This window comes from Oncorhynchus masou, chromosome 6 (genome assembly GCF_036934945.1).
Source record: "Oncorhynchus masou masou isolate Uvic2021 chromosome 6, UVic_Omas_1.1, whole genome shotgun sequence".
In the NCBI taxonomy this organism is placed as follows: Eukaryota; Metazoa; Chordata; class Actinopteri; order Salmoniformes; family Salmonidae; genus Oncorhynchus; species Oncorhynchus masou.
In genome coordinates this window covers 26059529-26131617 of record NC_088217.1, presented here as the reverse complement: position 1 = coordinate 26131617, position 72089 = coordinate 26059529, and positions in this window count along the sequence as shown.

Below are 72089 nucleotides of genomic sequence, written 5' to 3'. Positions count from 1 at the left end.
TAGGTAAAGCCCCACCTTATCTCAGCTCACTGGTCTCCATAGCAACACCCACCTGTAGCATGCGCTCCAGCAGGTATATTTTACTGGTCATCCCCAAAGCCAACACATACTTTGGCTGCCTTCCTTCCTTCCTTCCAGTTCTATGCTGCAAATGACTGGAACGAACTGCAAAAATCACTGAAGCTGGAGACATATCTCCCTCACTAACTTTAAGCATCAGCTGTCACAGCAGCTTACCGATCACTGTACCGGTACACAGCCCACCTGTAAATAGCCCACCCACCCAACTATCTCATCCCCATATTGTTATTTTTGTTGTTGTTGCTCTTGTGCAAGTAGAGATATTGGGTTGCAAATCATCATCTGCACATCCATCACTCGTGTTAATGCTACATTTTAATTATTTCGACACTACAGCTTATTTATTTCCTTACCTCCCTAACCTTTCTACATTTGCACGCACTTTACATAGATTTTTCTATTGTGTTATTGACGGTACATTTGTTTATCCCATGTGTAACTCTATGTTGTTGTGTTTGCCCCCGCACTTTGGCTCTGTACCAGTACCCCCTGTATATAGCCTTTAATAGTTATTTTACTGCTGCTGTTTAATTATTTGTTTCTCTTATTTATTTATTTATTTATTTTTACTGATCTATTTTTTACTTAACACGTTTTTCTTCTTAACTTCTTGAAGCATTGTTGGTTAAGGGCTTGTAAGTAAGCATTACACTGTAAGGTCTACTCTTGTTGTATTTTGTGCATGTGACAAATACAATTTGATTTGATGTGATTTGAGAAACTATAAGAGATTATAGTTTTACGTAACTTTGTACAAGTTTTCGCCCCAGAGTGAGGTTAGAGAGCCTTTCAGCCTGACGTAACCACCCATCTCTAACAAACTGTATTAAATGATGGGTTAAGAATTAAAACATCAGACTAGAGAGATGTAGCACTGCAGCTCATGACTAAAGTGGTTAAACCTCTGAATCTCAACATGAGGTAGAGACGATAAACTCACCTTCCGACTAATCCCTGGTACGGCTGATTAGCTGTTCTAAGTAAAATATCTAGAAAAGCTCATTTAAGTGGAACCATTTTGAACAATCAGAGCCTTACAACCCCCGGTTCTGAGAGAGACACGGCAAACCGAGGAATTTCACTGAGGAATTTCAGGTAAATACATTAATGATTTCTTACTCCAAGCGGGCGGCAGTTCGTGGGAAAAGTATAGGAGTACTATCAGTGAGAGTAGTGTTTAAATGTACCAATGGTAAGTCTTTCTGTCCCTCTCTCTCTCTCTTGCCCTCTCCTTGTCTTTTGTAACAAGCAGCCATATTGTTGTCAGTCTGCTAGGGACCTGTTTTGAATGTATTAAGTGTCCATGTTTATCCTGTGTTACCATTTAGTTAGCTAGTAAATAAATAATTAAACCAATTTGTGCAGTACTGAATCATAAGTAAGGCTCTGGTTTTTGCAGATGCAAGGAGGTTACGACTGTTCAGAATGATGATATGATACGAGGTTCTGATTAATAAGTTCCCTGTTTATAGATGTGATTGGTAAAAAAAAACTTGGAGTTTAATTCGGGAGATGGTAACTCTTTAAAGAACCACTGTGGTGTCCCAGATCATAATGAGTTAATTGTTACATTATTAATTTAATTGGGTAACAATTAAACATATTTAGATAATTAGATAAATAACAGTCTTCAGATTGATGTTAAAGTCAAGTCACGACAACTGTCAACTGTGGGACCTTATATAGACATGTGTGTGCCTTTCCAAATCATGTCAAAAAATTCAATCAATTGAATTTACCACAGGTGGACTCCAATCAATTTGTAGAAACAACTCAAGGATGATCAATGGAAGCAGGATACACCTCAGCTCAATTTCGAGTCTCAAAGCAAAGGGTCTGAATACTTATTTAAATAAGGTATTTCTGTTTATTTTTTATTGGGTATTTTGTGTAGATTGATGAGAATTGAGCTAATAAGGCTGTAACGTAACAAAATGTGGAAAAAGTCCAGTGGTCTGAATACTTTCCGAATGCACTGTATACAGCTTGCAATGAGGTTTGGAGAATTTGGGATTTTAAAGCAAATTTCCTGCTATTCCACACATTTTGCCTTGATGCTGCGAGAAAAATGTGTAGTTCATTTGAGGTTTCAAAAGTTTTCTGAAGTTTGTAATTTACTGAAGTTTGACATTTCAGATTTGATTTCCCTTCATGAAAATGTATCAAACCCTACAAAAATGTGAATTAATTATAATCCATATAATTCACATTTCCTGTTGCTGCAAGATTATTTTCATGCTGTATCAAACTGTCTCAGATTAAGATCCTACATCCGTAGGCAGTTCATTGAAGGTGTTTTTGCTCAGTCTAACAAATCAAGTTATGTGCAGCAGTGAGAGACTCCTAAACCTCTGATACAAATCTGTGTGTGGCCCACAATGAAGAAGAAGTAAAGAAAAACTTTGAACCTGTTCTTCTCTCCTTAATCAATATTACTTTCCTTCCGGCCGAGCTTAAGAAAAAGGTTCATGAAAGTCTTACAAATTCAATTTTAAATTGAATTGTTGTTCTCCAGGTGCTTTTTGTCATATGTTAACATTTTATCACTGATGCCATCTTGACAGTTTCCTTTGGCATTTCTCCGATTGCGGTTATTAACACCCACAAGGAAGAAAATCCATATTCCACGACTTGTTGTTTGTCAGTTGTCAGCATTAATAACATCGTCAGCCTGCAGGATACGTGGCAATTACTCCCAGACTCTCAATTAATGAGCTTTCTGAAAATGGTATTATTACTGTTACAGAGCTTTAGCAAACATTGCCAGACTTCACCTCTCTTTCTGCTTTTCAAACAGACACCAGTAGACTAGTTCGGGCCAAGGATGCAATAGCTATAGCTTTGAAAGCAAAAGAAAATTATTTAAGCATTAAAATGGTCTTCTTTGAGTTGGAAACCAATTTGTAACGTATTAATTACAATCATCCTACCAAAGCGGTGTCAAGGAAACAGAATGCCTTCTAAGGACAATATGCTGAAGAGATGAAAATGTGGTTGAAAAGAGCACATTGTGAGGAATAAGGTAGGGTCCTTATAAATGTGTGGTTGTGGTAGGCCACAATTGCTATCCGACGAGTCCCGTGACACTTATGGGAGTCGTAGTGACACTCCCAACCCCCAGACCAAACCCCAGATGGAAATGGTCTAAGAGTGTAAAAGAATCATGTTGACAGAATACAGGACACGGTTAAAAGGTCTAATTTGTCAAGAGGATTTCTCGCCTCAGGCTCTCTCTCTCTTCTGCCTCCCTCCCTCCCTCACTTGCTCTCTCTGTCTCTCTCTTGCTCATTTATTTATCAATTCATTACGATTCCCCTTCCCTCCCATCTCAACTTCTCTGAGGGTCCCCCCCACCTCAATCCCATTTTTGGAGTGTGCAAATGTCTTCTCAGTCAAGTATAATGAAAACAGGTTTGATGATATTTTGAATGTAATATTAAGAAAGAAGACAAATGGATACAGCATATTCATGGTCCTGGCACAATGGCCACTCCATGGTAAGAGACGTCATGGTTTCGGGAGCAAAAACCCTATGCTACCCCTGGGCTCAAGTACAGGATAGTACTAGGCTTCTCCCAATAGTTATATGTCAGCACACAAAGTTTGATGTTGTTGTAGTCCATGTAGGATTTAATTACATTAGGAACGGTAGCTCGGAACGGCTGAAACAGGATTTTGAGGAATTGATTGGGTCTCTGCTGGACACCAAAAACCGTCCTATCATTTCTGGCCCTGTGCCCTCGCTTGGTTGAGGTAGTGAACGTTTTAGCAGGCTACTAGCACTTCACAACCGGCTACGTGACTATTGCATCTCCTTGGGTGTAACTTTTGAAGACAACTTTGACACCTTTGGGAGCAGAGGATTTGAGACCACCCAAATTATTTCAGTGCCTGGATCCTGTCCTAACACTACAAGGTAGCGCTGAGGCATTGACTGATCAAATCAAGCTCCTCAAAGGTATTTGCTCCCATTAAATCTCAGCAATATTATTCCGCCACAGCTTCCCATGTTGATTTGGGTATTGTAAATAGTAATTCCGTACCTGATACTGCTGCTTTCAAATCTCGCAGAGGGCTTTGACTGTTACATATACATGTTTGAAGCTTGATGTCTAAACATTTTCTGGATGTCTAGGTGCATGACTCTAGAGACCTGACTGAATAATTTGATTATGGATAAGGAAGTTGCCTTTGCGTACTACAACAATTTCAGATGTGATAGACAAACAATGGGGGAGGGCTGGCTATTTATGTAAGATCTTCTCTTATGGCATCATGCTCTCTTAGCATCTCTGTCCCCAAAATGTGCGAGTTGTTGGTTAAAAAAGTACAGTCCTAGGTGTTCATTTTTTCTACTAGCTGCATACCAGACCAAGTTTTGGCACTTTCATTTTTCTCTTCCATTTTACCTCTCTGGTTGATAAACACGCCCCTTTCAAGAGTCAAAAACTGAACTAACCCATGTTACTCTCTGGTACTCTCAGACCTCCTCTTGATAAGAAATCAAGCCTGGGCTCAAGGGCTCATTAGCTGATTGGCAGCTATTTCGGCAATTTAGAAATAGATGCAGTGCCTCGGTTAAACAGCCAAAATCAAACTACTTCCTTAGCGCTATGGCAGATTCTGTTAGTGATCCCTCTATTCTGGTGGAAAAATAATATTCACCGAAGCTGGCTAATTCCTCTACTTCCCTGCCTTATTAAGTCAGACTCCTGCATCATTACTGAAAAGAGATTTGTGATGCTTTTAATCAGCCTTTTACCTCAGCTGGTTTCCTATTTGAAAAAAATGTGGTCATACTGGTCTTAGCCAGTCAGTTGACTGTTCTTCCCAGATACAGCCTCCAGTTGCCTCAATGGATGATCAGTCAGGGATGATCAGTCAGACATTTGTCTTGGGTAGTCATGGTAGTCAGTTTTTTTTCTTTTTGTCAACTCACATAAACAGACAGACATTCTTGCTGCCTTATTAGCTATTGACACCAAGAAGTCATTTGAGGCTGACAATTTGGACCTGTCTTTGCTTAAGTATTATTAAGTATGCAGTGCCCCTCATTGTGCTACCACTCCATAGGGGCAGAGATGATGATCTCGACAATTATCGACTCATTTCCAGGATCCCTTGTCTTGCGAAAATACTGGAAACATTGGTAAACAAACAGCTATGTTATTTTTCTATCGTAAATGCTATTCTTAATGTTAATCAATACAGATTCAGACCTAAACATAGCACCACTACGGCTGCTATGCTTGTTGTATGATATTGCAAATGCCTTAGATGATAGAAAGGATTGTGCTGCCATGTTTGTAGACTTTTCAAAGGATTTTGATACTATAGACCATGTTATTCTGTTGAATAAGTTGTCCTCTATAGTGTTGGAAACTGATGCTTGTCGATGGTTTTATAATTATCTCAGTGACTGAACTCAGGCAATCAATCAGATCAATCAAATCTGAGTTCCTTGAGTTACATAAAGGGGTGACCCAAGGTTCAATACTCAAACCACCACTGTTTACAATCTATATAAATAACATTGATCATGCTTTAAAAATAATAATAATTATTTGTATGCAGATGCTCCATTGGTTGGCCAAGCCTTTTCACATGTGAAGTCTAATTTTTAAGCATTTCCTATAAATATCTTGGCATCATTTGAAAAACATGTCACTGAGCTGGTGAAGAAGTTGAAGTTCAAGCTTGGTTTCTTTTACAAAAACAAAGCATGTCTGACTTTTGTGTACAGGAAGGAAATTGTCCAAGACCACTTTTAGGTCTCTTTTAGAGGATGAGGATATTATCTATATGCATGCAGCAGCATCAACACTTAAACCACTTGATGTTGTTTTCCATTTTGTCTTTAAGTTTATTGCTGGTGATGTTAATAGAACTCATCATTGTGTTTTGTACAAAAAAAGTGGATTGGGCCTCTTTGTGTGTAAGGAGAAAGCATTTTTGTTGTGTTCATCTACAAAGCACTCATACAGAAACGTCCTATGTATCTATCATCATTAATTAAATTTAGACTTACAAATGACCAAACCTGGTCTCAGGTTTGGATAACACTGGAGGCCACTTCCGTCACTACAGAGTTAGGCAAAGCTACTTTTTTTTGTGCACATGTGTGGAACAATTTAGAGAGCTCTCTGAAATGAGATGTTCTGCTCCCCCTTAGTTAGTTCAGAGTAATGATCAGAGACTACTATGTTGATAAATGTGACTGTTTTTCTTAATATGTTTTGTAATTTTGTATATGTTTGATGTATTTATGCAGGGCATATCTGTAAAATAGACCCTAGTCTCAATATGACTTCCCTGTCAAAACAAAGGTTCAATAAAAAATAAAATAATTTGAATAAAATATTGATGTCACGTTCATAACTGCCTGTGCAAAATCATATAATTTTTCTATAGTGATTAATATGCAGGATTACTTTACACCAATGCTACAGTTTGTCCAAGCCAATTTGGCACATTTTCCTGCAGTAGCCCTACACACCACTGACAAAATCCTAGAACAGTTAAATGGGCCAGTGTCCTTAGGGTTTTCAACAATCAAATGAAGTGAATGAGACACTGAAAGTACAAATAAATGTTGAAAAAACTATTTTTACCTAAATTAGCAGGATTTTGTTGCCCAACGATGCACACCTAATTGCAACTAAATTTAATGGAACTTAATTTGTTCTGGTAGAAAATGTAATTTAATGTATTCCAGATAATATCCCTGTAAGCCTTCGAATTGAAGCTCAATTAACTTAACTGATTGATGCACCGGTTGCTTTCAGCTGAATTGATAACGAGAGGAACGTGATAGTGTGAAATAAACTGAAATTACATGTGAAAACATGTCAGTTCGGACCATTTGGAAAGCAATGTTGATTTGTGAAGGGATGACCAGAAACGTTCTTGGTTGAAAGCAGATTCACCCTGTGTCAATGGTTTCCAACAGGTCAATTGCAAGCTCCCAGTAACTCACAGCCCACCTATGAGTCAAACAATTCTGAAAGTACATGCAAGTGTTCCATCGTAAAATGTCATAAAAAAAATATTTGTTTACCTTTATTTTACTAGGCAAGTCAGTTAAGAACAAATTCTTATTTTCAATGATGGCCTAGGAACAGTGGGTTAACTGCCTGTTCAGGGGCAGAATGACAGATTTTGTACCTTGTCAGCTCGGGGACTTGAACTTGCAACCTTTCGGTTACTAGTCCAATGCTCTAACGACTAGGCTACATATCACAAGTATCAGACACCACAAGCTCCGATCTACTATCGAATCAATGCAACATTGACATTTTACCTCCCCTGATTAGCCACTATTGGTACTAGAGTTGATGTCCGCAGCCCTAAGGGAATCTAATTAGCATAATACAACAATTCCATCAAATCTGTCAGTTTAAGAAAGAGATATTAGTTTTTTTCCATGGGCTGTGTCTCAATCCACTGCATCCGCCAATGTTGCCCTTTCATATCTGCAGTGAAAGGTAGCAGAGCTAGAGCAGTGTTTGTCAGACCATGAGACATCCCGAAAATCAGTCTTCTCACAAAAACGTCTGTAGCATCCGAATGGTTTGGCCTTCAAACTTTTACGACTCTCATGAACATGGTGTTCTCCGTTTTGCAAGCATCACGAGACTCATCTGAAGTTAGCACACCCGATCGGCCAACTTCTGTTTGTAGCTTCTGAACAGTTTTGGGCTACATACCTCTACGGAAAGGTGAGTCTCTCACGAACATGTACAGGTTGGCTATTTTGCACAAGCCTCACAAGACTAGTCTGAATGTAGCCAGGTACCAGTTAAAATGTTTTATGTAAGTATATATGGAGATCGTTCCTAAAATAAGGGGTTAAATACATCAACAGATTAATAGTTTCCTGAACAATGCGTTGCTATGGGCTAATAACAGTAAGGTCAAGTTCAACGATTCATCGCCCCAAAAATGTTATACCTTAAGGGGTCCTAAAACTCAACATCAATTAGCTAAATGATCCGTGGTATGACCATCATAAAACAATTCCATATGTAAACTTACTAGAACCCTCCCCCCGGCTTAGATTCTAGAGGGTTGGCTTAAAAAGCCAGACCAAACACAATATCTGCCAATTAATTTCCAGCAATATTGCCCCTGTGTAATGGTTTTCTTCCGTTGAAGGACAGGAGGACCAAAATGCAGCATGGTTAGTGTTCAACATCTTTCATAATGATGATAAATGAGAACACTACAAAATACAAAACAATAAATGTGAAAACCAAAACTGTCCTATCACAGACAATGACAGAAGACAACCACCCACAAAGTACCCACAGAATATGGCTGCCTAAATATGGTTCCCAATCAGAGACAACGATAGACGGCTGCGTCTAATTGAGAACCAATTTAGGCAACCATAGACCTACAAACTACCTAGAAAGGAAACAGAGATGTCACACCCTGACCTAAACAAAATAATAAAGAAAACAAAGCAACCAGGGCGTGACACCCTGTCTGTCTGTGTGGTTTGCACATTTGTCTACAAACAGTTGATGTGATAACCTGTTAGAAAGAAACAGCCCCATAAACAGTTAACTGCAAAGTAACATAAAACACATGTACAATAGGCCAATATCTAAAGATACATACAGCCAAATGACATATATATATATATATACGCACACACACACACACACACACACACACACACACACACACACACACACACACACACACACACACACACACACACACATATATAATAGTTATGACAAGTCAAATGTTTGGACGCACCTACTCATTCAAGGTTTTTTTTTTATCGTGTATCAATGCAGAATGCTGTGGTAGCCATGCTGGTTACGTGTGTCTTGATTTATAAATAAATCACTGTCAGTGTCACCAGCAAAGCACCCCCACATCATCACAGCTCCTCCTCCATTCTTCACGGTGGGAACCACACATGCAGAGGTGGGAGCCACACATCCACACATACAAAGACACGGCGGTTGGAACCAAAAAATCTCAAATTTGGACACATCAGACCAAAGGACAGATTTCCACGTGTCTAATGTCCATTGCTCGCGTTTCTTGGCCCAAGCAAGTCTCTTCTTATTATTGGTGTCCTTTAGTAGTGGATTCTTTGCAGAAATTCGACCATGAAGGCAGAATTCACACAGTGTCCTCTGAACAGTTGATGTTGAGATGTGTCTGTTATTGGAACTTTGTGAAGCATTTATTTGGGCAGCAATTTCTGAGGCCGGTAACTCTAATGAACTTATCCTCTGCAGCAGAGGTATACCTGGGTCTTCCTTTCCTCTGGCGGTACTCATGAGAGCCAGTTTCATCATAGCGCTACATGGTTTTTGCGACTGCATAAAGTTCTTGAAATGTCACGGATTGACTGGCCTTCATGTTTTAAAGTAATGATGGACTGTCATTTCTATTTGATTATTTGAACTGTTCTTGCCATAATACGGACTTGGTATTTTAACAAATAGGGCAATTGTCTGTATAGCACCCCTACCTTGTCACAACACAACTTATTGGCTCAAACGCGATAAGAAAGCAAGAAATTCCATAAGTAAACTTTTATCAAGGTACACTGGTTAATTGAAATGAATTCCAGGTGACTACCTCCTTTTGAAACTTAATTTCACATTTATTTAACCAGGTAGGCCAGATGAGAACAAATTCTCATTTACAACTGCGCCCTGACCAAGATAAGTATATATATATATATATATATATATTTTGTCTACTGTGTTATTGACTTGTTAATTGTTTACTCCATGTGTAACTCTGTGTTGTCTGTTCACACTGCTATGCTTTATCTTGGCCAGGTCGCAGTTGTAAATGAGAACTTGTTCTCAACTAGCCTACCTGGTTAAATAAAGGTGAAATAAAAAAATAAAAATAAAGCAAAGCGGTGCGACCAAAACAATAACACAGATTTACACATGGGATAAACAAACGTACAGTCAATAACACAACAGAAAAAATCTATATAGAGTGTGTGCAAATGTAGTAAGATTAGGTTAGGTAAGGCAAGAAATAGGCCACAGTGGCAAAATAATTACAATTTAGCATTAACCAGGAGAAATAGATGTGCAGATGATGATGTGCAAGTAGAGATACTGGGGTGCAAAAGAGCAAAAAAAGTATGGGATGGCCGCGGCAGCATTCCAAACATTAGGGATCTCAGACGATACGAAAGAGAAGTTGAAAAGGCTAGGTATAGGGGTTGCAACAATTGCGGCAGATCATTTTAGAATCAGAGGGTTCAGATTGTCAATCCAAGCTGATTCGTAGGGGTCCATATTTTGAAGCTCTTTCAGAACGTCAGTTCTACATTTTTTGAATGGGGCATGCTTATTTAAGATGGTGAGGAAAGCACTTTTAAAGAACAAACAGGCATCCTCTACTGACGGGATTAGGTCAAAATCCTTCCAGGATATCCTGGCCATGTCAATTACAAAGTCTTGCTCGCTGAAGTGTTTTAGGGAGAGTTCGCCAGTGATGAGGGGTGGTTGTTTGACCGTGAACCCATTACAGATGCAGGCAATGAGGCAGTGATCGCTGAAATCCTGGTTGAAGACAGCAGAAGTGTATTTGGAGGGCAAGTTGATCAGGATTATATCTATGAGGGTGCCCATGTTTACAGATTTGGGGTTGTACCTGGTAGGTTCCTTGATCATTTGTGTGAGATTGAAGGCATCTAGCTTACATTGTAGGACGGCCGGGGTGTTGAGCATATCACAGTTGAGGTCACCTAACAGTACGAACTCTGAAGATAAATAGGGGGCAATCAATTCCCATATGGTGTCCAGGGCAAAGCTGGGGGCTGAGGGGGGTCTATAACAAGTGTCAACAGTGAGAGACTTATTTCTGGAAAGGTGGGTTTTTAAAAGCAAAAACTCACTGTTTGGGTACAGACCTGGATAGTAAGACCAAACTCTGCAGGCTATCTATGCAGTAGATTGCAACTCCGCCCCTTTGGTAGTTCTATCTTAACGGAAAATGTAGTAGTTGGGGATGGAAATTTCCGGGTTCTTGGTGGCCTTCCCCTAAGCCAGAATTCAGACACGGCTAGGTCATCAGGGTTGGCAGAGTGTGCAAAGCAGTGAACAAAACAATCTTATGGAGACTTCGGATGTAAACTTGCATGAAACCAAGGCTTTTATGGTTACCGAAGACATCAAATGAGAGCGCCTGGGGAATAGGTGTAGTACTGGGGGTTACAGGGCCTGGGTTAACCTCTACATCATCAGAGGAACAGAGGAGGAGTATGATAAGGGTACGGCTAAAGGCTATAAAAACTGGTCATCTAGTACTTTGGGAACAGAGAATAAAAGGAGCAGATTTCTGGGAGCGGACGAATAGATTCAAGGCTGTAATGTACAGACAAGGGCATGGTAGGATGTGAGTACAGTGGAGGTAAACCTAGTTATTGAGAGATGATGAGAGAGGTTTCATCTCTGGAGGCACCAGTTAAGTCAGGTGAGGTCTCCGCATGCGTGGGCGGTGGGACAAAAGAGCTATCTAAGGCATGTTGAGTTGGACTGCGGGCTATACAGTGAAAAAAAAACAATAAGAACTAACCGAAACAGCAGTAGACATGGCATATTGACATTAGAGAGAGGCATAAAGCAATCACCGGTGTTGGTCAGGAGAGCTAAGACTACAATGGGTAAATGCCAATGAATGGGCAGAGAGGGTCAGTTAGGTACATATTGGACCTGAGTTTGAGGCTGGGACCAACAGATAAGCAAAATGAGGTACAGTATTATTAATGAACACTCCAAAAGGCATCAGCTGTGTAGCCAAATTATTATAGGGACCAATGAGCAGCAATAGGTGAGTTACGGAGACGTTCGGTAGTCGCTACTACGCTAGGCGAGCGAGAGACACAGCGTTCAGAAAGCTAGTGAGCTGGGGCTAGCATATCGGTCTTCGAGCGACATCACAATGGAAAATCCTGTTATGTAAATCCTGTCGTGTCTTTATTGTCAGTAAACTGAAGACTTTGTTTATATTAACGATTCTCTGTAATTAGTTACTCGATTAAACTGAATAATCATGTAGCTGTAATTAACTAGGAAGTTGGGGCACCAAGGAAAGTATTCAGATTACAAAGTTATAATTACCCAATATAACCTTTCAGATATTTTCATATCTGGTCAATAGTCTTCTGATTAATGATTTATTTATTTTACCTCACGTTAGTCTCATTTCAAACGTCGTAAATTGTTGGTTATCTGCACGAATCCAGTCTTCACTATGAGTCATCCATACATCAATTGTCTTAAATCATTTAGTTATTACTAACTAAGTAATTCACAGAAATGCATAAACAAACAGTAAATATGGTTACATGAAATGATAGAATGTGCCCTAGTGGGCTGAACCGGCATGGCAGCTTGTTAGACAAAGGGGCAATGGGGGGTCGACAAAGAAGTCCCTACAGAGTTAATTATAAAAATTAAAATGCTAATCCCTTACACATGAACGCTCACTCATTCTGGAACAATTGCAATCAATATATATATTTACGCTCAGTTTGTCATCTTGATCGCTGGTGAAAAGTCTTTCTTTTGTAGAATTGTCCGTCTCTCCCTCTCTCTCTGTCTTGGTTAGAGGGGATAGTTCAAAGTTATAGAATGGATGTTTCGGCGGTTGTCGTTCTTTGCGTTCAATGATGCCGAATTCCTAGCTGCAGACTAGTAATTAGTATCAAAGACTTGTTCTCATTCTGTCAGAATCGATAGTCTAAGAGTTTAATTAGCACGTGGTATGGTTAAAAAGATTCAGCAATAGTCTACACCTTTAGCTCTCTCATAATTGAGTTAAGCTTGGTCTAGTGATAATTTCTCAAAGTTGGGTTTTATTCAGAATGGCAGAAGAGGGCTGTCCCAGGATGTCTGGCCCTAACTGGGCTCAGGGGCGGTCCTCTGATTTAGTTCAAATCAAAAGGGAATTGTATTTTTCTTCATTAAACAGTCCACAATCATATTACACCATTATACAAACGGTATCATCCTCACTCATTCATCTTATACAACAATTAGATGTAAACCTCATATCTGAGGCTATTATACAAACAGCGTTATGGTAATGTGGTCACACCATCTCTCTTGAGCTTCCCAAGTTGTGACAAACGCACCAGTTCGTAGCTGGATTCTTCACCGATCTTTTACACTTTCTCTGGAACATGGAATTTGTTCGTACCTCAAGTTCTGTGAGGTGGAAGGATGGCTACTTTGAAGAATCTCAAATATGAAAAATATTTCGAATTTAAAAAAAATTGGTTACTACTATGTGTTATTTCATAGTTTTGATGTCTTCATTATTATTCTACAATGTAGAATTAGAAGCTGTGCCCAAACTTTTGACTGGTACTATATACATCATTTTATTAGCAGGATAAAGTTGATTATCCCTCCGAAGAGTATGATTTAGGCTGTTTGAGAAGATTTGAATCCTAATCAACCTGCCTACACATAATTTGATGTACTATACCAACATTGCTGTCGTGCTGTATGTCAAACCTTGGTGGAGCATGGGTAGTATAGGCGTTGCGGTGCTCATGTTATTTGCCTTTTCTCTTAATGTAATAATGTAGATGCTAGTATTTATTTACAGGGGAGAGGAGGGGGGGATTAATGAGACAATTGGAAGCGACTTCAGATTTTTTGGGAAAGCACTGAAAAGTAACTTGACACTGTGTTTTTAATTTATTCGACAAACATGTTTGAAACAACTATGCTGTCAGTCGAGCCTTGTAAATTGTCTGATGCATGCATGCATTTGCACACTTGCGGTGCACAACTGAACTGAGGCTCTGTTTACATGCGCATTTGGGGTTTAATCGTTCACTATATGCAATTAATAACTAGCTTATTGTTTCTTAACAAAATTATTTATTTTCTCAGCTATGGTTTGTGTTATGGTCTTGGTTGTTTTTAGTCTAGGAAATGAAGCATAGCTAACTGCACTGTTTTTTATGTCTGAAATCTGGCTACCTTGTCTTACCTAGCTAGTTTTGCAATGCCCATTGCATTCATTGTAAGGTAGTTAGCTAGCAATGTGACAGTAGCCCAAAGTGTGGTGTTGGCTTTGATCCTGTTTTGAACCTATTTTGCTAGCTAGCTATATTTTGTGGAAGAATGCAGCTATGAGATATTATGAACATTGAGTTGTCGTACAGTCTTGTTGGTGTATCATTTACTACCTAACTAGCTAGGTCGGTAGTAAATGTGAGCAACGCATCTCATTGAGTATAGCTAGCAATGTAGATTAACTTGAGCAGCATAACAGTTTCCCAAAGTTTGGAGGTTTTAAACTTAGCTTAATGTTAGCTAGCTAGCTAGCTACCTAATGATAGCTAGCTATGCTTTGTATGATATAAGTATGAGTATGATATATTGTTGTGAAATAACTGGTCATACGCTTTAGCTAACGTTACAGTCTTACATTGGTAATGTTTCCTAGCTCAATCAATCAAATGTATTAATTCATCCCTTTTTACATCAACCGATGTCACAAAGTGCTATACAGACAGCCTAAAACCCAAAACAGCAACATTAACAGGCTATCATAGTAGCCAGGCATGTCCTCTATCTTATTGTGCTCTGATTACACGCAAGTGTTTAGGTCAGCAGTTGACACATGATGAATTCAGGCTTATAATAAAAACATTATTTGGCTAAATATAGCTAGCTTTCCTCGCTTGTTGGTTAACTACCTAGCCAACTTTAGCTCTCATCTGACGTTACGACTTGCTAGCTACCTAGCTAATCAAAACAAAATCACAGTAATTGGCTAGCTACCTTTTTTTGCATGTTTATCAGCTAGATAGATTTCATCGGACTGGTGTTAGCTAGCTACAGAGGCTAGCTGCTGGACTTGAACATCCCAGCTAGCAATGAGGAATCGGCCCAGAAGCGGGTGTTGGACCCGGAATCAAAATGAATGACTGCCCAGACTCCGCCCAAGTACATCGGGCTGTTTCCGTCTACCGGAATTCAGTCGACTTTGCCTGCTTCTTACCAGAATCCCCCCAAAGCGGCCCAATGCAAATTTAAATAAATGTATACAAAATTACCCGATATAGTAATTTTAAATGTTACTATTTCATACATACAAATTACACCCATCCACAACAACAAAAAACATTTTGTGTTGGAGGAAGCACCGTACACCTAGTGACCATGTCAGCATGCATGTATCTGGCCCGCCACAGGAGTTGCTACAGGGTGATGGAACAACAACAACATTTTTTGATCACAGAAACAATGAAAAAATATGGAAAAATAAATAATGAACTGTTAATTATATAAAGCAGCCCGTGTAATCATTTGCCAGAGAGTAGCCCCAATCGGCCCGTGCCCCAAGTAAAACATTTTGGCCAGATAACTCACACAGGAATTGGCCCGAGCTCAATCCCCGCATCCTAGCCATAAGTAATACTGCCGACGGCGGCCCAGACTCGGGCCACATGACGTCAGCAAGTATGACTCTCAGGCGGAATCGGCCCAGATCCACTGTGCTAGCTGGGAAGCAACATAAATTTAGCTAGCTACCTAGCTAATCAAAGTATCATATAGCTAGCTATACACAGTAGCCTATGTTTGTTCCTATGACAGGCAGCTTGGTGCAAGCAGCTGTGTTGTTGCTGAGCAACTAACCCGGTGTTAGAACTCTGAGCTTCAGATAAAAATATTGTTCGCATTGTCAGATATGCTACAAAAAGGTAGCACATCGTTGGTTCTTAATGGATAGAAGTGAGAATGTGAGAGCGATAAATTATATATTTAATCAAAACTGTTGCCTCTACAAACGTTTTCAGTCTGAAAGGTGACAAGTCCAATTGTCACTTTATGGACGCTGTAATCTCTTTTTATCCGACGCCTAGATAATGAGCTAGTTCTTGGGCCAAAAGATTCTGACGACTAATGCTAACGACCTTATTATACATTTGCTTTGTGGTTCTTGATAACGGATAGAGGGCTCATGACGAGAGGCAGAGAGTGTGTTGTGCACCTTCAATTAAGATGATTTGCAAATTTTCATCAAGAATGGTGTCATATTAGCTTAGCTATGATGGTAAGGAGATTTGAATTTAACATTGAGCCTATACATACATAAAACATTCTTTGAAACAATCACTGTATTTTTTATTTATAGCAGAGAAAGAACATCACTTTATCTTGTTCTAAAATAATTATCAGAATTTGTTTTTTGATAGAATAGGTCTCCAGGACACTGTCAAATAACATTATTGAAATAAACCACATAAATTATTAACATACGGATGATTCACAAATCGTATTTAATAAAGGAGCAGTGCAGTTCAAACTTGATTTTACTTTTTTATCGTTTTTCCACACTATGCAGTCAAATTAACAATGAAATTGTGAAAATGGTGATGCCCTTTTTGTGTAAGAGCTGTTTGAAATAAATGTCTGGAATTTCAGCCGTGCTTCTACACCTGCATTGCTTGCTGTTTGTGGTTTTAGGCTGGGTTTCTGTACAGCACTTTGAGATATCAGCTGATGTACAAAGGGCTATATAAATAAATTTGATTTGATTTGTTCAGGAGGAATGGAACTTTTGGCCCACATCATGATGTCACAATGTGATCGGATTATGATAAACCAATGACTGTTCATCCTGGTAAGGGGGTGGGCTCAATAACATCCTATTAGCCAATCAGGGCTATGTATGTACAGTGCCTTGCGAAAGTACTCGGCCCCCTTGAACTTTGCGACCTTTTGCCACATTTCAGGCTTCAAACATAAAGATATAAAACTGTATTTTTTTGTGAAGAATCAACAACAAGTGGGACACAATCATGAAGTGGAATGGTATTTATTGGATATTTCAAACTTTTTTAACAAATCAAAAACTGAAAAATTGGGCGTGCAAAATTATTCAGCCCCCTTAAGTTAATACTTTGTAGCGCCACCTTTTGCTGCGATTACAGCTGTAAGTCGCTTGGGGTATGTCTCTATCAGTTTTGCACATCGAGAGACTGAAATTTTTTCCCATTCCTCCTTGCAAAACAGCTCGAGCTCAGTGAGGTTGGATGGAGAGCATTTGTGAACAGCAGTTTTCAGTTCTTTCCACAGATTCTCGATTGGATTCAGGTCTGGACTTTGACTTGGCCATTCTAACACCTGGATATGTTTATTTTTGAACCATTCCATTGTAGATTTTGCTTTATGTTTAGTATCATTGTCTTGTTGGAAGAAAAATCTCCGTCCCAGTCTCAGGTCTTTTGCAGACTCTATCAGGTTTTCTTCCAGAATGGTCCTGTATTTGGCTCCATCCATCTTCCCATCAATTTTAACCATCTTCCCTGTCCCTGCTGAAGAAAAGCAGGCCCAAACCATGATGCTGCCACCACCATGTTTGACAGTGGGGATGGTGTGGTCAGGGTGATGAGCTGTGTTGCTTTTACGTCAAACAACGTTTTGCATTGTTGCCAAAAAGTTAAATTTTGGTTTCATCTGACCAGAGCACCTTCTTCCACATGTTTGGTGTGTCTCCCAGGTGGCTTGTGGCAAACTTTAAACAACACTTTTTATGGATATCTTTAAGAAATGGCTTTCTTCTTGCCACTCTTCCATAAAGGCCAGATTTGTGCAATATACAACGGATTGTTGTCCTATGGACAGAGTCTCCCACCTCAGCTGTAGATCTCTGCAGTTCATCCAGAGTGATCATGGGCCTCTTGGCTGCATCTCTGATCCGTCTTCTCCTTGTATGAGCTGAACGTTTAGAGGGACGGCCAGGTCTTGGTAGATTTGCAGTGGTCTGATACTCCTTCCATTTCAATATTATCGCTTGCACAGTGCTCCTCTGAGACTATCACAATGCAGGTGCATTTATACGGAGACTTGATTACACACAGGTGGATTGTATTTATCATCATTAGTCATTTAGGTCAACATTGGATCATTCAGAGATCCTCACTGAACTTCTGGAGAGAGTTTGCTGCACTAAAAGTAAAGGGGCTGAATAATTTTGCACGCCCAATTTTTCAGTTTTTGATTTGTTAAAAAAGTTTGAAATATCCAATAAATGTCGTTCCACTTCATGATTGTGTCCCACTTGTTGTTGATTGTTCACAAAAAATATAGTTTTATATCTTTATGTTTGAAGCCTGAAATGTGGCAAAAGGTCGCAAAGTTCAAGAGGGCCGAATACTTTCGCAAGGCACTGTAAATATCATCACATTTGTTTCCTAACGCCCAAACAATGAGACTGAGCATATCAAGGGCCATAGGAGGCTCAGGGAAAGAATGATAAAAACTATATTTTTTCATTATTTTAATTAAATAGACACTGATTTATTACACATACAGTGATGAGTGGAAAATGCAATGTTATAGCAGAGTTAACATGCAGCTAGATCATCTAGGGCCCTGACCCTATACACTTCCCAACCTCAAGGTCTCGACTGCACTCAACCACCAGACTTTGTAACCTCACTATCATATAATGGAGCAACCACATTATACTATCTGTTATTTCCTGCAACCACATTACACTATCTGTTATTTCCTGGGTGTTGACAAGCGTTTTCATCTCTGTGGCCTCTTATTGATGAGTTAATGTGTTCTTTTAGCTTTTCATCTGAGCTCATTCACTGGCAAGGTGAACCTCCCCCGGGCCATAATTGGCGTACAGAGCCCGACGGTGTAGGAGGGAGAGTGTAAATCCTCCTCCTCCTGCTAGATAAATCAGAGGAGAGGTGAAGGGAGAGGTGAAGTAGGTAGCTGGGCTATGCAGAGGAGAGGAGGTGACTGAGTAGCGGTTGGAATAGAGAGTGTTTAGGAGGTTTAGGAGTCTTTGGTTTCTCTATTTGCTCTTCTGTCAATGAATTTCCTGGAAAATTCAAAAATTCAAAAGTTCATAAGCAATACAAACATATTTATGAATTCTGATGGTAGCCATTTAATGATGATACAGAGTTAAATTTTTCTTCACTTGGCACTTATTTTTTAAAGCCACTGTGCTTATTATGGTGTTGTTATGGCCTTATAAAAGTACAGTGTTAGGTTCATCTCTGGATGGACCTAATATTTATTTAACATACCAGAAATCAACTTGACTCTCTATTTCAACATGCGAGATTGTTATCAGACTCAGAGAAGAGGACAGACAGCGGTACAATGAGTGAGCGGAGAGCAGAAACGTGAACTGAGAGCTATTTTATCAGGTTGACAAATAGGCCTTGACATCCTCATTTCCCTCTCCAATGACATCAAAGACCCCATCATATCTTTGACAAAATAATTAATCTACCTTCTCCAAACTGTCAGTCAACAATGAGATCTAAACAATGCCGCGTTTTAGAAAGTGTCATTTTCAGCGGATTAATTTGACTGACGTATAAATTAAATAAGAACATCTAGATAGACGATAGATGATTCCTTCCATTTAATTGTGTTTTTAATGTGTCTACAATCATCTTTTTATGTATTTGAACAGGCGGCACATTGATGCACTGAAATTTCACTTTTGCTAATAGAAAATCCTCCAGTCCAACTAAATGGTGATATAACTTAAGAAAATAACTCGCACATCTTTTGCTTGTTGCAGATGACTTACAGAATTGTGATGATATGTTAGAGGAAAATAAAAACCTGCACACTGTTCTTGCCAGTATCACTTTAGTTTATTAAGCTTACATACAGTATCAGAACATGTGACATAACCGACTGTAAATTAACAAAAGCTGTGCTTTATTAAGGGTGAAATACAGTAACTGTATCTGATGTCATTAGATTTCAATCTATTGCAATGTGTTTTGTTCCAGACAATATTACTGTAGGTGTAACGATTCTCGTCTGGTGAAGGAGAGTCGGACCAAAATGCAGCGTGGTATTTTTGATACATGTTTAAAGACAACGAAAAACGAACAATACAAAAACAACAAACGGACCGTGAAAACCTATACAGCCTATTTGGTGAACACAAACACAGAGACAGGAACAATCACCCACAAAATACTCAAAGAATATGGCTGCCTAAATATGGTTCCCAATCAGAGACAACGATAAACACCTGCCTCTGATTGAGAACCACTCCAGACAGCCATAGACTTTGCTAGATAACCCCACTAAGCTACACACCCAACACCCCACAAAACCCCAAGACAAAACACACCACAATAAACCCATGTCACACCCTGGCCTGACCAAATAAATGAAGACAAACACAATAATTACGACCAGGGCGTGACAGTAGGTTTCTTTCAATTTCCTAATTTTCTTGAAAACAATGGATTTAGAAAATCTAAGGCCTCAGTGTTATCTCAAGCTGCACTAATAACAACTCCAAGCCTTTGTAACACAATTAAATGAAGACAAAAGTCAAACAGTTTTGAAATGAATTTAATTATTTTGAAACAGTGTCTACAACACTGCTGTCACCATTGTCATTTACATCCCAGTTAAGTGAGGGCGATGACATACAGGTTCATCAGCATGCTATTAGGATGATAGGGCAGACCACATTAAACATTAAAGGAAATGTCATTATTTGATATCACGTTTTTGATTCCCTGCATACAAAATCTGTGTTTTCTAACAGATGAAAGGGAAATGAAACGAGAGTGCACACACGCCGAGAGAAGCCTTTCACTGTCAATGTGTCTGTGCCAGGCTGTTAGTGGGAGCTGATCTCCCTCAAGAGATCAAACGTTATATCGGACGGGGGAGCATTTGATTTGTTCGACGAGCCGTTCAATATGTCGATCCCTCGCCACGGGAGAGCTAAATCATAAACCCAGAGTACTCTGATGACAAGCCTGACATTCACACAATTACGAAGGAAATGAGTGGGGATGAAGAGAAGTAGAATAGAGGAGAAATCACCTCCACTTTAATCAGGGTTTTCAGTAACAATACAATCAAAATAATAGAAATGGTAATATGGGAGGTGTTTTGTAATACTGTAATTTATTTTCTTTTGTATAAGGTTTATGTTGAAATAGGAGTTGGAAGATTGGTTACATAAGGTCATCAAAACACTGAGAAAGGGACACAATAATTGCTTGGTGTACTCATATCTTGAGACTGCTTCCACCCTGAAATGGTGTTCCTTCTTAGTCCTGGTGTGCTTGGGTAACTGCACAGGATTGGCTTAATGAACTCATTCCTTTCTCAGTGAAGGGTCCCCATCCAATGTCCCCCCTTTTGTTGTGCTGTGACTTGTGTCATCTTGCAATGTATCGCACTGTGAGCGGGCAGTTCTTATCATTAAAGGTTTACTCTCTCTCCTTTCTGTCTCTCTCATTTATTTGTCTCTCTTGGTCTTCTCTTTATTCACCCTCTCTCTATTTCTCTATCTCCATTCTGCTCTGTTTGCTGCCTCTGTGAAGTATTTTTGAGAGATCTCAGCATTGACACAATGTGGTCACAACACACAAGACTGATTATCTTCCCTTATTTGATGATCTACTGGGGCCCGTCTCCCAAAACATTTAGGTTCTGTGTGTGTGTGTGTTTTCTTTTTACAGTCTTTTTACAGTGTGAACTAATAAAAGTCTCAGGTTTTTAATAAAAGTTATATCTATGATGCAGTGGTGTGCCGTGGGCCTGGGGCCTGGGCCTTCAGTGAAGTCCTACACAGTCCCACCCGAATTAATCCACCTCTTATTACCATCATTATGATGCCATGGCTCTAGACACTATACATTTAGACAGAAACCAGGCGTTGCGTCACCTTGAAATTGACATTTTTATTCAGAGAATTGCAGGGGAAGAGTACAATACCTTTTCATTGTGCAGCTTTGTTGCCCTGCGCGCTTGTTCGTTGAGCTGTAGATCCACTCGGGTGTCCCCAAAAGTTTTCAAAAGCACCATTGCTTGTAAGTGCCCAGCCGTACTTTGGTGTCTCGTTGCTGCCTTGGTTAGACAACTCAGGTTTGCAAAGCCAGTGTGGCTCCAAACACCAAATCGATCACTTGCAAATAATAGGCATTCCCAGCAGTACAGTTTGCAGTGCTTCTCGAAGCCTGTGAGCCATTGATAGCGCTCATAGTTGGAACTTTGAAAGTGGCGAACGAACCCCTTTCCCACCTGTGACAGGCTTTGTAGCGTCAGCGTCAACCTCTCCTGACAATGGCTAACTTTTCTTGAAAAGTTTGTCTTGAGAATGGCGTTATAATTATATCCTCGACCAAATCGATATCTTCTCCTTCCGCCATTGTGGGTTGAAAAAACAGCTTAGTAGTGTGCAAATTAATTTGTTTATCAATTTCAGTTTCCTAGTTCTGAGACCTGCCCATATAGGACCTGCCTCTCAATATTGGTAATCCAATCAAAAGACGTGCACGCACTACGCCTGCTAGCTGGCTCCTGTGTAACACTGGAGCCAGCCAGCAGGCGTACAATAGCCAACTCTAAAGCTGATTGGTTGACACTAAATTTTAATTTCCATTCGCTTTAATCTACAAGCGCCCGCATTGTTGATTCTGAATGCCTGAGGGCAGATTTTAGACCCCTGGCAACACATGATGGCTGAATATAATTGGATAAAAGATCTAGCATAAAGACCAGCCCTCCAAATCTCAAACTGGGGCTGGAAGCAGTGCAACCAAGAGGAAAGCTATGAAATGAAGAGTGTAACTCTTACTCTGGGGAATAATTGAATACATATTTGTGGGAGAATATATTTAAAATATATATATATTCTGATGATGTTTAGGCCAGCAGAGAAGGCCTTGCTGGCCCTGACGGCCCACCACTGCTATGATGGTGTAAGACAAAGTGACCTCTCCAAGACAGAATTAATTTCTCAGGTGTGATGTTCTGTAGAGCTTCTTGGTCATCTTTAATATAAGCATTCTCTTGATGAAAATAATCTGAACTGACAAATTCTCACAAGTTTGCATTGACAGAGGATGTCATGATGACAAGACAGTTTCAACCAACTAGATTGTCAATAATAAAAACAGACATCCAAGGCAAACACAAAATGGCTCAGATACAAACAAATAGATTACAGAGTGTAGATCGCTACTACAAAGAAGCAGCAACAATGTGTTGATTAGTGGAAAAATCACTTTACTTTGAAGTTGATATTGGGACTTAATTTTCCCCAACTACCCCAAAAATATGCAACCCCCCCTAAAGAAGACAATGACTACCATGTTAAGACCATTCATAATTTGTGAATATTCATGGTCGCCCTCGTAATGGCCTGTTATGTAATCAACAGAGACGCAGTTTGGGGATGGGATCTGGCTTAATTGTTGAGAGATTTAATTGCATTCTTCTCCACTACAGTGGTCTCAACGAATTAGCGAGAGAGTGGGAGTGGAGGGAAATGGGGGGAAAGAGGAGGAGGAGACTGAGGAGGTGAGGTATCGACGAAGCCTATCCTGTCTGATTTGAAACTGGCGAGGGAGAAAGTCCTCATGTTAATCATTGGTCCATACAAAACTTGAGTAGAGTGGATTGATTGGAAGCCAAGCTGACTTGGGTCTGGTGCGTGGCCTGCTGGATGTCTGGGGAGATGCCTGCTGAAGTGGAGATAGTGGAGAACAAGATCTTATTCCCCCCCGTGTGTCTGGCACTCTTAACCCCGCCATTGTTCATGAGGCTTCAGTTTCCTTTTTCCTCGGCAGCGCAACACAGACCGGAGCTGGCATGCCAAGTCGACTTTGAGCTGCTCTGTTGGTGTTGGGGTAGGTTCTATGTTTTTTATGCCCACATTTTTAAGCTTATTTTTCCTTACTTATGCACTTGAGAGTCAACTACTGTATCATGGGATTGATTCAGGTGTGGCTCTTTGACCAACACTGTCAAACATTGATGAAGAAAGTCTGTGTGTGATGGAAATGTACCCTTGGGATGGGGGAGGATTGGCTAATCCAACTGGGGGATCAACTGGTGAAGAGGATAAGGAAAGGAAGAATGGGGACCAGGAGTAGATTCACCAAATTACTGCATTCATGACAGAGGTGGCCTTCCCTTTTCTTTTTTCCCTTACCCAATCCCTTGCACTTCAATAAATCAGTGACTCCCCTCGTCGTTGTTGTCCGTTGCCACTAACCAAAAGAATGGTCTGTCATTTCTATGGTTAAATTAAATCCCTTCCACTTGAACATGCATCAACAGGGACCCATCAGGATGGGAGCATCATTCATCACGTTTGAGCTGGCGTTGGCGTGCGCACAGCGGCCTAGATTTGTCTTTGAGTCGTGGGGGAAAGATGATGGGAGCCACGACGTGATCGGCAAAGCAAACGAGCATTTAAGCCCACATCAGACAGCGTGATATATATTTTTCTCTCTATGAGGGCAGAGAAGGAGAGAATACAAGCTCTGGCTATCTAGTCTTCACCCCCCCATCCTATTCACCCCACTGAGCATCAATATTGGCAATTTTAGATTCACAATGGAGCCCAGTGGTAGGTAAAATGGATGGGGGGGGGTCAAGGCATACACCTATAAATCCCTCCTGTATGTTTTAATTTTTCTCTAATCATTTAAGACAGCCAACAAGGCCCAGGATGTGAAGGGGAGTGTCCCAGGGTCTATTTTGTGCAATGCTATCTTCTTTCTATCCCCTCTCCTTTTCTTTTTTGCTTTGTCTGTGTGAAATGTGGGAGCAGGGATAGAAAGAGGGACTTCTACTGGTGTATCTTGTTCCAGAGTAGTATATTAAACTATGCTATACTATACTTAAGTAATAAGCCCTGAAGAGGTGTGGTATTTGGCAAACATACCCAGGCTAAGGGCTGTTCTTATGAATGACACAATGCAGAGTGCCTAGATACAGCCATTAGCTGTGGTATATTGGCTCTACTGTATACCACAAACCCCTGAGGTGCCTTATTGCTATTATAAAGTGTTTATAACATAATTAGAAAAAACTATATGTTTTTGTCATACCCATGGTATAAGGTCTGATATACCACGGCTTTCAGCCAATCAGCATTCAGGGCTCAAACCTCCCAGTTTATAACATACTTTATACGGGTGGGTCTAATCCTGGATGCTGATTGGTTAAAACCGTATTCCAGACAATGTCTATTCCACAAGTTACCACTGGCTAAATCTTTACTCTGTTCCATCTGACAGTGCAATCCATTGTCTCATCAGCTCAGCCAGGCAATTAATATACTAGATCCACACTTTGAAAAGCATCTAGACATTATCTCCCATGTCTTTTAGACTAGCATTTGGTTTTCAACAGCAGAGATTTGTAATAACCTCTCTCCGACATTTGCAACATTGTTTCAATATTGAAATTCGATCTCCAGCTGTCCTATGGTAATGAACGTGTTGGAAGTCAGGACTAGACAGGCTGGCAGCTTTTTTCAGCCAGTCGAAATCATGAATCAGAAATGGCCTTCTTTAGACTAGTTGAGTATGTGGAGCATCAGCATTTGTTTCGATTACAGGCTCATAATCGGCAGAAAAAAAACATTCTTTTGAAACTCGTCAGTCTATTCTTGTTCTGAGAAATGATGGCTATTCCATGTGAGAAATTGCCAAGAAACTGAAGATCTTGTATAGCGCTGTGTACTACTCCCTTCACAGAACAACGCAAATTGGCTCTAACCAGAATAGAAAGAGGAGTGGGAGGCCCCGGTGCACAACTGAGCAAGAAGACAAGGCTCCTGAACAGGTATTCAAATGACTACCCGGACTATTTGCATTGTATGCCACCCCCCAACCCCTCTTTTAGGCTGCTGCTACTCTCTGTTTATCATATATACATAGTCACTTTAACTATACATTCATGTACACACTACCTCAATTAGCCCAACCAACTGGTTCCCCCGCACATTGGATACCCAGGAAATCTGCATTGTGTCTTGCCACCCGCCCCGCCACCAACCACCCGCAAACCCCTCTTTTACGCTACTGGCTCTCTATCATACAGTTGAAGTTTGAAGTTAACATACACCTTAGCCAAATAGATTTAAACTCAGTTTTTCACTATTAATAACATTTAATCCTAGTAAAAATTCCATTTTTTTTAGGTCAGTTAGGACCACCTCTTTATGTTAAGAATGTTAAATGTCAGAATAATAGTAGAGCGAATGATTATTTCAGCTTTAATTTCTTTCATCACATTCTCAGTGGATCACAAGTTTACATACACTCAATTAGTATTTGGTAGCATTGACTTTAAATGTTTAATGTGGGTCAAACGTTTCGGGTAGCCTTCCACAAGCTTCACACAATAAGTTGGGTGAATTTTGGCCCATTTTCACCTGATAGAGCTGCTGTAACTGAGTCAAGTTTGAAGGCCTCCAGGCTCGCACACGCTTTTTCAATTCTGCCCACATATCTTCTATGGAATTGAGGTCAGGGCTTTGAGATGGCCACTCCAATACCTTGACTTTGTTGTCCTTAAGCCATTTTGCCACAACTTTGGAAGTATGCTTGTTTTGCTCTCAGAGTGCACACTGGATGTTTGGGCCAAGGAGTAGGATTGATTTGAGCGTTCTGGCCTTACAACGGCAGTCAAGCACCCAAGCTAATGTTGGCTAGCTTGCTAGCTACTTCCAGACATAAATGAGACCACTCTGACCATTTTACTGTTAACCATAGGTTTTTTTGCCGATGTTTACTGAAACCGGCTATATTCAACGGGTGGTGAGCACTCATAAATGTATTATTCTGTGCTCTGGTACACTCAGACGAGAGTGCTCTGAAATCGGTGTAGATAGCCAGAGCAAATTTACGAAAGCACCCGAATGTCCATTGAGAATGCACTATGACTACACCTTTTAGCTAAGCTAAGAATGACGGGAATAATCAAGTCAATAAACAATAGGTAGTTAGATAGCCTATAGTTCATATACTGGCAAGTTTGATGTATAACTACTAACTTTAGGTAGCTAGCTAACATAGCATATCATTACAGGAGTATGTGCCGGTATGTGGTTCGTAAGGACAGCATAGCTAACAAATTGTCAGCGAACATAACGTGTAAGGTAACTTATTTGAAAAGTCACTACTTTATTGTGTTGAGCAGCAAGCTACCCCTTGGTCGTTAGGGCAAATCTGGTGTGTGATAGGAGGGGGGGGTTCACACCTGTCACGCCCTGGTCTATATTTATTATGTTTATCTTCATTTATTGGGTCAGGCCAGGGTGTGACATGGGGCGGTTCTCAATCAGAGTCAGGTGATTATCGTTGTCTCTGATTGGGAACCATATTTAGGTAGCCATATTCTTTGAGTGTTTTCGTGAGTGATTGTTCCTGTTTCTGTGTCTTCACCAGATAGGACTGTTTAGGTTTTCACATTTCCGTTTGTTGTTTTTGTATTGTTCATGTTTTTTCGTTCTTCAATAAATATGTCTCAAAAGTACCACGCTGCATTTTGGTCCGCTCCTCCTTCAACAGAAGAAAGCCGTTACAACACCTAGCTCGGCTATTAGACTATTATTTAGTAAAAGTTGAATAGTCTATTATTCAACTATTAGCCCCCCTCCCCAACTTGCAACAAATTGTTGTTGTTCCCATCTTGTTATTTTCCCTCTTCCATGCATCATTATTCTGCGCCTGAGTGGCTCGCTTGTGGGAGTGCTGGCAGGATATGGCAGCGTCTTCAGTTGTGCGTCAATAATTCTGCAAACAGTAGCATGTTTGTATTAAAGTGTAGTTATTCACGGGCAAATTGTTATATGCTATGGAGGTACATGTGTGTCTTTTTGTCGAGAGCAAAACTTTCTTTATTTTCAATCAAAAGAAATTACTCTGAAAGCAAATTTCTTCCGACACAAAGGAAGTCTACGAAAAAGGACTGTGTGATGATGGCATCTCAGGTAAGCAGCACTGGGCGTTCTTCCGTCCAACTTTTACATAGCTCCTAAAATTCAGTGTCGGTTCATAATATACGTACCATAGAGTGATAAATCATGCAATTATTATTCTCAAGCTAACCAAAAACATTTAGCACGAATGCCTGTTCTCACCATTTTCAGTTGAATTAGTCAAACTCATAAGCAGGCCATGTCATATTTGTTTCATAGTCGATATATAATTATATTTCATGACAATGGTTAGCTTTTTTTACCGAAGAATGAAAGAACACAATATGTCTGTCAGGGAATGCTATTTTGATATGTCAGATGAAGAGATAGACCAGAAAATCAGCGTCATGAAGGCAAGGATGGCCCATGCGGGCTTTAGAATGGTCAAAGGAAGTCTCAGAGGAATAGGCCATCGTGTACAATGGAGAAGAGTTAGGGAGTCTTTGCAGCGTGTAGATGGCAAATATGCAATGATACCTGCACCATCACCTAATGAACAACCACACTACCAGTCTGGTGTTAGCTTTCTGTGCTGTATTGACATATCCTGAAAATGACATCTGCTGCTTTAGATTGAATGGACATATCTCAATTATTGTTTATATATCTACAAAAAATAAGCTATTTTCTTTACTTTCAGAGAGCGAGCTGATCAAGGGTTCGAAAATGTAGATATTGCCAGATGTTCACTGTCCGAGGAACAGGCCTTGGAAGCTTTATTGCTGACAAAAGTGTCCATAACCAGAGGTAATTAAACTGTTCTGTGTTCTTTTCCTTTCTTCCTTTTCTGCCTGTCTTGTTGTACATGGAACATGTCTCACATGCATAAATTAAAAAAAAACGTAAGATGTCAGCTGCTAATATTCAGATTTACACCACATAAACACAACCATTTTCACTGGACTATCTGTTGCTGCCAAGTCATGATTTCCCTGGGGGTTAGCCTTGCAATAACCAAGTGGTGAGACACGTAGCCCTTCATATTTAAATGTTTCAGGAACACTCTGATAGGTGTCTGTGTCAGCTACAGTATCTTCTATTGACATTGACATCTATTGTTTGTCCTCGTGTCTGTTTTTCAGCATAAAGTTCTCTGTAGCCACTTAATGTGGACACCAGGTGAGACCACACACACACAATAATAGTCTCTCTCCTTCACTTCATCCCTCTCCCCTACTCCCTCAATCCTCTTGGCTATATCAGCTGTGTTGGTGAACACCTCCCACATCTGAACTGGCTGACACAGAGGGCACAGCATAACCATAGGTGAGCGGTCACTTGGTCGGGTCAACAGGAAGTATTATTGAAGAGATATTTACATTGAGATGTAGTAGTCCCAGAGTTAATGATCCAAGATCAGTTTTGCATTTCACCTCCTGATGATTATGATGTCTGACCGTGTTAGAATAAAAAAACAAGGCTTCTATCCATCTGTCTCTCGTCTGCAGGTATGTTTTGATATGAGAGAGAAAGCCAGTCCCGTCATCGCCACCTCACCTGCTCTTAAGATAACCTTCGGGCCAACTTGGGGCCCAAGGCTGGTTAAGAGACACCGCTAGAGTCACTGTAATTGTGATGAACTGAGAGAATATTAGGGTAGCACTGTAATTCATTAATCATATGCCTCTGTTCTTACCTCTTTCCCTTTCTGTCTTCTACACCTCTCACCCCACCTCATCTTTCTTCCTTGTTTTATAATGCACACCATATGTCCATTAAAGTATAAATTGAACTTGTATTTATAATATAATATTACAATTATCTTAATTATGATGCATGTATTAAAAACACCTAGATAATGAACTACTTTCAATAAAGCGTTTTACATTATTCACTTGAAATTAAGTATCTCATTGAAATAATATCCTGTGTCCTCAGATAATGCAGATGAAGGGAGTTAGATATACATAATTTTTTTCTGTATACATGAGTGACAAATCAGCCTTCACTTAAATCATGTTTCTCATCTATTACATAGTTACAATGTGTAATCATTGATGCCTCAGAAGCAGGAGTGGTAAACACTGTTGAAGTGTATAATTGTAATTCATACATGCAGATACAGCATCATTCAAAGAATGGAGTTTGATATGATAAAAAAAATGCCTCAGAGATTCATACCTGAACCGCACTTTTATTTGCCAAGGAAGAGTACATGATCAGTAAATATATTCAATGTACAGGCTACAATGTGGGGATCTCATGCATGGTAATAACTACAGTACATGTATATAGGACTTACATCCTTGGCACAATAAAGTTATTCTATTCTATTCTATCCACAGGCTTCATTAATGCCATTCAGACTTGATACAATAACTATGATAGCTGAGGTTCATAGATTGGTATGAATATTAGTTCAGAACCTAACGTTTTAGGGTCCATACACATATCGGCTACATACTGTAGCTAGCTACACATCCATAGGCATACAATTTTTTTATCCTCACTACACAATAAGCAAGTAAATAGTTACCTAGCTATTTTACTTCAGCTGCATTGCAAGGCAAGCTTACACAATTGTACATTCAAATCAAATTTTATTTGTCACATACACATGGTTAGCAGATGTTAATGCAAGTGTAGCAAAATGCTTGTGCTTCTAGTTTCCGACAATGCAGTGATATCCAACGAGTAATCTAACCCTAACAATTCCACAACTACTACCTTATACACACAAGTGTAAAGGGATAAAGAATATGTACATAAAGAGATATGAATGAGTGATGGTACAGAACGGCATAGGCAAGATGCAGTAGATGGTATCGAGTACAGTATATACATATGAGATGAGTAATGTAGGGTATGTAAACAAAATGGCATGGTTTAAAATGGCTAGTGATACAGGTATTAAATAAAGATGCAGTAGATGATATAGAGTACAGTATATATATACGATGAGTAATGTAGGGTATGTAAACATTATATTAACTTCTTCGATTTAGGGGGCGCTCTTTTAATTTTTGGATAAAAAAATGTTCCCGTTTTAAACAAGATATTTTGTCACGAAAAGATGCTCGACTATGCATATAATTGACAGCTTTGGAAGGAAATAAAAATAAAAGAGAGCCGCACACTCTTGGAGCTCAGATACAAAAATTTTAATACCATTTAATACCAATACCAGCTTTGGAAGGAAAACACTCTGACGTTTCCAAAACTGCAAAGATATTGTCTGTGAGTGCCCAAGAACTAATGCTACAGGCGAAACCAAGATGAAATTTCATACAGGAAATGCCCCAGATTTTGAATGCGCTGTGTTCCAATGTCTCCTTATATGGCTGTGAATGCGCCAGGAATGAGCCTACACTTTCTGTTGTTTCCCCAAGGCGTCTGCAGCATTGTGACGTATTTGTAGGCATATCATTGGAAGATTGACCATAAGAGACGACATTTACCAGGTGTCCGCTTGGTGTCCTCCGTCAAAATTATTGCGCAATCTCCAGCTGCGTCCACTTTTCCATTTGGTTCAGAGGAGAAAGGCAACTGCCACGAATGATTTATCATCGAATAGATATTTGAAAAACACCTTGAGGATTGATTCTAAACAATGTTTGCCATGTTTCTGTCAATATTATGGAGTTAATTTGGAAAAAAGTTCGGCTTTGTAATGACTGAATTTTCAGGTTTTTTTCTTAGCCAAATGTGATGAACAAAACGGAGCGATTTCTCCTACACAAATAATATTTTTGGAAAAACTGAACATTTGCTATCTAACTGAGAGTCTACTCATTAAAAACATCCAACATTTTTCAAAGGTAAATGATTTTATTTGAATGCTTTTCTTGTTTTTGTGAAAATGTTGCCTGCTGAATGCTAGGCTTAATGCTATGCTAGCCATCAATACTCTTACACAAATGCTTGTGTAGCTATGGTTGAAAAGCATATTTTGACAGTGTTGTTAACAAAAGGCTAAGCTTGTGAGCCAATATATTTATTTCATTTCATTTGCGATTTTCATGAATAGTTAACGTTGCGTTATGCTAATGAGCTTGAGGCTATGATTACGGTCCCGGATACGGGATTGCTCGACGCTAGAGGTTAAGTGGCATTGTTTAAAGTGGCTAGTGATACATTTTTTTACATCAATTCCCATTATTAAAGTGAGCTGGTGTCACGTCTAATCAAGGTGGGTGGAATCAAGCGCAGAGAGCAGATAGCGATATGAAAGTTTTATTCTCCGGTGAACAAGAAACACGGTCAACCCAATACACACAGGGTGAATAATCCAACACAGGATAAAAGACGAACCGGAGAATAAGAACACAAGATACACCGACAGACATAGATGACAAATAAACAATCCCACACAAAACAAGGGCGGGACAACCTACATTATATACAGACACTAATTAACTAAACAACACACAGGTGAAACCAATCAGACAAAACCAACAGATACACGAAAAGGGATCGGTAGTGGCTAGTAGGACGGTGACGACGACCGCCGAGCACCGCCTGGCAGGAGAGCCAACCTCGGCGGAAGTCGTGACAGTACCCCCCCGACGCGCGGCCTCCGCAGCGTGCCGCCACCATCCTCAAGGACGACCCGGAGGACGAGGTGCTGGGCGATCCGGATGGAGGCGGTGGAATTCTATCAGGAGAGAAGGATCCAAAATGTCCCTCACCGGAACCCAGCATCTCTCCTCCGGGCCGTACCCCTCCCAGTCCACGAGGTACTGTGGCCCCCCACCTGGCGTCTCGAATCCAGAATGCCTCGAACTGTATACACCGGGGACCCCTCAATGTCCAGAGGGGGCGGAGGGACCTCAGGCACATCACCATCTTGCAGGGGACCACCCACCACCGGCCTGAGGAGAGACACATGAAATGAGGGATTAATACGGTAATACCTAGGAAGTTGTAACCTATAACACACCTCGTTTATTCTCCTCAGGACTTTGAACGGCCCCACACACTGCGGCCCCAGCTTCCTACAGGGCAGGCGGAGGGACAGGTTTCGGGTCGAGAGCCAGACCCTGTCCCCCGGTGCAAACACGGGGGTCTCACTGCGGTGCTGGTCAGCGCTCCTCTTCTGCCATTCTCCCGCTAACCGTAATGAGTCCTGAACGGCTTTCCAGGTGTCCTTGGAGCGCTGTACCCATTCCTCCACCGCAGGAGCCTCGGTCTGACTCTGATGCCATGGAGCCAGGACCGGCTGGTAACCTAACACACACTCAAAAGGAGACAAGTTAGTAGAGGAGTGGCGTAAGGAGTTCTGGGCTAGTTCGGCCCATGGAACATACCTTGCCCACTCACCAGGCCGGTCCCGACAATAGGACCGCAGAAACCTGCCCACATCCTGGTTTACGCGCTCCACCTGCCCATTACTCTCGGGGTGAAAACCTGAGGTTAAGCTAACCGAGACCCCAGTCTCTCCATAAATGCCCTCCACACTCTGGACGTGAATTGGGGACCCCGATCAGAGACGATGTCCTCAGGCACCCCATAGTGCCGGAAGACATGGGTAAACAAAGCCTCAGCAGTCTGCAGGGCCGTAGGGAGACCGGGCAACGGAATGAGACGACAGGACTTAGAAAACCGATCCACAACGACCAGGATCGTAGTACTTCCTGGGACGGGGAAGGTCGGTAAGAAAGTCCACCGATAAGTGTGTCCACGGCCGTTGTGGAACGGGGAGGGGTTGTAATTTCCCTCTAGGCAGGTGCCGAGGAGCCTTGCTCTGAGCACACACTGAGCAGGAGGAGACATAAAATCTCACGTCTTTAGCCAGTGTGGGCCACCAGTATCTCCCTCTCAGACTCTGCACTGTCCTCTTGATACCAAGATGACCCGAGGAGGGAAGAGTATGAGCCCACCGAATCAGCTTGTCCCGGACCACCCTCGGCACATACTTGGTCCCTACTGGACAGTTAGGAGGAGCCGGCTCTGACCATGAGGCCCTCTCTATCTCAGCGTCCACCTCCCATACCACCGGTGCCACGAGACATGACGGTGGAATGATGGGAGTTGGCTCAACTGACCGTTCCTCGGTATCATAGAGGCGAGACAGTGCGTCAGCTTTGATGTTTTGGGAGCCTGGCCGATATGTGAGGGTAAACTGGAACCTGGTAAAAAAAAACATGGCCCATCTAGCCTGACGTGGATTTAGTCTCTTAGCTGCCCGGATGTACTCGAGGTTACGATGGTCAGTCCAGATGAGAAAAGGGTATTTAGCCCCCTCAAGCCAATGTCTCCACACCTTCAGAGCCTTGACTACAGCTAACAACTCCCGGTCCCCCACATCATAGTTTCGCTCCGCTGGGCTGAGCTTGCTCAAAAGGAAAGCATACGTGCGGAGCTTGGATGGCACGCCCGAGCGTTGGGACAGCACGGCTCCAACCCCAGCCTCGGACGCATCCACCTCCACTATCAACGCTAAAGAGAGGTCCGGATGCACCAACACGGACGCATTAGTGAACAGCTCCTTCAGACGTCTGCCCGCCTCTGCTGACCAGCGCAAGCGCACCGGCCCTCCCTTCAGCAGTGAGGTGATGGGAGCAGCCACCTGACCAAAACCCCGGATAAACCTCCGGTAGTAATTGACAAACCCTAAAAAACGCTGCACTTCTTTCACCGTGGTCGGAGTCGGCCAATTACGCACGGCTGTAACGCGATCATCCTCCATCACCACCCCGGAGGTGGAAATACAACACCCCAGGAAGGAAACAAACTGTTTGAAAAACTCACATTTCTCCGCCTTGCAATACAGGTCATGCTCCAGTAGTCGCCCAAGTACCTTACGCACCAGAGACACATGCTCCGCGCGTGTGGCAGAATAGAGCAAGATGTCATCAATGCACACTACCACTCCCTGCCCGAGCAGGTCTCGGAGAATCTCATCTACAAAGGATTGGAAAACGGCTGGAGCATTCTTTAACCCGTATGGCATGACGAAGTACTCCTAATGACCAGAAGTAGTACTAAATGCGGTTTTCCACTCATCTCCTCCCCGGATAAGTACCAGATTATACGCGCTCCTCAGGTCCAGTTTTGTGAAGAAGCGCGCCCCGTGAAATGATTCCATTGCCGTAGCGATGAGAGGTAGTGGGTAACTAAACCGCACTGTGATGGAATTTAGACCTCTATAATCAATACACGGACGCAGACCTCCATCCTTCTTCTTCACAAAAAGAAGCTCGAGGAGACAGGTGATATGGAGGGCTGAATGTTCCCCTGTCCCAGCGATTCAGAAACATATGTTTCCATCTCAACTGTCTCTTCCTGGGACAATGGATACATGTGACTCCTAGGAAGTGCAGCGTTTTCCAGAAGGTTTATCGCGCAGTCCTCTCAACGATGAGGTGGTAATTGGGTCGCCTTCCCTTTACTGAAGGCGATAGCCAAATCGGCATATTCAGAGGGAATGCGCACGGTGGAAACTTGGTCTGGACTCTCCACCGTAGTTGCACCAACGGCAACTCCTATACACCTACCTGAACACTCCTCTGACCACCCCTTAAGAGCCCCCTGTCGCCAGGAAATCACCGGGTTGTGTTGAGCTAACCAGGGAACCCCCAACACCACTGGAAACGCAGGTGAATCTATAAGGAACAGGCTAATCTGCTCCTTATGATCACTCTGCGCTACCATGTCCAGCGGCACCGTAGCCTCCCTAATTACTCCTGACCCTAATGGTCGGCTATCTAAAGAGTGCACGGGGAAAGGTCGATCTTTTATTTATTTATTTATTTCACCTTTATTTAACCAGGTAGGCAAGTTGAGAACAAGTTCTCATTTACAATTGCGACCTGGCCAAGATAAAGCAAAGCAGTTCGACACATACAACGACACAGAGTTACACATGGAGCAAAACAAACATACAGTCAATAATACAGTTTAAACAAGTCTATATACGATGTGAGCAAATGGAGGTGAGATAAGGGAGGTAAAGGCAAAAAAAGGCCATGGTGGCAAAGTAAATACAATATAGCAAGTAAAACACTGGAATGGTAGATTTGCAATGGAAGAAAGTGCAAAGTAGAAATAAAAATAATGGGGTGCAAAGGAGCAAAATAAATAAATTAAATACAGTAGGGAAAGAGGTAGTTGTTTGGGCTAAAATATAGGTGGGCTATGTACAGGTGCAGTAATCTGTGAGCTGCTCTGACAGTTGGTGCTTAAAGCTAGTGAGGGAGATAAGTGTTTCCAGTTTCAGTGCTTTTTGTAGTTCGTTCCAGATTTAACGACACCAGGGGAATCCCTAGCCTTAACGCAAGCCCGCGATTCCTTAAAATTCCCAGCTGCGCCTGAATCGACTAGCGCCTTATGCTGTAGAGAGGGGGAAAACCCAGGGAAAGAAATCAATACAAACACATTACCGACGGGAAGCTCTGAATGAGTTTGGTGCTTACTCACCTGGGGTGATCGAGCAGTGTTCCGACTGTCCTCCCGACTCCTAGACGAGTTCCTCCAGCACCGGTCGGACGTGTGCCCTCATCGACCACAACTGGTGCAGGAGGACACTCCTCCTCCGGTCCCTCTCGAAGCTGTACCTCCTAATTCCATAGGTATAGGAACAGGGAGGCTGGGGATTGGAAACGACAGGACCTGATCCGAACGCCCGCGAGCAGCCAGCATGTTGTTGAGACGGATAGCCAGATCGATAAGTCCATACAGTGTGAATGTGGTGTCCCGACATGCCAGCTCCCTGCGGACGTCCTCCCTGAGACTACATATAAAATGATCAATCAAGGCCCTGTCATTCCATCCTGCTCCTGCTGCCAAAGTCCTAAACTCTAGGGCAAAATCCTGTACGCTCCTCGTCTCCTGACGCAGGTGGAACAGCCGTTCACCCGCCGCCCGACCTCGGGTGGATGGTCAAAAACAGCTCGGAATCGGCGGGTGAACTCTGGGTAATTATCCTTAGCCGAGTCCGGACCATTTCCACACTGCGTTGGCCCACTCGAGGGCTCGCCCAGTCAAGCAGGAGACGAGGGCGCACACGCTCTCCTCTCCAGAGGGAGCAGGACGCACGGTAGCCAGGTATAGTTCCAGTTGAAGGAGGAAACCCTGGCACCCAGCTGCCGATCTGTCAAACTCCCGTGGGAGTGTCAGCCGAAGAGCCCCGGAGCCAGATGTGATCGCAGAAACATGAGGTGTTGGAGGAGGGGTTGCTAGAGATGAGGTGGGGAGGCCACTCCTCTCCCATCGATCCATTCTCTCCATCATTTGGTCCATAGCAGAACCAATCCGGTGAAGCACGCTGGTATGATGGAGGACCCTCTCTTCCATCGATGGGAGAGGAGACGCTGCTGCTCCTGCTGATTCCATGGTGGTGCGGGATTCTGTCACGTCTAATTAAGGTGGGTGGAATCAGGCGCAGAGAGCAGATAGCGATATGAAAGTTTTATTCTCCGGTGAACAAGAAACATGGTCAACCCAATACACACAGGGTGAATAATCCAACACAGGATAAAAGACGAACCGGAGAATAAGAACACAAGATACACCGACAGACATAGATGACAAATAAACAATCCCGCACAAAACAAGGGCGGGACAACCTACATTATATACAGACACTAATTAACTACATTTACATTTAACATTTAAGTCATTTAGCAGACGCTCTTATCCAGAGCGACTTACAAATTGGTGAATTCACCTTCTGACATCCAGTGGAACAGCCACTTTACAATAGTGCATCTAAATCATTTAAGGGGGGGGGTGAGAAGGATTGCTTTATCCTATCCTAGGTATTCCTTAAAGAGGTGGGGTTTCAGGTGTCTCCGGAAAGGTGGTGATTGACTCCGCTGTCCTGGCGTCGTGAGGGAGTTTGTTCCACCATTGGGGGGCCAGAGCAGCGAACAGTTTTGACTGGGCTGAGCGGGAACTGTACTTCCTCAATGGTAGGGAGGCGAGCAGGCCAGAGGTGGATGAACGCAGTGCCCTTGTTTGGGTGTAGGGCCTGATCAGAGCCTGGAGGTACTGCGGTGCCGTTCCCTCACAGCTCCGTAGGCAAGCACCATGGTCTTGTAGCGGATGCGAGCCTCAACTGGAAGCCAGTGGAGAGAGCGGAGGAGCGGGGTGACGTGAGAGAACTTGGGAAGGTTGAACACCAGACGGGCTGCGGCGTTCTGGATGAGTTGTAGGGGTTTAATGGCACAGGCAGGGAGCCCAGCCAACAGCGAGTTGCAGTAATCCAGACGGGAGATGACAAGTGCCTGGATTAGGACCTGCGCCGCTTCCTGTGTGAGGGAGGGGCGTACTCTGCGGATGTTGTAGAGCATGAACCTACAGGAACGGGCCACCGCCTTGATGTTAGTTGAGAACGACAGGGTGTTGTCCAGGATCATGCCAAGGTTCTTAGCGCTATGTGAGGAGGAAACAATGGAGTTGTCAACCGTGATGGCGAGATCATGGAACGGGCAGTCCTTCCCCGGGAGGAAGAGCAGCTCCGTCTTGCCGAGGTTCAGCTTGAGGTGGTGATCCGTCATCCACACTGATATGTCTGAGACATGCAGAGATGCGGTTCGCCACCTGGTCATCAGAAGGGGAAAGGAGAAGATTAATTGTGTGTCGTCTGCATAGCAATGATAGGAGAGACCATGTGAGGTTATGACAGAGCCAAGTGACTTGGTGTATAGCGAGAATAGGAGAGGGCCTAGAACAGAGCCCTGGGGGACACCAGTGGTGAGAGCGCGTGGCGAGGAGACAGATTCTCGCCACGCAAACTGATAGAGACATACCCCAAGCGACTTACAGCTGTAATCGCAGCAAAAGGTGGCGCTACAAAGTATTAACTTAAGGGGGCTGAATAATTTTGCACGCCCAATTTTTCAGTTTTTGACTTGTTAAAAAAGTTTGAAATATCCAATAAATGTCGTTCCACTTCATGATTGTGTCCCACTTGTTGTTGATTCTTCACAAAAAAAATACAGTTTTATATCTTTATGTTTGAAGCCTGAAATTTGGCAAATGGTTGCAAAGTTCAAGGGGGCCGAATACTTTCGCAAGGCACTGTATAAATTCTCTGCTAATGCCAATACGGAAGACTATCAAATGCTTCTCAAAGATGTCCTCTGGAGGTCAGATTAGCAATAACTTGCATTAACTGAAAAAATGCCTGACAAATTGATAACATGCCAAAGAATGCTGCAACAACCCACAAGGTGTGCCGCAGTATGATGCAACTTTTAAAGGAGGAACCACTGTAGATTGATGAGGGGGATAAAATGTAAACAATTTTTTTTCAATTTTAGAATAAGGCTGTAACGCAACAATATGCAGAAAAAGTCAAGGGGTTCCTTTCTGAATGCACTGTATATGGAGGCATATTGAGCTGGCTGGATCCCAATGGCACCCTCATGTGAACAGTGTGCTACTTTTATAAGGGCCCCTAAGGGATTTGGTGAAAAGTAGTGCACTACAGTTTTTTTGTATTTATTTTTTATTTCACCTTTATTAAGGCCAGTTGAGAACAAGTTCTCATTTACTACTGTGATCTGGCCAAGATAAAGCAAATCAGAGCAACAAAAAACAACACAGTGTTACACATAGAATAAACAAAAGTACAGTCAATAGCACAATAGAAAAATCTATATAGTATATAGGAAATAGGGTGTCATTTGGGAGGCTGCTGTGCTTGTATGGCTCTGACCTAATGAGTGGCCCATGCTGGAACAGCTGACTCCAGAACAGCTTGGCCAGTCAGGCCTACATATGTCTCTTCAGAAGAACTAGGCCAGACATGGTAACATCTGTTCTGCCCAGGAAGGCATGCCCAGACTGGCTCTGTGTCTGGGTCTTTCTGTCTGACCAGACCTTATACGCTGCAAGGGTGGCAGAGGGGAGGGAGGTAACTTGACACACAGGCGGTCAGGCAGGGGCGTACATAGAGACATACACATACACACACACACACACACACACACACACACACACACACACACTCAGTGGTATTTTTCTGTTTCTTGTGAAATCATGTTCTACTGTTATCATGAACTATAAGAAAACATTTAGATGTGTGAGCAAATCAAGAATCAATATAATGATATGGCTCATTAAGTTATGAACTTCTTCACAAATTGTTCTTCACAAATTGTTTTGCTTCTAGAAGATTTCACAAAACAGATTATGTGGTAATGCACTGGAAAAATAAACATTGAAATAACAAATCAACTTCAGGCTCAATATCACTGTTTCCTTTTTTGTTGGTTGGATAATGTCTGAAATGAATCAAATGTCAAATGAGTAGGGGTTAAAGGATCGCTCATTCAATGAGCCCTTTTTGTTATCTTGGCCTATTCATGTGACAATTCCCCTCAAAAGTAACAGGTGTGAAGGTTTCCATGTGCAAAAGCTATTACCATCATCATCATTTTATTTTCATCAATATCATCATCCTCATAATATGTAACTATAGTCATAATTCTCATCACACATTGATAAAACTTCTAAATGTTTTGTGTCTTTATTCTATGTGTACATGTGAAACTGTGTGATGAGAATGTTCAGAAAATCATTTTGAATGCCAAAAATCAAAAATAAAATCCATGGTTAAATTTAAATGTCATATCCTTCAGCATTCAATCCCCACTTAACATCTCTATTGTTATTTCAAGACGGGAACTGTGTTCTACTTCATACTATGAAAAATGCATTTACTTGGCAGGCTATTTGTTAAAAGCGAAGAGCCTTAGTGTCACGCCCTGACCTCTGTTTTTGTAACGCTCAGTGAGTGAATAGGTGTGGAGTCAGGCGCAGAGAGCAAAGGATGCGGGAAAAACACGCTTTAATGTCCAAAAATAATCACAGGAACAAAAATAGCATACCAAACCAGGTATAAGTACAGAACAAAAGTACCCTATCGTGAAAATACAAGGACAGCGAGAAACCCAAATGAAAACACTAACCACTCTAGCACATACAGATGAACAAGCCCGCACAAACAGAAGCGGGCAGAACACACTTAAATAACCCCACCCTAACAACCAAACAAGGAACAGGTGAAACCAATTAGACAAAACCAAACGAACACAGAACAAAGGATCAGTGGCAGCTAGTAGACTGGCGACGACGACCGCCGAGCGCCACCCGAACAAGAAGGGGAGTCACCTTCGGTAATATTCGTGACAGTACCACCCCCCCTGACGCGCAGCTCCCGAAGCGCTCCGACGCCGGCCGCAATAATACGAAGGAAGTAATAATCGATAACAAACCTTGTTTATTCTCCTCAGGACTTTAAATGGCCCTACACACTGCGGACCCAGCTTCCGGCAGGGCAAGCGGAGGGGCAGGTTTCGGGTCGAGAGCCAGACCCTGTCCCCCAGTGCAAACACGGGTGCCTCACTGCAGTGACGGTCAGCGCTCTTCTTCTGCCGTCCACTTGCTTGGCGTAATGACTCCTGGACGGCCCTCCAGGTCTCCTTAGAGCACAGCACCCACCCCTCCACCGCAGGAGCCTCAGTCTGGATCTGATGCCATGGTGCCAGGACCGGCTGGTACCCCAACACACACTCAAATGGTGACATGTTGGTAGAGGAGTGGCTTAGTGAGTTCTGGGCCGTTTCTGCCCAGGGGATGTATCTCGCCAACTCCCCTGGCCAGTCCTGGCAATATGACCGCAGAAACCGACCCACCTCCTGGTTCACTCTCTCCACCTGCCCATTACTCTCCGGGTGATACCCTGAGGTCAGGCTGACCGAAACCCCCAGACGTTCCATAAATGCCCTCCACACACGGGAGGTAAACTGGGGACCCCGATCAGAGACTATATCCTTGGGCACCCCGTAGTGCCGGAAGACATGGGTGAAAAGGGCCTCTGCAGTCTGCAGGGCCGTAGGGAGACCGGGCAACGGGATAAGACTGCAGGACTTAGAGAAATGATCCACAACGACCAGGATCGTAGTGTTCCCCTGAGAGGGGGGAAGGTCAGTAAGAAAATCCACCAAGAGATGGGTCCACGGCCGTTGTGGAACGGGGAGGGGTTGTAATTTCCCTTGTGGCAGGTGCCTAGGAGCCTTACTCTGGGCGCACACCGAACAGGAGGAGACATAGAATTGCACATCCCTCATCAAGGTGGGCCACCAGTACTTCCTCCTAAGACCTCGCACTGTCCTTGAAATACCTGGGTGACCCGACGAGGGTAGACTATGAGCCCATCGAATTAATTGATCACGAACAGCGAGCGGCACGTACCTACGACCCTCTGGGACACTGTGGAGGCGCAGGTTCCTCCCTTAGCGCCTGCTCGATGTCCGCGTCCACCTCCCATACTACTGGTTCCACCAGCTTAGCCGCCGGAATGATGGGAGTCGGATCGATGGACCGGTCCTCAGTGTCATAGAGGCGGGACAGCGCATCGGCCTTAGTGTTGAGGGAACCTGGTCGTTACGAGATAGTAAAATGAAATCTGGTGAAATACATGGCCCACCTTGCCTGACGAGGATTCAGTCTCCTAGCTGATCGGATATACTCCAGGTTACTGTGGTCAGTCCAGATAAGGAAAGGGTGCTTAGCCCCCTCAAGCCAGTGTCTCCACACCTTCAGGGCCTTAACCATGGCCAACAACTCCCTGTCCCCCACATCATAATTCCGCTCCGCTGGCCCGAGCTTCTTCGGAAAAAAAAGCACAGGGGCGGAGCTTCGGTGGTGTACCCGAGCGCTGTGAGAACACCGCTCCAACCCCAGCCTCGGATGCGTCCACCTCTACTATGAACGCCAAAGAAGGGTCCGGATGCGCCAACACTGGCGCCTCAGTGAACAGCGCCTTCAACCTACGGAAAGCTCCGTCCGCCTCTGCTGACCACTGCAAACGCACCGGCCCCCCCTTCAGCAGTGAGGTAATAGGAGCTGCTACCTGACCAAAACCCCGGATAAACCTCCGGTAGTAATTGGCAAACCCTAAGAACCGCTGCACCTCCTTTACCGTGGTCGGAGTCGGCCAATTACGCACGGCCTTGACGCGGTCACCCTCCATTACCACCCCCGAGCTGGAAATGCGATAACCCAGGAAGGAAATGGCTCATTTGGAAAACTCACATTTCTCCACCTTCATGTACAGGTCATGCTCCAGCAGTCGCCCAAGAACCTTGCGCACCAGAAACAGATGCGCGGAGCGTGTAGCGGAGTAGATCAAAATATCGTCAATATACACTACCACACCCTGTCCGTGCAGGTCTCTGAGAATCTCATCCACGAAGGATTGAAAGATAGCTGGAGCATTCTTTAACCCGTACTGCATGACAAGGTACTCATAATGGCCAGATGTAGTGCTAAATGCGGTTTTCCACTCATCTCCCTCCCGAATACGCACCAGATTATATGCACTCCTGAGATCCAGTTTCGTGAAGAAATGCGCTCCGTGAAATGATTCCACTGCCGTAGCAATGAGAGGTAGTGGGTAACTACAATCCACCGGGATGGAATTGAGACCTCGATAATCAATACACGGACGGAAACCACTATCCTTCTTCTTCACAAAAAAGAAACACGAGGAGACGGGTGACATGGAGGGCCGAATGTACCCCTGTCCCAGAGCTTCGGTGACATATGTCTCCATAGCCAACGTCTCCTCCTGGGATAAAGGATACACATGACTCCTGAGGAGTGCAGCGTTTACCTGGAGGTTTATCACGCAATCCCTCTGTCGATGGGGTGGTAATTGGGTCGCTTTCTTTTTACTGAAAGCGATAGCCAAATCGGCATACTCAGCGGGAATGCGCACGGTGGAAACCTGGTCTGGACTCTCCACCGTTGTCGCACCGATGGAAACTCCTACACACCTGCCTGACCACCCCTGGAGAGTTCCCTGTTTCCACGAAATCGTCGGATTGTGAATAGCCAGCCAGGGAATCCCCAGCACCACCGGAAATGCAGGTGAATCGATAAGGAACAGACTAATGAGCTCCTTATTCCCCTTGCGTAATCATCTCCAAAGGAATTGTGGCCTCCCTGACCAGCCCTGACCCTAATGGTCGACTATCTAAAGAGTACACGGGAAAAGGGGGGTCTACTTTTACTAACAGAATCCTCAACCTCTGAGCGAGTCCGCAATCTATAAAGTTCCCAGCTGCGCCTGAATCGACTAGTGCCTTATGCTGGAGAGAGGGGAAAAATTTAAGGAAACAAATTAATAAAAACATGTGACCAACAGGAAACTCTGGGAGAGTGTGGTGCTGACTCAACTGGGGTAACCGAGGAGTGTTCTGCCTGCCCTCTCGACTCCCAGATGAACTCCTCCAGCACCGACCAGAAGTGTGCCCTCTCCGGCCACAACTGGTACAGGAGGAGCCTCCTCCTCCGATCTCCCCAGATGCGGCCCCAAGCTCCATCGGGATAGGAGCGGGAGGGTCAGGAGGTGGAACTAACAGGACCCTTTCAGAACGTCCGCGAGCAGCTAGCAGATGATCTAACCGGATCGACAGGTCTATCAGTTCATCCAGGCTAAGCGTAGTGTCCCGACAAGCCAGCTCCCTGCGGACGTCCTCTCTCAGGCTACACCTGTAATGGTCTATCAGGGCCCTGTCATTCCACCCTGCTCCAGCGGCCAAGGTCCGAAAGTCCTGCGCGCTCCTCGTCCCCTGCCTGGGATGGAACAACCTCTCACCCGCTCGGTCTTCCGGAGGGTGATCGAACACGGCCCGGAAACGGCGGGTGAACTCCGGGCAGTTGCCCCTCACTGAGTTGGGCCCGTTCCAGACAGTGTTGGCCCACTCCAGGGCTCTACCCGTAAGGCAAAAGACGAGGACACTCACGCTCTCCTCGTCCGAGGGAGCCGGCCGAACGGTGGCCAGGTAGAGGTCTAGTTGAAGCAGGAATCCCTGGCACTCCGCCGCTGCTCCATCGTACTCCCTCGGAGGCTAGTAGACCAGCGACGACGACCGCCGAGCGCCACCCAAACAAGAAGGGGAGTCACCTTCGGTAATATTCATGACAGTTTTCTTTATATTTTGGTTAGGTCAGGGTGTGACTAGGAGGGGTACGGTAGTTTTTGTATTGTCTAGGGTTTTTTGTATGTCTAGGGTTTTTGTAGGTCTAGGTGATTTGTATGTCTATGGTGGCCTGATATGGTTCCCAATCAGAGGCAGCGGTTTATCGTTGTCTCTGATTGGAGATCATATTTAGGTAGCCATTTCCCTTTGGTGTTTGTGGGATCTTGTCTATGTGTAGTTGCCTGTCAGCACTTGTTTGTATAGCTTCACGTTTCGTTTTGTTATTTTGTTCAGTGTCTCATTCTTTAAATAAATAAGAATTTACGTATTCCACGCTGCGCCTTGGTCCGATCCTTATAACAAACGTGACACTTAGACATTAGATATGGATAAAATACATGTTCACATCTGTTGACTAATGAAAAGGACTCTCTAACAGCTAAAACGTTGGTATATCTATTTACATTTTTGATATCCTAAACCCTATTTGTGAAAAAAATGCAAAAGCTTATTAATATTCCACCTGAAAGGGAGATAGTTACAGATTGTGTAATTCAAATAAAAATGTTTTGTATTTTGTAACATTTCTTGTAACTTGGAGATAGGCACTAAATGGCACCCTATTCGCTATAAAGTGCACAATTTTTTTACCTGATCCCTATGTCCTGGTCAAAAGTAGTGCACTAAATAACAAATAGGGTGTCATTTGAAATAGAGACAAAGAAGCTAAGAAGGCCAATGTGAGAGAAGATACAGTATGACCCTCAAATCAGTTGAATTAAAGCTAAAGCGTCCTCTTAATGCTGCCCTTCATTCATGTGTAGATCTCATGTGATCAGCACCTGTATAGCATTTTAGAGTATCTGGAAAACTTGATAATCACATGCTGTGTGACATGAACTACTCATAACATCAAGGTTAAGGACAATCATAACACTGACATGAATTACAGAATAACATTCTCAGTATCTTGCTTCATGACATAATATTCCTAAAGACATTGTCGAAATGCCCTTACAGTCCCTCTCCTGAACAGTAACTAACAGCCTTCTCTAACTCTTGGAACAAGTAGCCTAACTTCCCCCAACTCTGCCTGACTCCCTCACCCGTCATAGAGCAGAGGCGGGTGATGGGTACTCACTGTTTGTGGCAGGTAGCCTAGCGGTTAGTGTTGGGCGAGTAGCTGAAAGGTTACTGTCACTTGTGCTACCTCTCCAGCCGCTAGGTCAGCAGGCTGCTTATGGCGCACACCAGTCACCATCGTTACGCGCATATGCGCGTCATCAGACCTTCCCTATCTATTTCACTCCCTTTGGTTTCTTCCCCAAGCATTGTTGTTTCTGTTCCAGTGTTAAGTCTGTGCGTTGCTCATGTTTTGTTGTATGTTGCGTTTATTTAGTAAAACACTCACTCCCTGAACTTGCTTCCCGACTCTCAGCACACATTAATACAGTTACTGGTTTGAATCCCTGAGCCGACAAAGGTGAAAAAATGTATAAACAATCTGTCAATATGCCATTGAGCAAGGCATGTAACCCTAATTACTCCAGGAGCGCTGTTCATAATGGCTGACCCTGGTTGTGACCGCACTCTCCGAGGTTTCGGACATGAAAAATATACATTTCCAATTCACACATGCGTATAATTACACACTTGTACATGGGTGAAATAGGACAAGTATAGGCACCCATATAAATTGTAGTTTTTTGATTACAGGCAACTCTGTTTGAACCTCTGGAACTCTCCAGTTACATTCCACTCCCAATGACCTCTGATTGTGACACTTGACCGCTCATCACCACCTTTGACACTCCCTACCTGCATCTCCTTAGGGCATCCGTCCAATAGGTAGGTGGGACCGGGACAAATACAAGAGCACAGTCCAGTCCAGTCTGGGTTCAGTACTCAGCAAGCAGATGCAGAGTGAGGAGTGCTCATAAACCTCTGCCCTGCACACCAACAGCTGGGCCACAATCCATTGACCTTCCTCCTGCAGCCCTGAGGGGAATCCTACAAGGCAAGCTAGATCTTACTCAAGGTTTTTCTAAAGGTAAACAGCTTCAGATATCTTCACATTCCATCTCAGGCTTCATCCATACTACGATGGTGGATATTGCGAGTCCGCCTGCTGCTAACTCTAGCAGGCTTGTAATTGCGCCTATGTCACACATGGCTCGTCGAACCCCGAATTCTTCATTGAGAGAATGCTGAAACATCAATCCATGGGCAAATCAGTGACACATTTTAATTTGTGACAAAATCAAGTCTGGCTTTTTTATGTCAGTTTTGGAGCAGTGGCTTCTTCCTTGCCTTTCAGGTTATGTCAGTATAGGACTCAATTTACTGTGATATCGATACTTTTGTACCTGTTTTCTCCAGCATCTTCACAGGGTCCTTTGCTGTTGTTCCGGGATTGATTTGCATTTTTTTGCATCGTACGTTCATCTCTAGGAGACAGAGCGTGTCTCCTTCCTGAGCGGTATGAGGCTGCATGGTCCCATGGTGTTTATACTTGCATACTATTGTTTGTACAGATGGTATAGTTTGTATGTGGTACTTTCAGGCATTTGGAAATTGCTCCAAGGATGAACCAGACTTGTGGGGGGGTCTACAATTTTTTGTCTGAGGTCTTGGCTGATTTATTTAGATTTTCCCATGTTGTCAAGCGAAGAGGCTTTGAGTTTGAAGGTAGGCCTTGAAATACAGTGGGGAGAACAAGTATTTGATACACTGCCGATTTTGCAGGTTTACTACTTACAAAGCATGTAGAGGTCTATCATTTTTATCTTAGGTACACTTCAACTGTGAGAGACAGAATCTAAAACAAAATCCAGAAAGTCACATTGTATGATTTTTTAAGTAATTCATTTGCATTTTATTGCATGACATATGTATTTGATCACCTACCAACCAGTAACAATTCCAGCTCTCACAGACCTGTTAGTTTTTCTTTAAGAAGCCCTCCTGTTCTCCACTCATTAACTGCACCTGTTTGAACTCGTTACCTGTATAAAAGACACCTGTCCACACACTCAATCAAACAGACTCCAACCTCTCCACAATGGCCAAGACCAAAGAGCTGTGTAAGGACATCAGGGATAAAATTGTAGACCTGCACAAGGCTGGGATGGGCTACAGGACAATAGGCAAGCAGCTTGGTGAGAAGGCAACAACTGTTGGTGGAATTATTAGAAAATGAAAGAAGTTCAAGATGACGGTCAATCACCCTCGGTCTGGGGCTCCATGCAAGATCTCACCTCGTGGGGCATCAATGATCATGAGGAAGGTGAGCGATCAGGCCAAAACTACACGGCAGGACCTAGTGAATGACCTGAAGAGAGCTGGGACCACAGCTCGAATAAAACCATTAGTAGCACACTACGCCGTCATGGATTAAAATCCTGCAGCGCACGTAAGGTCCCCCTGCTCAAGCCAGCGCATGTCCAGGCCCATCTGAAGTTTGCCAATGACCATCCGGATGACCCAGAGGAGGAATGGCAGAAGGTCATGTGGTCTGATGAGACAAAAATAGAGCTTTTTGGTCTAAACTCCACTCACCGTGTTTGGAGGAAGAAGAAGGATGAGTACAATCCCAAGAACACCATCCCAAACGTGAAGCATGGAGGTGGAAACATCATGCTTTGGGGATGCTTTTCTGCAAAGGGGACAGGAAGACTGCACCGTATTGAGGGGAGGATGGATGGGGCCATGTATCGCGAGATCTTGGCCAACAACCTCCTTCCCTCAGTAAGAGCATTGAAGATGGGCTGTGGCTGGGTCTAGCATGACAACGACCGGAAACACAGAGCAACTAAGGAGTGGCTTCGTAAGAAGCATTTCAAGGTCCTGGAGTGGCCTAGCCAGTCTCCAGACCTGAACCCAATAGAAAATCTTTGGAGGGAGCTGAAAGTCCATATTGCCCAGCAACAGCCCCAAAACATTACTGCTCCAGAGGAGATCTGCATGGAGGAATGGGCCAAAATACCAGCAACAGTGTGTGAAAACCTTGTGAAGACTTACAGAAAACGTTTGACCTCTGTCATTGCCAACAAAGGGTATATAACAAAGTATTGAGAGAAACTTTTGTTATTGACCAAATACTTATTTTCCACCATAATTTGCAAATAAATTCATTAAAAATCCTACAATGTGATTTTCTGGATTTTTTTCTTCTCATTTTGTCTGTCATAGTGGAAGTGTACCTTTGATGAAAATTACAGGCCTCTCATCTTTTTAAGTGGGAGAACTTGCACAATTGGTGGCTGACTAAATACTTTTTTGGCCCACTGTATATACAAAATGCCAAAATGGTATTCTTACTCACACCCCAAAAAATAGAGAAAAAAATATGGAAAACAAAATATGAAGAAAGAAATATACATTTACAAAATAGTTACATGGGTAACTATTTACACACTTTTAATATTTGGAACACCCTCTATCAAATCAAATTAATTTATATAGCCCTTCGTACATCAGCTAATATCTCAAAGTGCTGTACAGAAACCCAGCCTAAAACCCCAAACAGCAAGCAATGCAGGTGTAGAAGCACGGTGGCTAGGAAAAACTCCCTAGAAAGGCCAAAACCTCGGAAGAAACCTAGAGAGGAACCAGGCTATGAGGGGTGGCCAGTCCTCTTCTGGCTGTGCCGGGTGGAGATTATAACAGAACATTCAAACGTTCATAGATGACCAGCAGGGTCAAATAATAATAATCACAGTAGTTGTAGAGGATGCAACAGGACAGCACCTCTAGAGTAAATATGAACAGTTTAGGGTTCCATAGCCGCAGGCAGAACAGTTGAAATTGGAACAGCAGCAAGGCCAGGTGGACTGGGAACAGCAAGGAGTCATCATGCCAGGTAGCCCTGACGCATGGTCCTAGGGCTCAGGTCCTCCGAGAGAGAGAGAAAGAGAGAATTGGAGAGAGCATACTTAAATTCACACAGGACACCGGATAAGACAGAAGAAGTACTCCAGATATAACAAACTGACCCGAGCCACCCGACACAAACTACTGTAGCATAAATACTGGAGGCTGAGACAGGAGGGGTCAGGAAACACTGTGGCTCCATCCGATGAGACCCCCGGACAGGGCCAAACAGGAAGGATATAACCCCACCCACTTTCCCAAAGCTCTACACAATATTGTGCTGCTGATGCCAGGTGCCATAGCAGTCTCTTTCTGCTGTAAAGTGAGTATCAACAGGTATAATAAACAGATATATATATATATATATAGAGTACAGGGAACATAAGGTTGAATATATTATTATAGACCTGCTAGATCTACTGTCTCTTTTATATTATGACATTTCAGCTAGATCTACTGTCTTTATTATATTACAACAGACCAGCTAGATCTACTGTCTTTATTATATTACAACAGACCAGCTGTATCTACTGTCTCCAATCCACTTTGGCCATTGTTGTGGGCCTGCTCTCCCCTCAACAGCCTCAAATAGGCTATTTCATGTTGGTTGGGGTGGGGCGGCAGACACACGCATCTCACATTTAATCTACATTACATTTTTATATATTGCTTCCAAAATAAAAAAAATTACAAATAATATTTTAGATAATTCATTTCAAACAAGGGCATAAGCATGAGAAGAACTTACCGGTCCAAAACATGTCCTCTCCGTTCAAAAAATATTCCTCCACTTGGGAATCGCTAAATGAATCGTCCTACAACAAACTCTGTCTCACTTTTCCGATCAATTTCTTCAAAAATTGTGTGTACACCTGTATATCTAGACTTAGATTTAGCTTTCCCTGACTTAGTCGCCATACTGATTGATATATAAACAGTTGAATCTGCGCGTTTACCGAACAATGCTGTGCGTAATATGTGTAGCTCCTTCCGGTATAAAACTTCAATAGCGAATGACTCTCGTTAAGCTGGAGTTTACTACATGGGTTGGTCTTCCAACACATAACCATTGCATATTGCCGTTTACCTCAGCTCATTGGCTATCTACCCAGCTAGATTTCAAGACGATTAGTGGTCCTTGGGCTCAAATACAGTCAATCAAAGAAAACAGTGGTCTTAACATTGGTGCACAGTGATGTCATTACTTGTTGTCTTCAAATCGGTTTCTTTCAGTCAATACCTCCTGCGAAATGGCCCATCAGGTTTGGTTGTGTTACAAACAAACCAGTTGATTGCAATGAAACCAAACATGACTGGAAAAGTCACGTTTTGTGTGGGTATTTACCCTCGAATATGTCATCAAAAATGGAATGAGACGGAATTGACGACACAAGCGGTTCACAAAATGTTTTGTGTTAGGCTATAAAAACGGATTTTATCAAACAAAATATAATTTATTGTGTAACAAGGAGCATTGGGATTGCAAACAGATGAAGATCGTCAAAGGTAAACTATTTATTTTAATGCAGTTTGTGATTTTGTTAGCCTGTGCTGGTTGAAATAGTTTTTTTATGGGGCTCTATCATCAGATACTCGCATCGTATTCTTTCGCAGTAAATCCTTTTTTAAATCTGACAACACAGTTGGATTATTACCACGCCTTCTAACAGAGTCCCCGGGAAGATTGTCCCTATAATTAACAGGTATCTCTTCCGGAGACCACCACCAGTTGATGGCGCTCCTTTTCAGATATGTTATTCTTTATGACACATTATTGCACTATGAAGGCGTTCCTGCAACACATCTCCAAACAGAACCATTGCCAGCCACCACAAGTCCAGTCCCAGAGAAATCCTCCATGCATCTATCCTAATCACGCTTCACATGGAATTGACTGATAATTATTGCCAAACCACCCGGGCCATACGTCCCCATAAATCCTTATTACAAGGAGTAAAAAAACAGGTCCATTCAGGAACACTTTAAGCCACTTTAAGCTAACTTTCATAAGAAAGTTAGCACTTATCGTAATTTAGCCTGGCGGATCACAGTTCATTAACCTCCAGCATGGCTCTAGAAGCCTGGGGTGGTGGGGGAAGGCATGTTATTAATTGGGAGTTGCTCAGTCCCCCACCCACCCTACCAACACCACCACACCAACACCAACACCCCTCTTCACCCTCCCCCACCATTCTCTTGACCACCCCACCTTTACCTACCCCGCTCCACCCTGATTCGCTCTGTTCCACCCCGCTCCCCCTACCACTCCCTGCCCTGTATGGTCTCTGTCAAGCCTGTTTGCTGCGGCCTCCTGATGACTCAGCAGATATGCTATAGTGGGCCTTAATAATAGGGCCGTGGAGGAACAGAGGAGATCTACAGTATTTAGCACTTGAGCTGGCACCCAGCTCACCAACAAGAGAGAGTCAGTGTGTGAGAGCGAGAGGGGTGGAGGGAGGGGGGGGGGAGTGGAGAGGAGAGGGGAAGGGAGTCTGACATGGTGATGTCATATGCTGCTTGGAGTGATGTATAACCTTACATGCAGAGACGGTCACCCACACACGGACCACAAGAACACAAACACACATACAGCTATCCACCCACACTCAAGCTCAGAGTTCTCATCTGGCATTAAAGAACTTCTTTGGCTCTGATGTCTTGTCACTTATCTTAGTCACTGGAACGATGTGGGCTGGGGATGAGGGATGAGGAGGAGGATGGGAGGAGGGGGTTGGATGACAGAGATCCAAGCTCCATTTTGCTGACTGCTCAACTTTAGGCATTGGTGAGGCTAGATTAACAATGACGGCATGTGCTAACATCAATTCCATGTGAGGAATGAATTATTTTCACCAGGTTATGAGTATATTTATAATCATCTAAAGTTAGGAGTATCTCCAAAACGAATACAGAAAATGAGCCCTTATAACCCCAGAGTATTTAGGTGATTAGTCTTAATCTTATTTTATTGGCTGTCTGCATCCTTTAAAAAAATCTTAGTATACTAAGCTGGTTCCAAGACACACTTGAAAATGGAACAGCTTGTTTCGGATACTATTTCAAAATCTCTGTTCCAAGACCAAAACATTCCTTCACTCCAGCATCCCAGCTGTCTTCTGCCATTGTCTTATACCATTGTCATTCACACTGAGTTCCATTACGGCATCCATATTAGGAAGTGTCTCAGTTGTCAAATGAAACTCCTTCAGTTGTCAGTTGACAACTTCTGTCTTACAACTAAGGGACTTCCTACAATGGATGCCATATTCCAGGCTTCCTGTCGTCCCCTTGTCCTTGTTAATTTCCTCTGAACTACCTCATTCCCAGGCCTTAAAATATTTACTCCCACCCACATCTCAATTTCAAATAACTCTTGTTTTTTTCCTTTGAACTGGTTCAGTGTGAGATGTTTTCTTCACCCTTTTCTTTCTTTCTTTTCCTCTCTGTCTGTTCTCACCATTGTCTATGTTTTCCTAGAGGGAAAAGAGGTCTATTTTAATAATCAATGCTCTGCCATGCATCATCCACCCACACAGTGCAGGGAAAAATTGGCACATCTCATGCATTTCAGGGGGAGGGTTTCAACCCCCCCCCCACCCCCCTTATCTTCGTCCATCCTTACTACCAGCTTCAGTAGCACAGTCCATCAAAAGCAGAGGTTCAGGTAGCCTAGCGGTGAAGAACGTTGGGCCAGTAAACAAAAGTTTGCTGATTGGAATCCATGAGCAAACTAGGTGAAAAATCTGTTGATGTGCCCTTGACAAGGCACTTAACCCTAATTGCTCTTGTAAGTCGCTCTGGATAAGAGCATCTGCTTAATGATTCAAATTTTAAAATGTGCAGTGTCTGCAAAAGTTTAGCGAATGCGCTGTATCTGAAAGCAGAATTTGTATCTCGCTGCTGGAGTCGGCAATGTTGTGAGATTGGGGTCTGGCAGCGTCTCCTTGAAATGCCATCAAGCACAGAGACATTGAGGAATAAATTAAGCAACTCTGATTATGCATAGCCAAAATATTCTTCATCAGTTTTCTCGACTATTAGCAAATGTTGAATATCTAGGTGCCTGAAACGTGATACGATAAGCTATAGTGCATGTGGAAAAGCTAATTATATCTTGCTGGTAGAATTCATCTCAGAAAATGTGTTGTGAAGCTAAGCTTAGTCTGAAGCATTGTAGTATTGCACAGTGTGTGCTGTGCAAAGTAAAGTTATTGATTCAGCATGGATTGCACATGAATTAAAGTAGTCTTTGAAAAACACAATATTGACGTTTTACACACAGTGGAACCAGGATGTTTATCGACATGTTTGTCCACATACAGTATGTGTGCAATATGTAGTGTTCCAGTCAAATGTTTGGACACACCTACTCATTCAAGAGTTTTTCTTCATTTTTTAAACTATTTTCCACATTATACAATAATAGTGAAGACATCCAAACTATGAAATAACACATATGGAATCATGTAGTAACCAAAAAAGTGTTTTAAAAAATCAAAATATATTTTAAATTTGAGACTCTTCAAAGTAGTCATCCTTTGCCTTGATGACAGCTTTACACACACTTGGCATTCTCTCAACCAACTTCATGAGGTAGTCACTTGGAATGCATTTCAATTAGGTTTTCCAGGAGTGGAGCCTGTTTTATATTTGAGATTCTTCAAAGTAGCCACCCTTTGGCTTGATGAAAGCTTTGCACACTCTTTGCATTCTCTCAACCAGCTTCATGAGGCAGTCACCTGGAAGGCATTTCTATTAACAGATGTGCCTTGATAAAAGTTAATTTGTGGAATTTCTTTCTTTGTTAAATGTGTTTAAGCCAATCAGTTGTATTGTGACTAGGTAGTGGTGGTATACAGGCCATAGCCCTATTTGGTAGAAAACCAAGTCCATATTATGGCAAGAACAGCTCAAATAAGCAATGACAAATGACAGTCAAATTACTTTAAGAGATGAAGGTCAGTCAATCCGGAAAATGTCAATAACTTTGAAAGTTTTTTCAAGTGCAGTCTCAAACCAACAAGCGCTATGAAGAAACTGGCTCTCGTGAGGACCGCCAGAGGAAAGGAAGACCCAGAGTTACCTCTGCTGCAGAGGATAAGTTAATTAGAATTACCAGCCTCAGAAATTGCAGCCCAAATAAATGCTTAACAGAGTTCAAGTAACAGACATCTCAACATCAACTGTTCAGAGGAGACTGCGTGAATCAGGCCTTCATGGTCAAATTGCTGCAAAGAAACCAATACTAAAGGACACCAATAATAAGAAGATACTTGCTTGGGCCAAGAAACATGAACAATGGACATTAGACAGGTGGAAATCTGTCCTTTGGTCTGATGAGTGCAAATTTGAGATTTTTGGTTTTAACCATCGTGTCTTTGGGAGATACAGAGTAGGTGAACGGATGATCTCTGCATGTGTGGTTCCCACCATGAAGCATGGAGGAGGAGGTGTGATGATGTGGGGGTGCTTTGCTGGTGACACTGTCTGTGATTTATTTAGAATTCAAGCCACACTGAACCAGCATGGCTACCACAGCATTCTGCAGTGATACGCCATCCCATCTGGTTTGTGCTTTGTCCCACTATCCTTTATTTTTCAACAGAACAATGACCCAATACACCTCTAGGCTGTGTAAGGGCTATTTGACCAATAATGAGATTGATGGAGTGCTGCATCAGATGACCTGGCCTCCACAATCACCTGACCTCAACCCAATTTTATATTTTGTATTTGTATTTTTTATGGATCCTCGCTAGCTGCTGCTGCTACATTCAAATATTTCACAACACACTGTGTGCCTTCAGGCCCCTACTTCACCACTACCACATATCTACAGTACTAAATCAATGTGTATGAGTGTGTATGAGTGTGTATAGTGCGTATGTTATCGTGTGTGTGTGTGTGTGTGTGTCTGTGCGCATGTGTCTGTGCCAATGTTTGTGTTGCTTCACAGTCCTCACTGTTCCATAAGGTATATTTTTATCTGTTTTTTAAATCTAATTGTATTGCTTGCATCAGTTACTTGATGTGGAATAGAGTTCCATGATGTGATGGCTCTATGTGTGCCTCCCATAGCCTGTTCTGGCATGTCTTGTGGCATGTCTTGTGGGGTTTGCATGGGTGTCCGAGCTGTGTGCCAGTAGTTTAGACAGCTCGGTGCAATTGAGATGGGTTGGAATGAGTTGGACTGCAGAGTGAAGGAAAAGCAGCCAACAAGTGCTCAGCATATGTGGGAACTCCTTCAAGACTGTTTGTAAAGCATTCCAGGTGATGCTGGTTGAGAGAATGCCAAGAGTGTGCAAAGCTGTCATCAAGGCAAGGCATTTGTTCAACCTGTAGTGACACCACATCCCGTGAATGGGACCGTTGTCATCATCTGACACTAATTAGCATAACACAACGGACATAAATCTTCCTAGAAAATATTCATATTCATGAAAATCACAAGTGAAATACAGCTTAGCCTTTTGTTAATCACCCTGTCATCTCAGATTTTCAAAATATGCTTTACAGCCAACGCTAGACAAGCATTTGTGTAAGTTTATCTTAGCCTAGCATAGCATTATGCCTTGCTAGCAGCAGGCAACCTTGTCACGGAAATCAGAAAAGCAATCAAATTCAATTGTTTACCCTGGATGAACTTTGGATGTTTCACTCACGAGACTCCCAGGTAGACAGCCAAAGTTAATTTTTTCCCAAAATATTATTTTTGTAGGCGAAATAGCTGTTTGTTCTTCACGTTTGGCTGCGAAATCGCCCGGAAATTGGTCACCACAACGGCGAAAAATATTCCAAATTAGCTCCATAATATCGACAGAAACATGTTAACGTTGTTTAGAATCCATCCTCAAGGTGTTTTTCTAATATCTATTCGATAATATATCCGTCGGGACAATTCGTTTTTCACTTGGACCGATTGGAGTAATGGCTACCTCTGTATTTTACGCGAGAATCTCTCTCGGAGCCACCATGTGACCACTTACGCAATGTGGCCGCCTACGGCTATTCTTCAACAGAAATGTGTAAAACTACGTCACAATGCTGTCGACACCTTGGGGAATACGTAGAAAGCGTAAGCTCGTTGATGGTACATTCACAGCTGAATAAGGAGTCATTGGAACGCAGCGCTTTCAAAACCTGGGGCACTTCCGGATTGGATTTTTCTCAGGCTTTCGCCTGCAACATCAGTTCTGTTATATTCACAGACAATATCTTTACAGTTTTGGAAACGTTAGTGTTTTCTATCCAAAGCTGTCAATTATATGCATATTCTAGCATCTTTTCCTGACAAAATATCCCGTTTAAACCGCAAACGGTTTTTTTTTCTCCAAAAATGAAAATACTGCCCCCCAACACCAAGAGGTTTTAACCTCTTGGTGTTGTGGGGCAGTATTTTCATTTTTTGATCTTTTTTGTAGGTTACTACATGATTCCATATGTGTTATTTCATAGTGTTGACGTTTTCACTATTATTCTACAATGTAGAGAAAAATTAAAATGAAGAAAAACCTTTAATGAGTAGGTGTGTCCTAACTATTGACTGGTACTGTACGTATATATGAGTACACCCCTGTGTGTGTGTGTGTGTGTGTGTGTGTGTGTGTGTGTGTGTGTGTGTGTGTGTGTGTGTGTGTGTGTGTGTGTGTGTGTGTGTGTGTGTGTGTGTGTGTGTGCGTGTGCGTGAGTGAGTGCAAGAATGTGTATTCGGCTGTTCATCACCTTTTTTTCTCCCCTCCTCTCAGAGAGATGAGTGTGAGATGACTCGTGGGACGAGCAGGCACTGGGCACACGCTGAGCTCAGGTAATGAGAAATTATGTTCATGTCAGTAGCAGAATTGTCTAAATCATTCCAAAGCTGAGTTACATAATGCGAATATCATTCCACCACTCTGCCTGCCCTTTATCCCTTATCTCCACCTTATCCTCTGGCTCTTTCCCTCTTTCCTCACTCCCATTTCAAATATATATTTTTCCCATATTCTCCTCCTAGGGGGGAGTGCAGAGATTTGAACAGGGCTTAAGTGACCCATCGGAGCAGAGCATGCTGGGTAAAAAGGCCCTTCGGTAAAAAGAAGGGAAGAGAAAAATAAGGAATTCATATACGTGTCATTGTACCCAATCTGAGACCTGTTCACAATGATCATCTTCTTGGAGGTGGGTTTGATATTAAATGCTTCTGAACACAGTGATAGACAGCATAACTATATTGTTACTGACATGATGGAGTTCATATAGGAAATCTTTGAAAAGGTCTTGTTTATTTTCACAGTGCTAAGTCTTTCACAAACAATGCATTGATGTGGTGTCTACACGTTTGATCTAGTCTGACCTAGAGAGCTATTGGTGGTCAGCTGTTTCAAACGGAAATGGAGTTCACAATTGGTTTTTAGAATTTGAATGGAACTTTCTTGGCGGTCCGAGTCGGAATTGGAACCAGATTGAACCGAGATGCAGTTGGAATATGAACAGAGAGATGAAATTGACCTCAACCTTTTCTTTTTTGTCCCTCCCCTTCCCTTCCCACCACACCCTTCCCCTCCCCACCACCCCCTCCCAATCTAACATCCACTTCTATGGCAGAGAAGAAAATGTACTTAACTGTGGAAAACTCCCATCTTTCTTTTTATTCACACCCACTCATCTTTCCTGCAACTTTCTCTCTCTCTATCTCTCAATGTCCAATTCTCAGATGTCTTGGCAGGCCTTAAACTCTCTACTGACATTTGGAGGCTGGAGGTATAGAGGAGTGTGTGGACTGGAGATAGAAAGGAGTGTGTGGACTGGGGATATAGAGGAGTGTGTGGACTGGAGATATAGAGGAGTGTGTGGACTGGAGATATAGAGGAGTGTGTGGACTGGAGATATAGAGGAGTGTGTGGACTGGGGATATAGAGGAGTGTGTGGACTGGAGATATAGAGGAGTGTGTGGACTGGAGATATAGAGGAGTGTGTGGACTGGAGATATAGAGGAGTGTGTGGACTGGAGATATAGAGGAGTGTGTGAACTGGAGATACAGATGAGTATAAGGAGGGGTGGGTATGAGTGTGTGTTGAGGTGTAAAGGACCCTCTGCGCCCCTGGACAGGCCCCGTCCGTCCAACGGCAGTCCAGACGGTGTGATTCAGCTCTTCTGAAGCCCAGCCAACTCTCGCTCACTCTCTCTTCCCCTCGCACACACACATACACTCTCCCTTTTTCTCTATCTCTCTTTCCCCTATCACTCATTAATTCACTCACTCTGCCCTTCTATCCATCTCTCTCGCTCTCTCTCTCTCTCGTCACCCCAGTGAGACCACACAGGAGGAGGACAGGGTGCTCAAACCCAGGGCAAGGTGACTTTAGCCTGGCATGTACCATCCAGGAGGGCCATGGGAAGGGGTGTGAAGGGTGAAGGGGTGGTGAGCGTAGAGGGTGAGGGGTGGGGATTAAGGGTTATTCATACCCCTGTCAAACTTCACAGGAAAAGGGGTTGTTCCTCCAGGGTCAAGTTCTATATTGAGATACGTGTACGTAACTCCAACCTTTTTAAACATATGCATGCATGATTTATGCAAGAGTCATGGTCATGTATAAGTACAGAATTACAACCTTGGTGTTGTATGTGATGGAGGCGTATTAGGAAATCTGCGTATTGCAGTAATGCAGCAAACAGGTATAAGTCATAATTCTGATGTAACAATGTGTCCCAAGACTACAATTTCAGTGTGATTACATACCAATGTTATTGCTGTCTGTGGCATAACATCAATACTAAGTTGGTAACCTTCTGTGTACAGGATTCTATTTAGATTGAGCTGACATCTGCAGCATTTTACTGTGAATGTATTCGCTGCGAATGCGGAAATAGTGCCTTTAAAAGCTGCATTGCTGACAACCCGCAATAAGATTGAATCCTGGCCTAAATCTTGCAACAGGGAACATAATTGAACAATACTTTGATGAATTACTACAAGTATTAGCTACTTTGACAACATGATGTTGATAAGTTAGATAATGCCTGTTATGCTTAATATTTTAATGGGCATTGTGGCATGATTTCACCTGGAATACAAAAACAGTTGAAAAGTCAAACATTAAGAGGATCTACTTTGCCAACAATTCCATCATCTCAATTTATAAAGATCTGGCAGTAGGTCATATCCATCTTATGTCCTCACAAGGCATGACATCATGGTATGTGAACTACATAACCTTCTACAGTTGGCCCCATTGTGTCCAGGTAAGTTAGCCTCTCCATGATGTATCAGTTGTGACAGACACCTGGGGTGACCTCCAGACATACTCTGTGCTCATGTCCCTCTACGCTGGCGTGTCCCTCTAAGGCACCTGCATTGAGCAGACCATGTGAATCCTGACCTGCCATTTGCTCCTCAGTGGCGTGTGAGGACACATGCAAACAGGTCAACTGTTCTGAACTTTAACTGTGTGTGTGTGTGTGTGTGTGTGTGTGTGTGTGTGTGTGTGTGTGTGTGTGTGTGTGTGTGTGTGTGTGTGTGTGTGTGTGTGTGTGTGTGTGTGTGTGTGTGTGTGTGTGTGTGTGTGTGTGTGTGTGTGTGTGTGTGTGTGTGTGTGTGTGTCAGTGAAAGCTTCTAAGAGGGGGAAGGGGAGGACCATCCTACTCAGTGAATTTCAGAAAAATACAAAGTAATGAAACGTTAAAAAATTATCCCTTTTAGATAAAACTATACTAATTACAGTATATTCACATATCACCAAATGCCTGTTTAAACCCACTGTTTTGCAATGGACTACAGTAGTCTCAACAGTGGGAGAATCTCAATTGCATACTCCTCGCGTCCTCTCTCCTCGCCTCTTTCTCAGAACCAATTGGAGGAGATGGTCAGAGGGAAGGGAGGTGAGGGAGGGGACGAGAGGAGTATGGAATTTACATTCTCTTATTGACTTCAATACAAAACCTAGGAGGCTTGTGCTCCTCACCCCTTCCATAGGCCTACATTATAATTATGATGACTTCCAGAGGAACCAATGAAATCTTTTGCAGTATGAACTGACATTGTCCATCTAATCAAAGGATCAGAGAATTAACCTAGTACTACGCATGTGTGATTTAGAAGCTTGGTGAGTTGGTGACATTGTTGGATAGATTGAGATTGAGATTGAGATAGTGAATAGTGATCGCATTTTAGGGATATTGTTCAATTCTTCAAACTCGTTTCTTCAAAGTACAGGAGATGGAGGAGGTAGATGATATGTTTTCTTGCTTTTAGAACTTTCTTTTTGTATCGAGTTAGTGTAATTTATTTTAATTTGCCTTGCTAACTTTACAAGCAAGTAACTAACCAGAGAACAGTTTTTCTGCCAGAATGGATAGCTCACGCTAACGACAATGTAGTGCATTTTGTTGAAGAACCCCTTTCACTACTCATATCAGATTCAAGCTTCTGGAAAGAAGCTGCATTGATCATGTAATGGATGAAGGTCTACGTATTCAAAATGTGCAACACAATAAGAAGGTCATGAAAAACAGACATGTTCTTAAGCAGCTTATCTACAGTGCTGCATTTTTGGGCATGTAAATTGGCTTTGTTGGCTTTTAGGAGGCACGATGAGAGGGAACGTTTCACTAACAAGGGCTTCCAGAGGTAATTGCACGTTACAATGCTTTACTTTCTATGCATATGGAAGTTTCTATTGCCTTCTCTGCGTTCATCATTTCAGAGTGATTTGAGAGCTTCCATCACATGATCAATTAAAGTTAGATTAAAATAGACGTTGACGCAGCACATTCTTTCGCATGACAAATGGATGAAACCACAGACATCAGCTGTCGCTCACAGTTGTCAGTTAACGTCAGGTATGTGGATGATCAGGGCTTTATTCAGGAATGTTTCTTGGGCTACTTTGACGTATCAAGTGGGTGAGATGTGTAGTCTGTGTTTGACTTTGTGAATTCTGAGATGTCTGAGTTTAACTTTAGGGATATTGCCCAAACTCTGATGGCGCTGCTGTAATAGAATGCATCTACTATTTGTATTTACATCTAAATCCCCTCCTGTGCCCTGATTAAGAGGGGATGACCGCTCCACACCACTACCAGTGTCAACTCTCAACCTGATGTGAAATGAAGCCATGTCTAATGTATCCTCTTATCCACTGGCACATTGAATATCTCCATTTCAAGAACTGTAAGTAGCCCTATCAATGTTCTCTCATTACTGTCTGTAGAATCAAATACAAATCAAATAACATTTTATTTGTCACATGCGCCGAATACAATTGATGCAGACTTTACTGTGAAATGCTTGCTTACGAGCCCTTTCCAATGATGCAAAGCTTAAAAGTATTAATACAACTAAAATAGTAACACAATGAATCAAATAAAATAAGCAAGAATGGAGCTATATATAGGGAGAACCATTACCAGATGAATGTGCAGAGGTAAGAGGTATTTTAGGGTAGACACTGTACGTATATGAAGGCAGGGTAAAGTGACTATATACTGTACCAGTCAAAAGCTTGGACAAACCCTTTTATTTATTTGTACTATGTTTTACATTGTAGAATAATGGTGAAGACATCAAAACTTTGAAATAACACATTTGAAATTATGTAGTAACCAAAAAAGTGTAAAACAAATAAAAATATATTTTATATTTGAGATTCTTCAAAGTAACTGTCCTTAGCCTTGATGACAGCTTTGCACACTCTTGGCATTCTCTCAACCAGCTTCATGAGGTAGCCACCTGCAATACATTTCAATTAACAGGTGTGCCTTGTTAAAAGTTAATTTCTTAATGTGTTTTAGCCAATCAGTTGTGTTATGACAAGGTAGGGGTGGTATACAGAATATAGCCCTATTTGGTAAAAGACCAAGTCCATATTATGGCAAGAACATCTCAAATAAGTAATGACAAACGACACTCCATCAATACTTTAAAGACACGAAGGTCAGTCAATCCGGAAAATTTCAAGAAGTTTCTTCAAGTGCAATCACAAAAACCATCAATCTCTATGATGAAACTGGCTCCCATGGGGACCGCCACAGGAAAGGAAGACCCAGAGTTACCTCTGCTGCAGAGGATAAGTTAATAACTGCACCTCAACTTGCAGCCCAAATAAATGCTTCACAGTTCAAGTAACAGACACATCTCAACATCAACTGTTCAGAGAAGACTGCGTGAATCAGGCCTTCATGGTTGAATTGTTGCCAAGAAACCAATACTAAAGGACACCAATAATAAGAAGAGACTTGCTTGGGTCAATAAATATGAGCAATGGACATTAGACCAATGGAAAACTGTCCTTTGGTCTGATGAGTCCAAATTTGAGATTTTTGGGAGATGCAGAGTAGGTGAACAGATTCCCGGTTCCCTCCGTGAGGCATGGAGGAGGTGGTGTGTGGGGTGCTTTGCTGGTGACACTCAGTGAATGTTGCTGGTGACACTCAGTTGATGTTGAGATGATTTATTTAGAATTCAAGGCACACTTAACCAGCATGGCTACCACAGCATTATTCAGAGATATGCATTCCTGTGTTGTTTGCACTTGGTACTATCATTTGTTTTTCAACAGGACAATGACCTAACACACCTCCAGGATGTGCAAGGGCTATTTGATTAAAAAGGAGAGTGATGGAGTGCTGTATCAGATGACCTGGCCTCCAGAATGCCCCAACCTCAAACCAATTGAGATGGTTTGGGATGAATTGGACCAAAGAGTGAAGGGAAAGCAAGCCAGCAAGTGCTCAGCATTTGTGGGAACTCCTTCAAGACTGTTGGAAAAGCATTCTGGGTGAAGCTGGTTGAGAGAATGCCAAGAGTGTGCAAAGCTGTCATCAAGGCAAAAGGTGTCTACTTTGAAGAATCTCAAATAGATAATATATTTTGATTTATTTAATGCTTTTTTGGTTACTACATGATTCCATATGTGTTACTTCATAGATTTGATGTTTTTCACAATTTGTCTCCAATGTAGAAAATAGTAAAATATAGATGAACCCTTGAATGAGTATTTGTGTCCAAACTTTTGACTGGTATTGTATATTGTCTAGTGAGTGTGGCTAGGGTCAGTGCAAGATATAGTCAGGGAAGATAGTTTGGATACCATTTTATTGACACTTTAGCTGTCTGGCTATTTAGCAGTCTAATGGCTTGGGGTTAGAAGCTGTCTCGGAACCTTTTGGTCCGAGAGCCGATGTTCCAGTAACTCTTTCTGGACGGAAGCAGAGTGAGCAGTCTATGGCTTGGGTGGCTGGAGTCTTTGGCAATTTATGGGGCATTCCTCTGACACCACTTGATATAGAGGTCCTGGATCGCAGGGAGCTCGGCATCAGTAATGTACTGGGCTGTCCGCACCACCCTCTGTAGCGCTTTGAGGTCAAGGGCGGTGCATTTGACATACCAAGCGGTGATCCAGCCAGTCAAGATGCTCTCGATGATACTGTTGTATAACTTTTTGAGGAGACACAAACACAATCACATTACCTTCATTTTTCAAATTATTCCACATCAATGTGATTGTAATCCTTGCTTGGACTGACTCATTCTGTCTAACTGTGTTGTGGTATTGTTTTCCCAGTCAGATCCTGTCCTGCCCTCAGTAGAAGAGTTGAGCTCTTCTCCAACACCATCCATCTATGATGAGCCTGACAGGCTGACTACACGCTCGCACCTCGGTAATGCACCTAATTTATGAAAGTTGCCAATCGCAATATAAAGTCAAGAGAAGAAAAAGCCTAGAAGGAGGAGAGATGACTAGAAACGATTCGGTTGACCGTTTTATGTGTGCATTAACTGTCGGAGTAGAGGACCTTGTACATTTCAGGGAAAATAAAAACTCAATGTTATATCCCAGGACAAATTAGCTAGCAAGTGCAAGCTATCTAGCTAAATTGCCATAAATGTTTCATGTTTTTCGACCTGTCCCCAAATTAATGTAATTGGTTCAGAGTTTGTTTTGACATTTTAAAACGTGTGTCGTGTCGTGATCGGGATTGGTGTGGGGGGGACAAAATAAATTAATGCACGATGGCGCACACGCGCAGCCAGTTTGGGTTTTGTGTGACCTGCAGTGAAGCCTCTGAACACCTCAATCCCTGTTCTGCACGGAATTCAAGCCTCTGAACACCTCAACTCATGCCTTACACCCTCATTCAATCACTGCTGTGATCCCTTCCCTACACTGTGTAAGTAGCCCCCTCATTCCCATTACCCATAAGACTTTATTAAATGTTTTAAGTAAACATTATTTTTCTTGATGATTTTTGAAACGCTTTGTAGACTCCATGCTGTCCATGTCTGTACCGTGGGTCTCCCATCCTCCTAACTTCTGGTGTGTGTGTTTATTCCATGGCATTGTGCTTGTTTGTGCCATGGCATGAGAAACCCTGAGAGTAATGCATGCAAGCTCAGAGAGAGAGAGAGAACACGAGAGAGAGAGCAAGAGAAAGAGAGAGAGAGCGAAAGAGAAAATAAAACAAGAGCGGGACAAGACAGGAAGGAGGAGGAGCGTGACAAGCACCATAACGTCCTCTGAGATGCATTTGGACAGAGAGAGCATCTGTCAAAACACGCCAGCCTCAACGGCCGCCTCGCTAATGGCCACAGACGTGAAGGAAGGAGGAGGAGAGGAGAGGAGAGAGAGAGAGAGAGTAGGGCTCCACACATGCTCATACACCTGCTACTCCCTCCCTTCCTTATTTTCCTCCTGCACAACCACTCTCGCAACAAATCATTCGCCTCAGAATTTCTATAAAGGTACAATGTAACGTTAATGGCTATTGAATTATTCTTTTTTCCACTTTGCTGCTTTTGTGATTGTTTGTGTCTGTGTGCGAGTGTGTGAATGTCTGTCTATTTTCCAATGTTTTCTCAGTGTCATATATCTGAGACTATCTCATTTTGATGAATTGGCCCCACTGTCAATCACTCATCTGAATAGTTTTTTGAGGCAATTTGGATCAAGTCGTTTTATTTCCTCTTGGGGAGCAACAACCATCAGCAATCATCCCTAGCTTTAAATCATGTCATCGCAGGGAAGGCAGGCTCACTGCTAAAAGTGCTAAGTTGAACAATTACAGAGCAAAGCGATATTTTAAAACATTGCAAGATTTTTGTTTAAACATTTTCCACTCTTAAAACAGCACTGAACGGTGAAAAAAAATGTAATGTAATCTCCATTTCCCCATATATTTTTGGGGTATATACAGTAAATATTCTAGATAGAATGTGGTTTCTAACAATGTAATTTCCAATTCCCCATATATTATTTGGTATATACAGTACCAGTCAAAAGTTTGGACACTGATTCAATTTTTAATATTCTTTTTACTTTTTCTACATTGTGGAATGATAGTGAAGACATCAAAACTATGAAATGAAACATATGGAATCATGTAGTAACCCAAATATTGTTAAACAAATACAACATATATTTTTGATTCTTCAAATTGTCTCAATTGGGTTGAGTTTGGGTGATTGTGGAGGCCAGGTCATCTGATGCAGCACTTCATCACTGTACTTCTTGGTCAAATAGCCCTTACACAGCCTGGAGGTGTGTTTGGTCATTGTCCTGTTGAAAAACAAATGATAGTCCCACACAGCGCAAACCAGATGGGATGGCGTATCGATGTGTTAGCCATGCTGGTTAAGTGTGCCTTGAATTCTATATAAATCACTGACAGTGTCACCAGCAAAGCACCCCACACCATCACATCTCCTCCTCCATGCTTCATGGTGGGAACCACGCATGCGGAGATCATCCGTTGACCTACTCTGCGTCTTACAAAGACACAGTGGTTGGAACCAAAAATCTCAAATTTTCACTCATTAGTCCAAAGGACATATTTCTACCCATCTAATGTATATTGCTTGTGTTTATTGGCCCAAGCAAGTCTCTTCTTATTATTTATGTCTTTTAGTAGAGGTTGCTTAGTAAAAATTCGACCATGAAGGCCTGATTCACGAAGTCTCCTCTGAACAGTTGACGTTGAAACATGTCTGTTACTTGAACTCTGTGAAGCTCTTTATTTTTATTTTTTATTTTACATTTATTTAACTGGGCAAGTCAGTGAAGAACAAATTCTTATTGAGAGCTAGTTTCATCATAGTGCTTGATAGTTTCTGTGACTTCACTTGAAGAAACCTTAAAAGTTCTTGACATTTTCTGGCTAGACTAACGTTCAGGTCTTAACACTTTTTTGGATACTACATGATTCCACATGTGTTATTTCATAGTTTTGATGTCATCACTACTATTATACAAAACCGTTGAATGAGTAGGTGTGTCCAAACCTTTGACTAGTGCTGTGTGTACAGTAGTGGCCAAAAGGTTTGAGAATGACACAAATATAAATTTTCACAAAGTCTGCTGCCTCAGTTTGTATGATGGCAATTTGCATATACTCCAGAATGTTATGAAGAGTGATCGGATGAATTGCAATTAATTGCACCGTCCCTCTTTGCCATGAAAATAAACTGAATCCCCAAAAAACATTTCCAAGGCATTTCAGCCCTGCCACAAAAGGACCAGCTGACATCATGTCAGTGATTCTCTCTTGTGAGTGTTAACAAGGACAAGGCTGGAGATCACTCTGTCATACTGATTGAGTTCGAATAACAGACTGGAAGCTTCAAAAGGAGGGTGGTGCTTGGAATCATTGTTCTTCCTCTGTCAACCATGGTTACCTGCAAGGAAACACGTGCCGTCATCATTGCTTTGCAAAAAAAGGGCTTCACAGGCAAGGATATTGCTGCCAGTAAGATTGTATCTCAATCAACCATTTATCGGATCATCAAGAACTTCAAGGTGGAGCGGTTCAATTGTTGTGAAGAAGGATTCAGGGCGCCAAAGAAAGTCCAGCAAGCGCCAGGACCGTCTCCTAAAGTTGATTCAGCTGCGGGATTGGGGCACCAACAGTACAGAGCTTGCTCAGGAGACCCCGCAGGCAGGTGTGAGTGCATCTGCACGCACAGTGAGGCGAAGACTTTTGGAGGATGGCCTGGTTTCAAGAAGGGCAGCAAAGAAGCCACTTCACTCCAGAAAAAACATCAGGGACAGACTGATGTTCTGCAAAAGGTACAGGGATTGGACTGCTGAGGACTGGGGTAAAGTCATTTTCTCTGATGAATCCCCTTTCCGATTGTTTGGGGCATCCGGAAAAAAGCTTATCCGGAGAAGACAAGGTGAGCACTACAATCAGTCCTGTGTCATGCCAACAGTAAAGCATCCTGAGACCATTTATGTGTGGGGTTTCTTCTCAGCCAAGGGAGTGGGCTCACTCACAATTTTGCCTAAGAACACAGCCATGAATAAAGAATGGTACCAACACATCCTCCGAGAGCAACTTCTCCCAACCATCCAGGAACAGTTTGGTGATGAACAATACCTTTTACAGCATGATGGACCACCTTGCCATAAGGCAAAAGTGATAACTAAGTGGCTCGGGGAAGAAAACATTGATATTTTGGGTCCATGGCCAGGAAACTCCCCAGACCTTAATCCCAATGAGAACTTGTGGTCAATCCTCAAGAGGCGGATGGACAAACAAACACCCGCAAATCAGCCAAGACCTCATAAAAACAATTGTAGACCTCCACAAGTCTGGTTCAATCTTGGGAGCAATTTCTAAATGCCTGAAGGTACCACGTGCATCTGTATAAACAATAGTATGCAACTATAAACATCATGTGACCACGCAGCCATCATTCCCCGTTCTGTCTCCTAGAGATGAACGTACTTTGGCGCGAAAAGTGCAAATCAAAGGTGTGTGAAGAAGAAACAGGTACAAAAGTATCTAAATACACAGTAAAACGAGTCCTATATCAACATAACCTGAAAGGCCGCTCACCAAGGAAGAAGCCACTGTGTGAATCGACACAGTGAAACTACACACAGGGACAAATATTGTACTTTTTGGAGAAATGTGCTCTGATCTGATGAAACAAAAATAGAAGAGTTTGGCCATAAGAACCATCGTTATGTTTGGAGGAAAATGGAGGAGGCTTGCAAGCCGAAGAACACCATCCCAACCGTGAAACAAGGGGATGGCAGCATCATGTTGGATGGGTGCTTTGCTGCAGGAGGGACTGGTGCACTTCACAAAATAGATGGTGTCATGAGGAAAGAAAATGATGTGGATATATTGAAGCAATATCTCAAGACATCAGTCAAGAAATTAAAGCTTGGTCGCAAATGGGTGTTCCAAATGGACAATGTTCCCAAGCGTATTTCCAAAGCTGTGGCAAAATGGCTTAAGGAAAACAAAGTCAAGGTATTGGAGTGGCCGTCACAAAGCCCTGACCTCAATCCCATAGACAATTTGTGGGTAGAACTAAAAAATGTGTGTGCAAGCATGGAGGCCTACAGACCTGACTCATTTACACCAGCTCTGTCAGGAGGAATGGACCAAAAATTCACCCAAATTATTGTGGGAAGCTTGTGGAAGGCTACCCGAAAAGTTTGACCCAGGTTAATCAATTTAAAGGTAATGCTACCAAATACTAATTGAGTGTATGTAAACTTTTGACCTACTGGGAATGTGATGAAAGAAATAAAAGCTGAAAGAGATAATTATCTCTATTATTCTGACATTTCACATTCTTAAAATGAAGTAGTGATCCTACCTGACCGAAGACAAGGAATTTTTTCTAGAATTAAATGTCAGTAGTTGTGAAAAACTGAGTTTAAATGTATTTGGCTAAGGTGTATGTACAGTGGGGCAAAAAAGTATTTAGTCAACCACCAATTGTGCAAGTTCTCCCTCTTAAAAAGATGAGAAAGGCCTGTAATTTTCATCATAGGTACACTATGACAGACAAACTGAGAAAAGAAATCCAGAAAATCACATTATAGGATTTTTAATTAATTTATTTGCAAATTATGGTGGAAAATAAGTAAAATAAAATGTGGTAACCTACAAACAAGCAAGATTTCTGGCTCTCACAGACATGTAACTTCTTCTTTAAGAGGCTCCTCTGTCCTCCACTCGTTAACCGTATTAATGGCACCTGTTTGAACTTGTTATCAGTATAAAAGACACCTGTCCACAACCTCAAACAGTCACACTCCAAACTCCACTATGGCCAAGACCAAAGAGCTGTCAAAGGACACCAGAAACAAAATTGTAGACCTGCACCAGGCTGGGAAGACTGAATCTGCAATAGGTAAGCAACTTGGTTTGAAGAAATCAACTGTGGGAGCAATTATTAGGAAATGGAAGACATACAAGACCACTGATAATCGCCCTCGATCTGGGGCTCCATGCAAGATCTCACCCCGCGGGGTCAAAATGATCACAAGTACGGTGAGCAAAAATCCCAGAACCACATGGGGGGACCTAGTGAATGACCTGCAGAGAGCTGGGACCAAAGTAACAAAGCCTACAATCAGTAACACACTACGCCGCCAGGGACTCAAATCCTGCAGTGCCAGACGTGTCCCCCTGCTTAAACCAGTACATGTCCAGGCCCGTCTGAAGTTTGCTAGAGAGCATTTGGATGATCCAGAAGAAGATTGGGAGAATGTCATATGGTCAGATATAACCAAAATATAACTTTTTGGTAAAAACTCAACTCGTTGTGTTTGGAGGACAAAGATTGCTGAGTTGCATCGAAAGAACACCATACCTACTGTGAAGCATGGGGGTGGAAACATCATGCTTTGGGGCTGTTTTTTTGCAAAGGGACCATGACGACTGATCCGTGTAAAGGAAAGAATGAATGGGGCTATGTATTGTGAGATTTTGAGTGAAAACCTCCTTCCATCAGCAAGGGCATTGAAGATGAAATGTGGCTTGGTCTTTCAGCATGACAATGATCCCAAACACACCGCCCGGGCAACAAAGGAGTAGCTTCTTAAGAAGCATTTCAAGGTCCTGGAGTGCCCTAGCCAGTCTCCAGATCCTAACCCCATAGAAAATCTTTGGAGGGAGTTGAAAGTCTGTGTTGCCCAGCAACAGCCCCAAAACATCACTGCTCTAGAGGAGATCTGCATGGAGGAATGGGCCAAAATACCAGCAACAGTGTGTGAAAAACTTGTGAAGACTTACAGAAAACATTTTACCTCTGTCATTGCCAACAAAGGGTATATAACAAAGTATTGAGATAAACTTTTGTTATTGACCAAATACTTATTTTCCACCATAATTTGCAAATAAATTCATTAAATATCCTACAATGTGATTTTCTGGATATTTTTTTCTCATTTTGTCTGTCAGGCCTCTCTCATCTTTTTAAGCTGGAGAACTTGCACAATTGGTGGCTGACTAAATACTTTTTTGCCCCACTGTAAAACTTCTGACTTCAACTGTATATACACTGCTAAAATAAATAAAGGGAACACTAAAATAACACATCCTAGATCTGAATGAATTAAATATTCTTATTAAATACTTTTTTCTTTACATAGTTGAATGTGCTGACAACAAAATCACATGAAAAATTGTCAATGGAAATCAAATTTATCAACCCATAGAGGTCTGGATTTGGAGTGACACTCAAAATTAAAGTGGAAAACCATACTACAGGCTAAATCAAATCAAATCCAATTTTATTTGTCACATACACATGGTTAGCAGATGTTAATGCGAGTGTAGCGAAATGCTTGTGCTTCCAGTTCCGACAATGCAGTAATAACCAACAAGTAATATAACTAACAATTCCAAAACTAATATCTTATACACAGTGTAAGGGGATAAAGAATATGTACATAAAGATATGAATGAGTGATGGTGCAGAGCAGCATAGGCAAGATACAGTAGATGGTATCGAGTACAGTATATACATATGAGATGAGTATGTAAACAAAGTGGCATAGTTAAAGTGGCTAGTGATACATGTATTACATAAGGATGCAGTAGATGATAGAGTACAGTATATACGTATACATATGAGATGAATAATGTAGGGTATGTAAACATTATATTAGGTAGCATTGTTTAAAGTGGCTAGTGATATATTTTACATCCTTTCCCATCAATTCCCATTATTGAAGTGGCTGGAGTTGAGTCAGTGTGTTGGCAGCAGCCACTCAATGTTAGTGGTTGCTGTTTAACAGTCTGATGGCCTTGAGATAGAAGCTGTTTTTCAGTCTCTCGGTCCCAGCTTTGATGCACCTGTACTGACCTCACCTTCTGGATGATAGCGGGGTGAACAGGCAGTGGCTCGGGTGGGTGTTGTCCTTGATGATCTTTATGGCCTTCCTGTAACATCGGGTGGTGTAGGTGTCCTGGAGGGCAGGTAGTTTGCCCCCGGTGATACGTTGTGCAGACCTCACTACCCTCTGAAGAGCCTTACGGTTGTGGGCGGAGCAATTGCCGTACAAGGCGGTGATACAACCCGCCAGGATGCTCTCGATTGTACATCTGTAGAAGTTTGTGAGTGTTTTTGGTGACAAGCCGAATTTCTTCAGCCTCCTGAGGTTGAAGAGGCGCTGCTGCGCCTTCTTCACGATGCTGTCTGTGTGAGTGGACCAATTTAGTTTGTCTGTGATGTGTATGCCGAGGAACTTAAAACTTACTACCCTCTCCACTACTGTTCC